Source organism: Oncorhynchus kisutch, linkage group LG7 (assembly GCF_002021735.2).
Source record: "Oncorhynchus kisutch isolate 150728-3 linkage group LG7, Okis_V2, whole genome shotgun sequence".
NCBI classification, from domain to species: domain Eukaryota; kingdom Metazoa; phylum Chordata; class Actinopteri; order Salmoniformes; family Salmonidae; genus Oncorhynchus; species Oncorhynchus kisutch.
The window spans coordinates 30,960,871-31,012,826 of record NC_034180.2 but is presented as its reverse complement, the minus strand read 5'-3'; the positions used below and the strand labels follow the sequence as shown (position 1 = coordinate 31,012,826).

General features: G+C 44.8%; 1 protein-coding gene and 1 pseudogene across 2 annotated transcripts; both read left to right on the top strand.

The window, feature by feature from the left end:
* The first annotated feature begins 3,866 nt into the window (after positions 1-3,866).
* Positions 3,867-21,768, top strand: LOC109893742 (leucine-rich repeat-containing protein 9-like; annotated as a pseudogene).
* A 14,321-nt stretch (positions 21,769-36,089) lies between these two features.
* Positions 36,090-44,410, top strand: LOC109894450 (pecanex-like protein 4). 2 transcript variants are annotated; one of them, XM_020487948.2, is made up of 11 exons: positions 36,090-36,282; positions 36,954-37,720; positions 37,848-38,027; positions 38,213-38,751; positions 38,837-38,937; positions 39,086-39,208; positions 39,424-39,784; positions 41,536-41,639; positions 41,735-42,843; positions 42,986-43,172; positions 43,358-44,410. In XM_020487948.2, the coding sequence occupies exons 2-11, from the start codon at positions 37,023-37,025 to the stop codon at positions 43,607-43,609; spliced, it is 3,654 nt and encodes a 1,217-aa protein (XP_020343537.1). In that variant the 5' UTR covers positions 36,090-36,282; positions 36,954-37,022; the 3' UTR covers positions 43,610-44,410. The 2 variants fall into 2 exon arrangements, with proteins under 2 accessions (XP_020343537.1, XP_020343536.1); XM_020487947.2 differs by having other exon boundaries at positions 36,090-37,720.
* The last annotated feature ends 7,546 nt before the right edge of the window (positions 44,411-51,956 follow it).

Below are 51,956 nucleotides of genomic sequence, written 5' to 3'. Positions count from 1 at the left end.
ATGATTTGCATTATTATCTTTAATACCAACAATTTTGGGGGGTATTTATTTTCATTATTGCATGGCATTTCTGGATTTAAGAATTGCCATCAGCTACAGAAGCGGTACCTCTATGATAATCAGATCAGTGATATTGAATTTGGAGACACTTGTCAATCTACAGGTGCTGTGGTTTAAGAATAACTTACTGAGAGGAATGGACGCTTTTCTGTGTCATGCGGTGTTTGTAAAGTACCTAATAATCTGTGTGGATTGGTTTTGTTGAAATCACCCATTTTGTTGATGTCTCATCCTTTCTTCATAACTGTTTAAAGGGATTGAACACGCTTCAAAAGATGAGAGAGCTGAACCTAGCTGACAATAACATTGAAAAGATAGGTAGGTTGAAGGGTCATCGCCAATGACTGTAAACTTTACAGATTACATCTTTGATATACTTTATAATAATAATTGTTCAATTATCTGTTAACTGTTTCACAGGATCCTAATATCAGGCATGAAAATCCTAAAATCCTGAGCCTAAAATCAGCCATTGAAAATCTGAATTTATCTGGGAACAAGATTAGCTCAGTGTGGAAATTAAGTTAAGAAGAAAAACATTCACTTATTTTCAATAATGCAAAATTATAATTTTGCACTTTCTCAATCTAATATTTGACTACGGCCTTTATGTATGGTCAATTACAGGCTTGCTTCTCAGTCAAATATATTGATTGCCTAATCTATAGTAGATTTAGTAGATGTGACCGACCGGCTCAAATCAGTCTTATGTAGTAAAATTTGAAATAGTGTTTTTTACATTGGATAAAAGTAGAGACTCAGAGATACAAAATGGTATATCATACACTACAGTTAATGAACAATGAGAAGGTAATTTTGCTTTGAAAGTTGATAAACTTGTAAACTCCCTTTTGAGAAAATGTCCTCTGAATGTTTTGGTACTACTACTGGAGAGCCCTTCTTTGTCTACACCCATTCAATGTCGTTCACACTCACCTGTTAAGCTTTATCCCCCCCAATCAATCAAATGTATGGATGATCTGAGCATTCTGTACTAACAGCAATCATGCACCCAAGCTAACTTGCTAGCTATTTCCAGACACAAATGAGAACAGCTCACTGAACATTACTCGCCATAGCAGAGCTGGTTAGGCTGTTATGTTATCCAGAGCGTTGGTGACTGCAACTGTGCTGTCAGTTTGTCCTTATAATGAATTTTCATTGAAACCTTTATCCTAGTCGACAATGTAGAAATCAGTAACCCAACAAAGGATTGGCTATTATGTTTGATTGGCCGTCAGTCTGGATAGTTTCCTATTTTCCCAGTCTCGGATTGATTTTAAAAGATCTGTACAGCAATTCCCTGCATTTTGTCTATTGAAGCCGTATTATTAAGGCAGTTCAGAAAATATCTGCTGATTTTACCTGTTGCACAGTTCATCTGAAGCTTTCCATCTTTGTAATTGTGATGTGGCATTTCTCCTTTAGTAGCCTGAGTTGTAAGTATGGTTAAAAAAATAAAAATAAGAAAAGAAAATAAGTCTTGCCCTTTCAAATAATAGAAACACTTATTTTCATTCACTCAGACACTAATTTCATTGAGCTGCATAAATTGTCTATGTCAAATTTGCATGTTTCCTTTTTACTGTGTAATCAACAAGGTAGGGTTGAAGGAGGGGTTCCACGAAGTGGTGCATGAAATTGTTTGTCAAGTATGGCTTTAGGTGAAGGAATAGTTGGTCCTCTCTCATGAAACCTCCGATAAACCCCCTATCAACAAACAAGTGGGAATCCTATCATCTCATTAATTATGTTAATGTCCATCGCATCCGTTTAGGAGATGCCATCCTCTCGGATTTACAGTGCATTCGGAACGTATTCAGACCCCTTCACTTTTTCCACATTTTGTTAAATTACGGCCTTATTATAAAATGGATTAAATAAAAAGGTTTCCTCATCAATCTACACACAATGCACCATAATGACAAAGCAAAAACAGGCTTTTAAAAACAAAAAATGCCTTATTTACATAAGTATTCAGATCCTTTGCTATGAGACTTCAAATTGAGCTCAGGTGCATCCTGTTTCCATTGATCATCCTTGAGATGTTTCTACAACTTGATTGGAGTCCACCTGTGGTAAATTCAATTGATTGGACATGATTTGGAAAGGCACACAACCTGTCTATAAGGTCCCACAGTTGACAGTGCACGTCCGAGCAAAAACCAAACCATGAGGTCGAAGGAATTGTATGTAGAGGTCCGAGACAGGATGGTGTCGAGACTCAGATCTAGGGACGGGTACAAACAAATTTCTGCAGCATTGAAGGTCCCCAATAACACACTGGCTTCCATCATTCTTAATTAAATGGAAGAAATCTGGAACCACCAAGACTCTTCCTAGAGCTGGCCTCCCGGCCGAACTGAGCAATTGGGGGAGAAGGGTCTTGGTTAGGGATGTGACCAAGAACCCGATGGTCACTCTGACAGAGCTCCAGAGTTTTTCAGTGGAGATGGGAGAACCTTCCAGAAGGACAACCATCTCTGCAGCACTCCACCAATCAGGCCTTTATGGTAGAGTGGCCAGATGGAAGTCACTCCTCAGTAAAAGGCACATGACAGCCCACATGGAGATTGCCAAAAGGCACCAAAAGGACTCAAGATTCTCCGGTCTGATGAAACCAAGATTGAACCGTGCTTCTACACCTGCATTGCTTGCTGTTTGGGGTTTTAGGCTGGGTTTCTGTACAGCACTTTGAGATATCAGCTGATGTACGAAGGGCTATATAAATAAATTTGATTTGATTTGATTTGAACTATTTGGCCTGAAAGCCAAGCGTCACACGTGGAGAAAACTTGGCACTATCCTTCGGTGAAGCATAGTGGTGACAGCATCATGCTGTGGGGATGTTTTTCAGCTGAAGGGACTGAGAGACTAGTCAGGATCGAGGCAAAGATGAATGGATCAAAGTACAGAGAGATCCTTGATGAAAACCTGCTCCAGAGCGCTCAGGACCTCAGACTGGGGTGAAGGTTCACCTTACAACAGGACAACGACCCTAAGCACACAGCCAAGACAACACAGGAGTGACCGTGGGACAATTTTCTGAATGTCCTTGAGTGGCCCAGCCAGAGTGCGGACTTTAAACCCGATTTGAACATCTCTGGAGAGACTTGAAAATAGCTGTGCAGTAATGCTCCCCATCCAACCTGACAGAGCTTGAGAGGATCTGCAGAGAAGAATGGGAAAAACTCTCAAAATACAGGTGTGCCAGGCTTGTAGTGTCATACTCAAGAAGACTCAAGGCTGTAATCCCTGCCAAAGGTGCTTGAACAAAGTACTGAGTAAAGGGTCTGAATGCAATTAGAATATATGGAAGATAAATACACAACACAGAGACAGAGGACAAGAGGACTAGAATTAACGACCAATGGAAATAGTGTTTTTTTCTGTAATAGGTCATTAATTAGCAATGGGTTAGAGACATGGAATTTGTCTATATATTGAGCCTGAAATAGGATACTTGTTATGTGTCACGCCCTGACCTTAGAGAGCTGTTTTATTTCTCTATTTGGTTAGGTCAGGGTGTGATGTGGGGTGGGCATTCTATGTTTTGTATTTCTTTGTTTTGGCCGGGTGTGGTTCTCAATCAGGGAAGACGATGGCTGTCTATCATTGTCTCTGATTGGGAACCATACTTAGGCAGCCCTTTTTCCCACCTGTCTTTGTGGGTAGTTAACTTTGTTTGTGGCACTATAGCCCTTAAGCTTCACGGTTGTTTTTGTAATTGTTTGTTTTTGTCGGCCTAATAAAAAGGAATATATACGCTCACCACGCTGCGCTTTAGTCTACTTCATTCGACAGCCATGACAGAACTACCCACCACCAAAGGACCAAGCAGCGTGGTAAGAGGTGAGGACTGGACATGGGATGACATCCTGGACGGCAAGGGATCCTGGACGTGGGAGGAGATCCTGGCCGGAAAGGATCGCCTGGCGTGGGATTAGGTAGAAGCAGAGTGGAAGGCGAAGGCAGCTGGTAAAGGGGCCCAGCGTTATGAGGGAACACGGCTAGCAAGGAAGCCCGAGAGGCAGCCCCCAAATATTTTTTGGGGGGACACACGGGGAGTTTGGCTGAGTCAGGTTGGAGACCTGAGCCAACTCCCCATGCTTACCGTGGCGAGCGTCGTACTGGTCAGGCACCGTGTTATGAGGTGGAGCGCACGGTGTCTCCAGTGCGCATTCACAGCCCGGTGCGCTACATCTCAGCTCCCCGCATCTGCCGGGCTAGGGTAAGCATCCAGCCAGGATGGATGGTGCCGGCTCAGTACGCCTGATCTCTAGTGCGTCTCTTCGGCCCAGGATATCCTACGCCGGCTCTGCGCACTGTGTCTCCGTCCTGTGCCAGCTCCACTCATTTGTAGGGTGAAGATAACCACCCAGCCAGGACGGGTTGTGCAGGCTCTAAGCTCGAGACCTCCAGTGCGCCTCCACGGCCCAGTGTATCTGGTGCCTCTACCAAGGACAAAGCCTCCTGTATGTCTCCCCAGCCTGGTGAGTCCTGTGCCTGCGCCCAGAACTATGCCTCCTGTATGTCTCCCCAGCCTGGTGAGTCCCGTACCTGCTCCCAGAGCCAGGCCTCCTGTGTGTCTCTCCACTCCAGTAATGATCTATGGCAAGAAGCCTCCAGCGACGATCCATGGCACGAAGCCTCCATTGATGATCCATGGCACGAAGCCTCCAGTGAGGAGTCATGGCACGAAGCCTCCAATGACGGCCTCCAGTCCGGAGCCTCCAGCGACGGCCTCCAGTTCTGAGCCTCCAGCGATGGTCTCCAGTCCGGAGCCTCCAGAGACGGCCTCCAGTCCGGAGCCTCCAGCGATGGTCTCCAGTCCGGAGCCCCCAGCGAGGGTGCCCAGTCCGGGGCCCGCAGCGAGGGTGCCCAGTCCGGGGTCGGCAGCGAGGGTCCCCACACCAAAGGCGCCACCAAAGCGGGGTAAGCCAGAGGTGGAGTGGGGTCTACGTCCCGCACCAAAGCCGCCACCGCGGATAGATGCCCACCCGGACCCTCCCCTATAGGTTCAGGTTTTGCGGCTGGAGTCCGCACCTTTGGGGGTAGGGGGGGTACTGTCACGCCCTGACCTTAGAGAGCCGTTTTATTTCTCTATTTGGTTAGGTCAGGGTGTGATGTGGGGTGGTATTCTATGTTCAATTTTCTATGTTTTGTATTTCTTTGTTTTGGCCTGGTGTGGTTCTCAATCAGGGACAGCTGTCTATTGTTGTCTCTGATTGGGAACCATACTGAGGCAGCCCTTTTTCCCACCGGTCTTTGTGGGTAGTTAACTTTGTTTGTGGTACTATAGCCCTTAAGCTTCACGGTTGTTTTTGTATTGTTTATTGTTTTTGTCAGCGTCATCCTAATATAAAGGAATATGTACGCTCACAACGCTACGCTTTAGTCTACTTCATTCGACGGCCGTGACAATTTGGCCATTGGCCCAGTTTTATTGCAAAGAATTCTAATTGGTCAACCACAGGCTAGGGCTGGGTTATAAACTACATCCTGTCCTTTTATTCTGGAGCGAGAATCACTGGAGAGAATCTCTGAGGACAGGGGAGAATGCCCATATGATTGGTCCTCTTCGAATATACCTATTTTCCTCTCCCTGATTTGCTTTGGGGTCTGTGTTATTAAAGAATGACATCAACTGCTAACAATTTTATTTGTTTTATGTAAAAAATATATATTTTTAATAAATGTGCAAAAAAACTTTCACAACTTCTGTCACTGTGTGGTTTCCAGCGCTCTGATACTCTCTGCTCCTGAGAGATAACAGCATTTGTTTAATGAGTTGTCCCTGAACTCTGATGATGGGTGTATTTTTCAGGTGCTGCATTTCTTCTAATCTTCTAGTGTAATTACAGTCAATTAACTAAACATGTATGCTATGAATAAAGGGGTTCCATTGCACACAGTACATACAGTTGAAGTCGGATGTTTACAAACACCTTAGCCAAATACATTTAAATCCAGATTTTCACAATTCCTGACATTTAATCCTAGAAACAATTCCCAGTCTTAGGTCAGTTAGGATCACCACTTTATTTTAAGAATGTGAAATGTCAGAATAATAGTAGAGAGAATGATTTATTTCAGCTTTTATTTCTTTCATCACATTCCCAGTGGGTCAGAAGTTTACATACACTCAATTAATATTTGGTAGCATTGCCTTTAAATTGTTTAACTTGGGTCAAATGTTTAGAGTAGCCTTCCACAAGCTTCCCACAATAAGTTGGGTGAATTGAGGCCCATTCCTCCTGACAAAGCTGGTGTAACTGAGTCAGGTTTGTAGGCTTCCTTGCAGGCTTTAGGTCAATGTCCATTTGGAAGACCCAGTTGCGACCACTTTAACTTCCTGACTGATGTCTTGAGATGTTGCTTCAATATATCCACATAATTTTCCTGCCTCATGATGTAATCTATTTTGTGAAGTGCACCAGTCCCTCCTGCAGCAAAGCACCCCCACAACATGATGCTGCCACCCCCGTGCTTCACGGTTGGGATGGTGTTCTTCGGCTTGCAAGCCTCTCCCTTTTTCCTCTGAACATAATGATGGTCATTATGGCCAAACAGTTCTATTTTTGTTTCATCAGACCAGAGGACATTTCTCCAAAAAGTATGATCTTTGTCCCCATGTGCAGTTGCAAACCGTAGTCTGGCTTTTTTTATAGCGGTTTTAGAGCAGTGGCTTCTTCCTTGCTGAGCGACCTTTCAGGTTATGTCGATATAGGACTCGTTTTAGGTACAGATGAATGTGGTACCTTCAGGCTTTTGGAAATTGCTCCCAAGGATGAACCAGACTTGTGGAGGTGTACAATTATTTTTTTCTGAGATCTTGGCTGATTTCTTTTGATTTTCCCATGATTTCATGCAAAGAGGCACTGAGTTTGAAGGTAGGCCTTGAAATACATCCACAAGTGCAACTCCAATTAACTCAAATGATGTCAATTAGCCTATCAGAACCTTCTAAAACCATGACATCATTTTCTGGAATTTTCCAAGCTGTTTAAAGGCACAGTCGACTTGTGTATGTAAACTTCTGACCCACTGGAATTGTGATGCAGTGAATTATAAGTGAAATAATTTGTCTATAAACAATTGTTGGAAAAAAATGACTTGTGTCATGCACAAAGTAGTTGTCCTAACCAACTTGCCAAAACTATAGTTTGTTAAGAAGAAATATGTGGAGTGGTTGAAAAATGAGTTTTAATGACTCCAACCTAAGTGTATATAAACTTCTGACTTCAACTGTAGTAACATCTGTTCAGTCCACGGTGATGAAGAAGAAAATTATGTCCTACAACATGCATGTGAGGACAGGCCAGAGGAACCTGGCAGAGAACCAGGCCAATCTGCTGTAGAACAAGAGGAATCTCTTACAGCTGCCAGAGGACAGCTCAGAGGAACCTGGCAGAGAACCAGGCCAATCTGCTGTATAACAAGAGGAATCTCTTACAGCTGCCAGAGGAACCTGGCAGAGAACCAGGCCAATCTGCTGTATAACAAGAGGAATCTCTTACAGCTGCCAGAGGAACCTGGCAGAGAACCAGGCCAATATGCTATAGAACAAGGGGAATCTCTTACAGCTGCCAGAGGACAGCCCAGAGGAACCTGCTAGAGAACCAGCCCAATCTGCTGTAGAACAAGATGAATCTCTTACAGCTGCCAGAGGACAGCCCAGAGGAACCTGCTAGAGAACCAGCCCAATCTGCTGTAGAACAAGATGAATCTCTTACAGCTGCCAGAGGACAGCCCAGAGGAACCTGCTAGAGAACCAGCCCAATCTGCTGTAGAACATGATGAATCTCTTACAGCTGCCAGAGGACAGCCCAGAGGAACCTGTCGAGAACCAGGCCAATCTGTTGTAGAACAAGAGGAATCTCTTACAGCTGCCAGAGGACAGCCCAGAGGAACCTGGCGAGAACCAGGCCAATCTGCTGTAGAACAAGAGGAATCTCAATTATGCCCTCAGAAATGTCAGTACAACGGTATGCCTTCAAAAATAGACTTTTGATACGTTTGTCATTCATTTACAGTGGTGCTTAATATGATTGTTGTGTTGGTGTCTTGAGCAGCTGGAGTGTGAGCTGTCTGAGGTGCAGGCCCTGTGCCGGAAGTCAGCCCGTACCTGGGAGAATGGACTGTCCTCGCTGAGTGAGGGCTCTGGACCGCAGTGACACCCCTGCTAATATTACCCACAACCCCGGCCTGGAATCCTCTCCAAGCTAGACGCCCTGTAGTCCATGACCTGACAAATGTAGGCCTTTCTGAGGGCAAAAGGGGGTGCAACTCAATATTAGGAAGTGTTCCTAATGTTTTGTACACTCAGCGTACATGGATAATGGATTAGACCTCCAAGAGAGATCTTTAAGTTTAGAATACAGTCTGATTTTGCATTGTTGTTTACATGTAAGCTTTCTATTGGCACGTAGATAATCAAGTGTAAAAAGTAGAGTTATTTTGCCTTGTTTTACAGGTATGAGTCCTGGTACCTGCGGGACTTGACCCAATCCACCAACAGGAACGAGCTGATGATCCACTTTCTGCTGATGGAGCTTTAAACAGTGGGGAATATTTGGTTTGAAGAAGGCTACTCTACCGACCCCTGGTACAAATGAACTCCTTTTACATAATTGTGGCATTATGAGTTTACCTCGTTTGTGTAGGTTGTATGTGATTTGCTTGCAGAATTTAGCTACTGAGTCCACTGTTTTCTCTCTCCCAACAGGTTTACTTCCTTCCGGTTCTGTGTGTAGGACTACAAGGCTTATGGCATTACTGGCATCAAGATCAACAGTATCATCCACATCCATATCTGCTCCCTGCGGCTTCGCTTCGAGGACAAGCTTCATACCCTGTTGGCCAGCGAGGAGTTGACAATGTTCTCGCAGTGAGTGCCCATGATGATACTGGGAAATCTTAAAATGGCACCTTTCTCCTTTACTCTGTGATATTCACCTCAGGTCCTCAGTGTTATGTGTCTGTTTAAAATTAGGACGTGGAAAAAAACAAGTAGGCCGAGACGCAAAAATATACTTAATTACTCAAAGTCAAAAGAATACGAAAGGTGTTTTAAGCACTTTTTTAAACACTTTGCACTTTCACCTTTTGTATTCTTTCTAGCATGGATTAAATTAAGTATAATTTTGTATCTCGGCCTCCTTGTTTTTCCATTAAAGGTTGGAGTCGAGTACCCTTTCTCACGTACCAGCTACCCTTCAATATAGTCTGAGCGCAGTTTCTCATACTGGCTATCTATGTCTAAAATGATACAGAAATAGTTGAACAGACTACATAAACTGCAATATTACACCTGTCAGTAGCTCTGTTTGAGACTGATCCTTATGCTTTCTTTACTCCTAATGTTTGTGCAGTAATTACAAACGCTGGCTGGAGTATCTGTTCTATGTGTCTGATCCTGAAAGAACCAGTAAGAAAAAGGAGACGTTGCACATTCCAGAGGACGGCTTTAAAACAGCAGATATTTATAAGGTATTATTTAGATTGTACGCTATGCCTGTGATTGGGCCATTGTTTTAGTGCCTGTGATTGGGCCATTGTTTTAGTGCCTGTGATTGGGCCATTGTTTTAGTGCCTGTGATTGGGCCATTGTTTTAGTGCCTGTGATTGGGCCATTGTTTTAGTGCCTGTGATTGGGCCATTGTTTTAGTGCCTGTGATTGGGCCTTTGTTTTAGTGCCTGTGATTGGGCCATTGTTTTAGTGCCTGTGATTGGGCCATTGTTTTAGTTCCAGAGATTGGGCCATTGTTTTAGTTCCTGAGATTGGACCTTTGTTTTAGTTCCTGAGAATGTATCTTGTGTCTGTGTTAGGCCCTGGGCAGAGAGAGGGTTGTACTCTTTTCTAACAGCCGGAGTGTGACGGACAGGCCTAGGAGTACACACAGTGACAGGCCAACGAAGGTACCACCAAGCAGAGCATAGACCCTCTCCTTTTCAGTCTGTATGGTCCTATTTCATGTTTCACACAATTCAATGACTTTGTATTGCTAATGAAACCTTGAGGATATAAATCAGGATAAAACTGTAAATGTGTTAACGATATTAATTTGATTTAGAATTTGATGTATCAGAGAAACATAAATGAAATGGCTCTAACTGTCCTTCTGTTTCCAGGTCAGATCATTGTTTCCAATGTGTTCCTGGGCCGCAGCATCACTATCAGAGAAAGGGATTCAGTGGACCCCCTCAACTACCCTAAAGCTCATTCTGTTTACCACAATGTGAGCCCAGAGCAGGGCCATAAGACAAATGGAGATAATGTCATTTGAAATATTACAGCTATTACTTTTCAGAAAAACAATTATTTTTACTGGTGACACTACTCTCTTAATGAAAACAACCAGCAAAAGTCAACATACTACTGTTCCATCCTCCTGTTGATAAACCTGAGACTCTTATCCATATAGGGAGGTCTTGCTCCTCCAAGATCCACCATGGCTGTGACTGCAGTCTATTTGACCATGAGCTTGTCCTGCTGGAGTACCTCATCGACTTTGAGTATAACTCCCAGGTTGGATAAAGTATACCATGTTTGTCTTTCGATGTTCCAGCAGCAGAGGCACAGAAGACCCCCTCCCAATGATATCAACCTGGATGAGGAAATACTGAACATGGATCCCATGGTCAAACCGTGGCCCAAGATGCTGAGCCTGGATGAGAAGACTTTACTCAATGTAGCCAGGGCCAACAACGTCTTCAGTCAGGTTATAGTAAGGGTTGAGGAACTACAGTTAATGGTACCATAGACCCACTAGGTTTAGCACTGATATCCCGTCTGTACTGTGACGGTGCCACACTTTCCTCTTTCTTCCCTGGTCAAAGGTGTTGAATCTCCATGGCAACAGTCTGAGTAAGCTGAAGGAGATCTCTCGTCTGACCAACTAGAGGACATCTCCCACACGGTGTGTCTGATGTTTAGGGCGTTTACTGGTCAATCAACCTACATCAAACAATTCTCCATTGAGAGTCCTACATACATACTCTGTTTCTTCAGCCCAACCTGGACTTTGTGGACACCAGTTACAACCACCTGCTGTCCCGAGAGGGGCTGAAAGGACTAGGGAGGCTCATGCAGCTGGACCTGCACTGGAACCAGCTGACCCGGGCCAGGGAGGAGACGGCTGTGCTCCGGAAACACGCCCCCGCACAGCTGCGACTCGACTGAGCACCCGTTACTATCCCTGGTACAGGGTAAATACTACAGCACACACTAACACCTGCTCTAACATGAGGTTTTGAGTGCCCATGATTCGCACATTAAGACCAACCAGACACTGTGGTGATGAAAGTGATGTGTTTGTCCCAGCCCGAGGCAGTGAGGATGACACTTCTGGGATGTCTGATGACCCTCACACACCTGGATGACGTGCTTGTGACAGAGGGTTCTTTCCAGGTGCTTCATCTGCAGTACAAGTGCAGCCTTTTTATTTAACGATGACCTCTGCACCCTGAGAAGATCACAGCCCTTAACCTTGACAGCCAGAGGCTCTCCAGGCTCATCAACCTGGGAAAACTGGTCAAACTGCGCTGGGACTCCTTCAATGACATCTCTAAAGTGGAGGGTCTAGACAACTGCCAGCATCTAGAGGAGCTGTCTCTCAACGACAGCTTCATCTCTAGGCTAGGCGGTGAGTTATCTCATTGGTCCCCACAAAAATGAGAGCGAAATAATTCACAAAAGAGAAAATGTGTTAATGACAAGGGAATCATGTCCATCATAGATGAATGTGGTTTCCCCACCCTATCCTTGTCCTGTCAGGTGTGTCCAAACACCTGACAGCTCTGTTAGTTCAGTGTGAATGGGAATAAGCTGTCCTATCTGGATGGCACTGGATGGCACCATCCTGGACTGGCTGTCCAACCCACACTTCCTGTGTGTGGAGAACAACTGCATTGGCTCCCTGTATGTGGTACAGAGGGCCCGCTCCCTCTTCAAGCTGTACATCGGCAACATCATCATCATAACACGAGACATCTACCACCTGAAAATGAGCAGAGCCTCACACAGCCAAGCATGATATCATGTTTGTATATTCTGGTTCTTTAGTATTTCGAGACCAACATTTATTTATTTTTTCTTTGTTTTTTCTAGGCTTTGGGAAACTTAATCATTCTGGGATCTGTACAGGAATCCTTCAGTGGAGAAACTGGAAAACTATGGGAAATATGTGGTGTTCCACTTCCCCTCTCTAAAGGCACTGGATGGGACTGCAGTGATATGTTTACATCATAATCAAAGCAGTTCTGAATCTGTTTGTTGAATTGAGAGAAACAGAAGTGATGATGTCATTGAGATCTATAGAAAATGGCAGCTTGTGAGATTGCCAAGGATGTGTTTGGTGGATGCCTGACCCCTGACATGGTGGCGGAGAAACTGGGACACTAACTATTCTGACATCGCCGATCTCAACCTGCAATCCTGTGCAATCAGGTTACTTACCATACTGTACTGGCTAGTACTACATCACAGTATTTGTCACCTTTAGAAGAGAGATTAAAACAGTGCGTGTGTATAAAGTGTTCCCTCTCCCCAGGATGGTGGATCTGACCCCAGAAGACCTGTTCTACAACCTGCACAGTGTCAACCTAGAGCACAACAACCTCACTTCCTTCAGTGGCCGTGTCTGCCTGACCAACATCAAGGTGAGCCAACCGCAGAGTCCATCCTGCCAAGGCAGAAGGCCCAGACCCACCTGACTAACAGACAGATTCTCTCCCACAAGGTGAATTCCATTGGTTACGGCTAGCAGGGCTCCTCAAAGGCAGTAGGTACCAGCACTACAGATGAAAGTCTATTATTTGAACATAACATTTAAATGTATTACCTTTTAAACACAGTTTGTGATCTGGAAATGAACGATTCATGAAAAGCTTTAACCATTTATGTTTTCTCAGTACAGTGGCGACCCATCATTTAGGGGTTTGCTACAAAAACGAAAAAGATTTAACCTGTTTTGCATGTTATTTTGACATTAATACATGTCACATATCAGTTTGTAAAAAACATCATTAATAAAGCCGCATACAAACTTGGTCTCTTTTTTTGCTTTCTTGAGCAAGGCAGCTCCAAAATGCAGGTGTTTCTGTGCAGTGCAAAATGCAGTGCATTCTGTGGTGGTGGGGCAGGCAGCAGAAAATACAGAGCGTAGGGGTTGGTAATGTTCTCTAAATGTGCCGTGATTGGCTCGGTGTTCTGTCACTCATGGGGACACTACATAGCCGCAAAATCTATGGGTAGAGCTAAAAAATTCAAGCGCCTTGGGTGCTGCCACTTTAAAAGTGTCCATCCAAGAAGATTCAAGGTCATTGGCCACAGATAAAATTATATCAAGTTATTTCTACCGTAGCTTTGATTGGACTGATCATATCAACATCATACTTTCTAAATCTTCACTCGCAAGCTAGCAGTCATCATTATTTATCAAGTCGACAATCTACTGGCAAATCCTTTTCAATCCTTGTCACATGACGAGAAATAATGAAGAGAAATTATAGATAAACGTATCGGTGGACATAAACATTACACAACAAGTTGGAAATCGCAAATTTAACAATGAGTGGTTTGGAAGGAATCAGTGGCTAACTGCAAGCATTGCAAAGCAATCACTAGCCTGCTATTCAGTGAAGTGGGTGTGTGGTCCAAGTCTGAGTTTAAGGGTCTTTTTTCCAAGCTTAAAAGGATAAACATTCAACATTGGTCATGCTGTCAATCCAGCATGACTTCTGCCACACTCAAAACAACTGGAAACTCAGAACTGGGGAATCTGACTTCAGTGAGTTCAAGACAACTGAGGACTCAGAATAAAACAAGCTCCAACTGGGAAAAATACATTTTGAATACTTACCCAACTCGGAATTGCATGTTGGGAACTAATGCCTCTTTCTAGAGCTCTGACCCGAAGATCACTGATGTCATTATGATTCGACCTTGTTTTTTTCCGTGTTCCCAGTTGTCTGAAAGAACCATAAATCCAGAGAATGCCAGACTTTGACGACAAAATCTGCCCACGAAGGACCGCCACGCCACCTTCTTGTTTCTGTGAGCACAGCACAACAAGGTGAGTCCAAAAATGTATTGTATGCAGCTGCGCAAATTATGTAATATGCAAGGGAGATATGTATACTGTAGCTAAGAAAGTAATACTAAGTGTATGTTGTGTGGTAAGCTGTTAGTAGCCCATGTTCCTCACCCTAATAATTTTGTCCCTTTTCCCCTCATAATTTAGCCTACTGTTCTGACTTGGTGGTGCACATATAGCCTATAGCCTCTTTTAGAGAAATGTAATCATCGAATATTGTAAAAGCTTTCATTGTCTGCTTGTATGCCCCCTTTATTTATCCTACGGTTCTGACTTGGTGTGCAGGGAGAATACTGTAAGAATGGCCCATGTTCTGAATTCTGTCACTGTACATTTCAAAAGTGCTGAACAAATACTTATATTGACTACGTCCGTCCTAACTTGCTCATTAATGTCTTAATCGAAATTACGGATTGCCTCTTATAAGCTCGTCGTCCCCTGAAGCCATTATCTCAATTGTCAGTAAAAAATACATTTGTTTAAGCAAATCAGCCATATCAACTATGTTTTTTTAAAGGAAGTAAATGAGGCTGAATTAACTGTTTCGCTGTCAGACAAGGCTCCATTGATAGCCAGGTGTTGCAGTGGTAAGGTGATGGGACAGCTTTATGTAGGCCCTAACAGTTTGTGGGCACAGTTTGTCACCATTATTGTGCAATTAATGTATTGTTTAGTGTTGTGTTGTGGCTTTGCTGGCATACATCTAAAACATTTTTGGAGGAGTTTGGCCGACCCAAGATTTACATGGTAAAATTGCCACTGTCTCATGGTTGGTATAGGACTTATTTATTTTCTCTGTTGTAATTTAGTATTTTCTACTTTCAGACACTTGGGGGCAGCACTAACCTGTTGCACTGACAAAGCTCATGCTTCTGCTAGCTGTTTTCAGAAAAGCACAAATCTCCCCTTTCACTGGTACTATTGAAAAAGACAAGAGGAGAGTTTACACAAAGTAAACAGCACATAAAAGAGGTTTCAATTGGGAAGGGGGTTGGGGGGTCAGGCTTTTGTGTGTTCTGCCTGTGCTGTGATTGCCTTGAGTTGCTGTGCACCTGTGAGGTCTGGCCTTCTAAATGGGGCAGTGGTGCATTTAGTTAGAGGCAGCTAACTCTGAGTGCCCACTCTGTCCCTCTCTTTCAGGGAAGTGGACCCTGCGGACAGCCTGGAGCCACTGATGGGCAGCCTGGAGGTGCTGCATTTGAGCCACAATGGCATCTCCAATTATTGCCAATCTGCAGCTCAGCAGGCTCACCAATCTCAAAGCACTCTTCCTCCAAGGTACAGTAACAACTTCCTTCAGGTTTTAAAGCCCATGAAATGTACAGCTCAGTCAACGGAGAGGCTTTCTCAGCCCTGTCCAGGTGGGAGATGAGGCAACAAGAATAGAAACTAAATGGGCATGCCGATGGGTCACAGAAACACAGTACCTTTTTCTGTCTGCCATTGTTTGCATTTGATTCTTTTTTTTCTTCAGTTGGGTGACTGTCTGACCCTAATCCCACCCTGGGTTGTTTTATGAACCTGTTGAGACATATTTATACAGACCACACTCACCTTCCAGTTCCACAGACACAGTAACTGAATGGGGTGGCAGGTAGCCTAGTGGTTAGAGCGTTGGACTAGTAACCGAAAGGTTGCAATATCAAAACCCTGAGCTGACAAGGTAAAAATCTGTCGTTCTGCACCTGAACAAGGCAGTTAACCCACTGTTCCTAGGCCGTCATTGAAAATAAGAATTTGTTCTTAACTGACTTGCCTAGTTAAATAAAGGTAAAATAAAACATTTAATTGCAGAGTTTATGAAATTCAGTGTTGTAATTTGCAATGATGCCAGGCAAATCATATGGGTAAGAGGGGTAGCTGTAGTCATGTAATTACCTACTGATTTCATATCCCACCTTCTCCTTTCAGGTAATGAAATCAGACAGGTGGAGGGCTGGGAGGGGCTGCACTAGTTGCGGGAGCTGTTCTTGGACCCGGATCAAGATCCTTCTTTGGTCAGGCTGTCCTGCTGGAGCTTCACCTGGTAGAGAACCGCCTCCGGGAGTTCAACCACCCGTTACCAAAATGAGAAGGCTGTTCCTGGGCATGAACAAACTACAGGTACCCCTCCTTCAGCAGCCCTTTCTGGCAACACTGAGCCATTCCTTTGTACTCATACACTGAGTATACCAAACATGAGGAACACCTTCCTAATATTGAGTTGCAGAGGGATGTTGGCCCATGTTGACTCCAATGCTTCCCACAGTTGTGTCTGTGTTTGCTGGATGTCCTTTGGGTGGTGGACCATTCTTGATACACGCAGGAAACTGTTTAGTGTGAAAACCTTAGCAGCGTTGCTGTTCTTGACACAAACCCGTGTGCCTGGTACCTACTACCATACCCTGTTTAAAGGCACTTAAATCTTGCGTCTTTCCCATTTACCCTCTGAATGGCACGCATGCACAATCCATGTCTCAAGGCTTAAAAACAAGTGATATCCATAAGGGATCATAGCGTTCACCTGGATTCACCTGGTCAGTCTATGTCATGGAAAGAGCAGGTGTTCTTAATGTTTTGTATTCTTAGTGTATACTGCAATGAGGAATTAATTCACAGTGCGTAAATGTCCACTAAGTTCAGTCTGTACTGCAGTTATTGAATTATGGTGATGCACTCATCATGTGCAAAGTACATTTGGCATCTAAACTGTTTTATTTTGATCTGCAGTGTTTGCAAACTAAGGGGTGAAAATATAGTGCCATAATTATAGATCGTTACCACCCTACTGTGGCGTGTGTGGGGTAGCTAGTATTAAGGAGAATCGACATTGATTGAAGGTCAGAGTTATGAGGAACAATCAAGCCAACGTGTAATCAGGGTCTCAGCCTACATCTCATTCTCACCCCAGGCGGGTGATTTGCACTTTGTCGCTCGTTTTTTTCCACTTCCCTTTTTCTTTCTTAATCTTTTCATGTTTTCAATTAAGACATGAAAATGCAGCAATCAAACCCAACACACCACCCTTCACAATGGGGGTCTGTGTGAGTCACATCAGGGCTCAGTCACAAACCGTGGGGGAGAGAGATGCCCCCGCTCCCCTTTTGCGTGCCCAAACTCTCATGAGATTAATGAGAGATCCTATGTGTAATCTCTCCCATCAGCTGCCTCTCTCATAGCTCCAAAATGATGATGAGGTTTGGCCCTAATGGATATATCTCCATGGTTATTGCACAACATGCTAACAAAAATGTGGGGGGAAAATGTATGCTTCTGATGGGTAGATTCTTCTGGTATGAAGTGAGTAGGGAAGGAAAAATGGAAAAGCATGAAATGTCGTGGACATACAGTATAAAGCTAGACGCCTTCCCTCCCTGTTTGAACTGTCAGTTGTAGGGAATCCTTTGAGTTACATTTTGTTACCAATGGTTACAACCTTGTATGTCTACAGTAAGCTACAATTACTACAATCAAGCAATGACTCAGTGAATTGTTTTACCCCCTTGACAGAATGAAAATGGTCAAATGATTCCCCTTATGGGTCTCCACCTGTATTTCAGTATGTGTTCATTTTGACTGGAAAGCCCCTGAGGTCTGTGGGCATTGGAAATCCAAGAGACCAAACCTGACCTACAAATATGTGTACTGAGACACACACACACACACACACACACACAACCTCATTTACATCCACACACAAATTCTCACACGCAAGCTCACAGATTCACTTTCACCAAAACACACACTCAATGCAACTCTGTAGTTCTAAATTAAGCGATTACATGATGGGCCGTCTGCTGTGCCTCAAACTGGCCAGCATCAGAGACAAATCCGCTGACCAAATGGTAGAGCCGTTATCAGACACTATTGGCCTGGGTTCAGCACCCATCTGAAGCCCATGGATCAGTGCAGAGGGCTTGCCATCTATGGAGGCCTGCTCAGCTGTGCCAGCTTGTTTACCCCACGGCCCCCATCCCCCTGTCCTGTCCCTTCCCCCAGGGAGCTTAATCCTGCTAGGGTGGAGAGCCAACAGCCGCTCCAGAAACAATACCTCCTGCTGTCAGCAGCATGAGATCACTGCTGCACCCATGTGCCCTGGCAAGACCATCTCTCCTCTCCTCTCCTCTCCTTCCCTCAGCCATCCCTCCTGCTGGGACAGACAAGGCTCTGACCGGAGAGGATGGCTTTGTCCCCTGGCCAAGGGGGAGCAGAGGGTACCATCAGCTGGACCAGGGAGAAGGGGAGGGCGGCTATCAGCTGGAACATTGGAGATGATAGAAGTGTGGTCTCTGAGGGTGGTGAATTCAGAGAACTGTGTTGGACTCACAAACAGCCCCATGCCAGTTTAGTCCTCTCAGGACAGCCTTGCAGCCTTCACTCGAAGTTCCTACATGAGCAAATGTTTTCTGTTGTCCCAGGGGGCAAGGCAAACCCTCCATAGGCCGGTGGTGGTATAACACTTCTCCAGGCTGAAGGTTCTGGATGAAGTGATGGTCACCCTGGAGGAGAGGACCAGGGCTGAGCTACTCTGCACAGAGGCCCGGGTGAGAGCGTATTGACTGAGAAATATACAGACAGAGTTATGGTACTGCCTTTGTGTATCACTTGCTTGGTAAGAGCTTTGTCTTATCTGCAGTGGACTGCAGTAGAAGATGCAGTTATCTCCATGTCCTTTATGAGACTGACCTAAAAAGCCACAAAGGCCTCATTTCTCTAAAAGGCCAAATAACAGGCCATATCATGTCAACTGCAATGCAACTTGAAATCAAACAGCGGACAGAAAAACAACAACCAGACAACAAACTACCAAAAACAAGGATCAAACTCCCAGTCAGTCTCCCTGATTTGATCTGCACATAATGAGAGATTGGGGCAGTAATGCTCCTCCAGCGCCGAATTAAAAGCAGCCTAAGCCATCTCAGTTCATCCTGCTGATTAGATGATGCCACGGCCGATAATGCACCAATGGATTTGCCCCTTATTAGCTGGGTCAACCCGGCCCCCTGTACTCGTTACCAGAGGATGTGGGAACGAGAGAGAGAGAGGGGGATCCTGGGCTTTCTCATTAAACATAAACAAAACCCTCTCCTCTCTCTTGACCCCCAGCCCTCTCGTTTCAGGCTTATTTCTGCTCTCACCCAGCTCTTGCTTTTGTTTTCATTCAACCGCTGTAATTATTATTGAATGATCATTATCATTCTCCTATTAAATGCTTAAACACGATGAAAGACAGCAGAAATGTAGTCATCCATTGAGTGAGGCAGGAAGCGCAGGTAGGAGGCAGTGCAGGACTCATTAGGGAGGTCAGAAAGACTTGAAACAGTGTTGCTGAAGTGTCCCCATGTGCACTTAATATGGAAACCCAATGATATCACCTGTAAATTTGTGTATACAGTATCTCCTCTCTTGTGGTATTCACCGTCCGTCCCTCTCTCCCCACAAATTCCCATTCCCATTGCTGTGCTGCCCCTCATGTCCTAGGCTGCCACTCGGTGTGGCACCAGTCTGAGTGGAGCACTGCAACACTTCCTGGGTAATGAGATCCTGATACCAATATTCCCTCAAATTTTTTCCGGCACTGAGCAAATTTCAGGTCTGCTGAGCGCAAACTTGAATATTGTGAAACTTCTGTGCAACTTCTGCCGCGCGTTTACTCTGAACACTGAGGCTGTACCTGTACCAAGTAGGCTACTGTGGCTATTTGATCAAAATGTAGGCCTACCATCAAAAACAATGGAGAAAAGCCTCCCGAGTGGCGCAGCGGTCTAAGGCGCAGCGGTCTAAGGCACTCCATTGCAGTGCCTGAGGCATCACGACAGACCCAGGTTCGATCCCAGGCTGTGTCACAGCCGGCCGTGACTGGGAGACCCATGAGGCGACCTTCGCCTCTCCCGAGTCCGTAGGGGAGTTGCTGCGATGGTACAAATTGGGGAGGAAAAAGTGTAAAAGAACCCCAAAAACTATGGAGAAAAATGCATCACATAACATTTTAACATAGAAATAGCTGTTCTGTTATTCAGTCTACAGTAGCAGCAAATGTGTTGTGTTGTGTTCAATGTAGGCCTACATTCAATGAGACTTTTGAAAAAAAACATGCAGAGCTTGACATTAACCCTTTTATCCACTTGTCCAAGGAGGTAACTGAAAGTGTTTTTTGATGCAAGAAACCACTTTACAAAATACAATTTATAAAATACAACACTGCCCCTTTAAGACAGGAAAAAAAGCTCTTTACCTGACTTGTTTTTCAAAGATGGTTTGAAATCCATACGTTTTGTGCTCTTGTAGGAAGCAACCACTCCCCCATTGCTGACTAGAAATGAGCTATTACTGGGCTAATAACTCACTTACTAACAAAGAATATTAACAAATGTACACACCTGGCTACATGCAGCTCTTACTTTGATCTCAAAACAAACACATCTACTCATAACCACTCATGCTGTAAACACAGTCCAGTTCAGATTGAATGGCACAGATCCAAATATGGCGATGGTCTATTTGCATATAGGGATACTGCAGCTCCGATTGGTTATGGTGCACCGGTCTGTGTAGAGTATGGGCCTGAGTCGTGCCTGTCAATGCAATAGAATCCTACTCCAATGCGCTCTGCCTACAAGAAAATCTATTGCATAGTTAATTTTGTTTCGGTATGTTGCATTGAAAATGGCTATTGCGTTGATTCAAAGAGAACCGCACACTCTAGGAGCTCAGATGCAAAAATGTCATATCCAAAGTTTCAACAGCCAAGCTGTCTTCATCAGGGTATCAGGGTTTCACCTTGGCTGTCGAAACGTTGGATATTACATTTTTGCATCTGAGCTCCTAGTGTGCGGCTCTCTTTTATTTTCAAGTTTTCTACTCTGCTAGCCAGCACCTCGCCTATATAGGTGTGCGTTTCTTTTTCTTCTCTATTGCGTTGATTCAACCACAATTCACACAGTAAAGGGAAATGTTGATAGTGTTAGCTAACGGGGAAAACTAGAAAGTTGAGTGAAGTTCAACCTCGTGTTTCCCTGCGTGGGCTGATATTTCTTCTGCACAGCAGTCCCGGGGGAGCTGCGCGCCCGCGCACCGCACAGTTTAGAGGGAACATCGCCTGCAACCTGGACTAAGCACTGCCCCACGACACGCCCAAACTTTAGTTAGCACTCCTTGTCATCTGTCACGCACAGTACATCTGCACAGTGCATCATGATATCAATACTATTGAAATACCAACATTCTAAAATAACAGGTGTATTGTCATGCGGAACACTGATGTTTATTCACCTCCATGATGGGCAGAGGTGTGATGTTAACAACTGATTACTTTTATGTAGGTTAGCCAACACAGAGATCATACTTCTCAGTCTCTCTCTTTGCTTATACTGTGGGACTCATTAGGCTCGGTTCTCCAGTCATTAGGGTTTGACACTCTCATCCTGTCAGAGGCAACACTTAAATTCACACAACTGTGTTAATTCCCATCTCAGATGAGAAACAAAAGCACAGCAGCACTGCCAACCACACCCGCATTGCCCAGGCAGTGAGGACCTTCAGGCAGATCAGAAGAATGGCAAGCACCCTGCCAACCACCGGCCTCCTGCCGAACGGGTACAGGGCCCTTATCACCTACCCCAACCAATAGGACAGTAGGTAGGTAAATAATCTAAACTCAGGCTCTTGTGTTGAGGCACTAACTGTTGCAAAAGCTACTACCTCCCTCTATTGCAGGTTGATCCACGTAATCTTGTGCATGCTGATAGATAGTCATGTTTGCTAATGTGATTACTCTTTGCGATAATGTGATATTATTATAATTTACATGTCAGAGGATACACTACAAAACCTTACCTGTGTGTGTGTGCATGCTATTCTTTTACTTATTCCAGAGCGGTGGTGCTCCTAAACCCGCAATCAAAGCCCCCAGTACAGCAATGGGATGCTCCTGATGCCCCTGTGTGTGCAATTGCACTGACAGAGAAGTGGTGAGAATGTTGTTCAACTCAAATCAGCTGAACTTCTGCTCTATAGACTGTATATAACTTAACTGCAGATTATGTCCTTTACTTTGTTTGTTTAGAATTTATACATGTGTTTATTTTTGTGAGGCAAAATGTGACGCAAAGTGCTGTGTGGTTTGTCGAAACATATGTCTTTATATATTTTTCAAGTAACGTATTTTTTGGGGGGACCAATGCATTCAGGACCAATGAACTGATGATACTTGAATATGGCTGAGTACAGTACCCCTATGTTAGGTGAGTGTGGCATGAACAACTGCCTGTTTCTATACACAACTCTTATTCTCCAACCAGTCACCACTGTAATCTACTTAATACTGTGAGGTTTGAAGTCACGTCCATCATACTCCTTTCCTCGCCTCCAAAACTGGAAAAAAATTGAAAAACACCCACAGATGCAAGGGCGTGTGAGGCTGGCATGTTGTGTTCATCGGGTCAAATGGATCCCCAACAAGTGGATAATCCAGCATTAGCACACCTCTCTGTGGACAATAATCTGCAGTCACTCAGATGGAGCCATAACCTTGAATGAGGTCCAAATGGATTGCAGAGATCTGTCAGTTTCAGCATGTTAGCCTCTTTTTAAAGGCCCAGTCTGGTTTTCCCTCTAATATGTGTCTCTCCTGGACTGTTACTCCAAATAAACCAGTGATCTCTTACAGTTGGCCCTTTGGTTGATGTGCAAACTGATTTACTTGCCATTATTGCCGTATTCATGTTACTCTTGCTCAGTACTATAACTTTTACCAGAAACAAGACTTGTCCTCTGATAAGTACTGTATTTAAACGAATAGTTCACTCAAATTACAAAATAACATATTGGTTTCCTAACCCTGTAAGCAAGGGGTATTACACTCATTCCACGGAGGGCTGAGAGTCTACAGGTATTTGTTTTTTCCTTTCAATTATGACCTAGACAACCAGTTGAGTCGAGTTCCTTACTTATTAGTGAACTTAATTCAACAATCATGTACAAGGGTGGAGCGAAAACCCGCAGACACTCGGCCCTCCGTGGAATGAGTTTGACACGTGCTGTCAGCAGTCTATGGCAAGGTATGACAGTAATCCATGTTTTGGTTTAGTTTCCCTGGCACTGTTTCCACATGCATTTCCACATTTGTGGCACAAATCCCATTCAAGACATAGATGTTACCGATATTAGCATTTTTTGTGCATCGTGTCCAAATCATCCGAAAGTATCTCAAATTAATTGAATCTCAACAAAGTCACTTATCGATGATTTGGACATGATGCACAAAAAAATGCTAATATTGGATTTGTGCCATAAATGCTAAAACGTCAGGGAAACGAAACCAAAGCATGGATTGCTGTCATACCCTGTCATAGACTGCTGACAGGGTTAGGAAACCAATGTCCTTTTGAACTATCCTGTTAAGCACTGAAACTTCCCTGAGGGAAATAAAATGTACTCTGGGTGTAACAAGCACATCTATGCCCTATTTGTGCCCCCAGCTAATGATAAACACCACCATGAAGCAAGTGTTAGTTTCCCACACATAGTGACACCATTGTGACCACTAGGTGTCCCTAGTGTTCCATCCTCCCTGCCCTCAGACCACTGTTAGTCAGTCCACTGTAAATTCACTTCCACCGAGTAACACTTTGATTCAAGGCCAGGTTGAGTAAATATTCAGTAATGCCCTAGGTTATGCTTACAGCTAACGTGACCTGTTCAAAACGTATGGAACAACAACCAGTTCCTGCAAGAGTGAAATGCTCTCTACCCTAAAGAGCTCCTCTAATGCATGTACTTAACTTCACTTAATTTGTGTTAACTCCCAGCATTAAGCAGGGCTAATGACTGAGTGTGTAAGTGCACTGTCATTACCTTGCTTTGCTTGACATCAAATGGCAGCTGATGGGCCCTCACTGAAAAGCACAGTAATGCACAGATTTGGTGCTTGATGCGAGTTGTCTAATGCATTAGATATTCCAATGGATAAGTGCACATGACTCATTTAAGTACAGTATGTGTGGATATGTGATATGTGTAAATGTTAGTATGTACAGTATGTACATAGGTCTAGATACGCACTAAGTAAGTCCTTCCTACAGTATGTTTGTCCTTTAGATATATCTGTCCGAATTTTTTGCATGAAAATTACATTAGCATAAAGATTGTGAATAATGCATTAGTCTTGGGTGAGCCCAGATGCACTTGGCCGTCACCCCCCGTCCTATCTCCTCTCTCACTCTGTGCTCCTCTCTCTTCTCCTACCCTCTCTCCCCTCTCTTTCTCTCTCTCTGGAGCACATGGTTCCTAGCTGGTTTAATGGGATGGAATGTGACAGGTTATGTTTTCATCTGCCTGATATGGAGCCTGGGAGGGGGGAGTGGTAGGGAAGAATGAGTGTGAGTCTCTGCAACCATAGTATAGCTTCATCATTAGACATGTTTGCACTTGTCGAGAATTATGCTTTATACCCCGCACAGATGCTACACACACACACACACACACACACACACACACACACACACACACACACACACACACACACAAACACTCTCTCTCTCTACATGGGGCCATTACTGCTGGTCCACTGACTCTCTACATTTTGCTGTCTGTGCATACAGAGTACCATTAGCCAAAGACTCTGTGAATAATTGCTGAATGAACCATATTTTCAGTGCTATCTACTCAGTTTCCAGTGCAGGGGGTTGGGGGTTGTGGGGGAAGTGAAAGGGTTGAGCAGGTTAATGGATGTTTTAAGCCAAATCACCAAATAATACAGACTATACAGCACAATTAACACTAAAATATGTCCAGGGGTTGAAGAAATACCACTATTTTGGAAAGATATAGCCTAGTTCTATATTCATTATAATGGAAAATATTCTGGGATCAAGTCATGAGGAACAATATATTACACATTCATAACACACTTCGAAACTGTGTGTGATGTAGAGGTTACAATTACGGCAACACAAATCAGTTTCCTTGAATGCTTATTATGAAATTGTATTTCACTATGGCAACCAAGTGTGTTTCCACAATGCAGCAGCATCAACATTTGACTGTATTATTTTTCAAGAGGTACGTTTTATGTTGCCAAGTCAGTTTTACAACCCCACAAGCAAATACCCAATTCAGAGACCATCTTAACATAATGCCCTCTGTAAAAACCTGTCATTGTGTTTTTGTTGTGGGCGGTCAGTCTCGTTGTAATTCATTTCCTGACAGGAAATCTCCCTGGAACAAAAAAGAATAGACAGTAAAGAAGCGAGAGAGAGGGGAAATGAGAGAGAGAAGGTGAGAAATACACCTGATTCTGTGTGGATATACTACTCAGGAGGCATAATCTTATCCTTAAGGAAAAAAAAGCAACATTATTTATTCTTTCAGTTGGTATATTATTCATTGGAATATAAGCTCATACTTGAATGTGCTTTCAGTGACTACAATGACCGAGTATAATTTGCATCAACTGGATGCTTACGGGCATGAGCATCCATGTTAACACTATATCTAGCTCCACAAATATTCTGGGACCGTTTGCAACTCTACGCTTAACCATCCCCTGACCATAACCAGTCTCAAGCCCAAACATAGACATACATTACTGCTCCATTGAGGTATCTGTACTGTATTTCTTTGGGATCTCAGATTGAGATGAATGTAGGCTACAGTCAGAATGCGTTCAGTGTGCATTATGCTATAGCTTTATCTCAGTGGTCTTTGCAAATTCCCAGCATTATGTTTAGCATGGATGTTGCTCCTTTCCTGTTTTAATTCATCATTTGTAATCACACTATCAGCCTATACAGTGCCTTCAGAAAGTATTCACACCCATTGACTTTTCCCAAATTTTGTTGTGTTACAGCCGGAATTTAAAATGGGTAAAATTGCCTACACACAATACCCAATGATGTCAAAGTGGATTTTTAAAAAATGTATATTTTACAAATTCATTCAAAATGTAAAGCTGAAATGTACTGAGTCAATAAGTATTCAACCCTTTGTTACGGCAAGCCTAAATAAGTTCAGTTTGCTTGATTACCTCATCTCTATGTACCCCACAAATACAATTATCTGTAAGGTGTCTCAGTCGAGCAGTGAATTTCAAACACAGATTCAACAACAAAGACCAGGGAGATTTTCCAATGCCTCACAAAGAAGGGTAAAAAAAAAGAAGAAAAAAAAAAAAGAAATTGAGTATCCCTTTGAGCATGGTGAAGTTATTACTTAAACTTTGGATAGTGTATCAATACACCCAGTCTCTACAAAGATACAGGCGTCCCTCCTAACTCAGTTGCTGGAGAGGAAGGAAACTACTCCGGGATTTCATCAAGAGGCCAATGATGACTTTAAAACAGTTACAAAGTTTTTAATGTGATAGGAGAGAACTAAGGATGGATCAACAACATTGTAGTTACTCACCTAAATAACAAGGGAAAAGGGAAAAGAAGGAAGCTTGTACAGAATAAAAGTAAACTCAGCAAAAAAAGAAATGTCCCTTTTTCAGTACCCTGTCTTTCAAAGATAATTTGTAAAAATCCAAATAACTTCACAGATCTTCCTTCTGAAGGATTTAAACACTGTTTCCCATGCTTGTTCAATGAACCATAAACAATTAATGAACATGCACCTGTGGAACGGGCTTTAAGACACTAACAGCTTACAGACAGTAGGCAATTAAGGTCACAGTTATGAAAACTTAGGACACTAAAGAGGCCTTTCTACTGACTCTGAAAAACACCAAAAGAAAGATGCCCAGAGTCCCTGCTCATCTGCGTCAACATGCCTTAGGTATGCTGCAAGGAGGCATGAGGACTGCAGATGTGGCCAGGGCAATAAATTGCAATGTCCATACTGTGACACGCCTAAGACAGCGCTACAGGGAGACAGGACAGACAGCTGATCATCCTTGCAGTGGCAGACCACGTGTAACAACACCTGCACAGGATCGATACATCCGAACATCACACCTGCGGGACAGATACAGGATGGCAACTACAACTGCCCGAGTTACACCAGGAACGCACAATCCCTCCATCAGTGCTCAGACTGTCCGCAATAGGCTGAGAGAGGCTGGACTGAGGGCTTGTAGGCCTGTTGCAAGGCAGATCCTCACCAGACATCACTGGCAACAACGTCGCCTATGGGCACAAACCCATCGTCGCTGGACCAGACAGGACTGGCAAAAAGTGCTCTTCACTGACGAGTCGCGGTTTTGTCTCACCAGGGGTGATGGTTGGATTCGCATTTATCGTCGAAGGAATGAGCATTACACCGAGGCCTGTACTCAGGAGCGGGATTGATTTGGAGGCGAGGGTCCGTCATGGTCTGGGGCGGTGTGTCACAGCATCATCGGATTGAGCTTGTTGTCATTGCAGGCAATCTCAATGCTGTGCGTTACAGGGAAGACATCCTCCTCCCTCATGTGGTACCCTTCCTGCAGGCTCATCCTGACATGACCCTCCAGCATGATATATGCCACCAGCCATACTGCTTGTTCTGTGCGTGATTTCCTGCAAGACAGGAATGTCAGTGTTCTGCCATGGCCAGCGAAGAGCCAGGATCTCAATCCCATTGAGCACGTCTGTGACCTGTTGGATCGGAGGGTGAGGGCTAGGGCAATTCCCCCCAGAAATGTCCGGGAACTTGCAGGTGCTTTGGTGTAAGAGTAGGGTAACATCTCAAAGCAAGAACTATCAAATATGGTGCAGTCCATGAGGAAGAGATGCACTGCAGTACTTAATGCAGCTGGTGGCCACACCAGATACTGACTGTTACTTTTGATTTTGAACCCCCCTTTGTTCAGGGACACATTATTCAATTTCTGTTAGTCACATGTCTGTGGAACTTGTTCAGTTTATGTCTCAGTTGCTGAATCTTCTGTTCATACAAATATTTACACATATTAAGTTTGTTGAAAATAAACGCAATATGCAGTGAGAGGACATGTATTTTTTTGCTGAGTTTATAACAAAACATGCATCTTGTTTGCCACAAGGCACAAATGTAATACTGCAACAAATGTGGCAAAGAAATTCCCCTTTTGTCCTGAATACAAAGTGTTATGTTTGGGACAAATGTAAAATCAACAAATTACTGAGTGCCACTCTCCAAATTTTCAAGCATAGTGGTGGCTGCATCATGTTATGGGTGAAAAAGAAACGTAATGAAGGTAATCACAGGCAAAGTCCTAGAGGATAACCTGGTTCAGTCTGCTTTCCACCAGACACTGGGAGATTAATTTATCTTTCAGCAGGACAATAACCCTAAACACAAGGACAAATTTTCACTGGAGTAGCTTACCAAGAAGACAATGAATGTTCCTGAGTGGCCAAGTTACAGTTTTGACTTAAATCTACTTGAAAATCTATGGCAAGACCTGAAAATGGTTGTTTAGAAATGATCTACAACCAATTTTACAGAATTTGAAGAATTATGAAAAGATTAATGGGCAAATGTTACACTAACCAGGTGTGGAAAGCTCTTAGAGGCATACCCCCAAAGACTCACAGTTGTAATCACTTCCAAAGGTGCTTCTACATAGTATTGACTCGGGTATGAATACTTACTATGTAAATGAGATATTTCTGTCTTTCATTTTCAATACATTTGCAAACATTTCCAACATGTTTTCACTTTGTCATTATGGGGTATGGTGTGTAGATTGGTGAGAAAAGACAACAATTCAATCCATTTTCAATTCAGGCTGTAACACAATCAAATGTGGAATAAGTCAAGGGGTATGAATACTTTATGAAGGTACTGTATGTAAAGACAAAACGGGGACGAGGGTTATATTTGAGTTTCACTGTGGCAGGATTACAGGGTGTAATATGGGTTGTTGTGACTGCTGAGGGGTTTTTCCTTTATTGTGTCTTACATGGTGCATAGATTGCTTTTTTTCAAGATGACAGAAGAGCATAACCTCCTGTCCAACCCCATCCTCTCAGTCTTAGCCGACAACAATTGTAATCTCCTTTGCTCTAGATGATCTTTCTTTGTGTTTATATATTATATATATATATTTTTTAATCTTGATTACTCCCCATGATCCTCCTGTTTGGCCTCCTTCCACTCTTCCCCTGACAGAAAAAAATAACATCTGGAGGGGACAGACAAGTTCTATAAAACGCAATCACTTTCATTATACTAAAATAACAAAAGGAGCTGAGGATTTGCTCTTTTTGTATTAAACGATGATTTCAAGGAGTTAAAACGTAATATTAATATTAGTAATCCTTTGAGTCTTCTGTGGTGAGCGCATAAACTCTAGGAATTAAAGACACTGGCAAGTGCCAAGGTAAAAAAAATACTTGGGATAAGAAGCAAAGACTGAAGCCATGAATTTTGATGTCATTCTAATTACAGTGATGGATGTGCTTTTCATTGTTCCTATGGGAAAACATTCAGAGGTAGTAAATCCCTTTGTTTTTTACTTTGCCTGAACAACAATATCTGTGCTATTTATTTGACTCTTACATACAGTACCAGTCAAAAGTTTGGACACCTACTCATTCAAGGGTTTTTCTTTATTTCTACTATTTTCTACATTGTAGAATAATAGTGAAGACATCAAAACTATGAAATAACACACATGGAATCATGTAGTAACCAAAAAAGTGGTGAACAAATCCAAATATATTTTATATTTGAGATTCTTCAAAGTAGCCACCCTTTGCCTTGATGACAGCTTTGCACATTATTGGCATTCTCTCAACCAGCTTCATGTAGTCACCTGGTATTTAGTCACCTGGTGTGCATTTCAATTAACAGGTGTGCCTTCTTCTTCTTTCCTTCTTAATGTGTTTGAGCCAATCAGTTGTGCTGTGACAACGTAGGGTTGCTATTCAGACGATAGCCCTATTTGGTAAAAGACGAAGTCCATATTGTGGCAAGAACAGCTCAAATAAGCAAAGAGAAACGACAGTCCATCATTACTTTAAGAAATGAAGGTCAGTCAATCCGAAAATGTCAAGAACTTTGAACGTTTCTTCAAGTGCAGACGCAAAAATCATCAAGCGCTATAATGAAACTGGGTCTCATGAGGACTGCCACAGGAATGGAAGACCCAGAGTTACCTCTGCTGCAGAGGATAAGTTCATTAGAGTTACCAGCCTCAGAAATTGCAGCCCAAATACATGCTTCACAGAGTTCAAGTAACAGACACATCTCAACATCAACTGTTCAGAGGAGACTGCATGAATCAGGCCTTCATGGTCGAATTTCTGCAAAGAAACCACTACTAAAGGACACCAATAAGAACAAGAGACTTGCTTGTGCCAAGAAATGAGCAATGGACATTAGACCGGTGGAAATCTGTTATTTGGTCTGATGAGTCCAAATTTGAGATTTTTGGTTCGAACCGCAGTAGTGTCTTTGTGAGACACAGAGTAGGTGAACGGATAATCTCCGCATGTGTGGTTCCCACCGTGAAACATGGAAGAGGAGGTGTGGGGGTGCTTTGCTGGTGACACTGTCAGTGATTTATTTAGAATTCAAGGCGCACTTAACCAGCATGACTACCACAGCCTTCTTCAGCGATATGCCATCCCATCTGGTTTGCACTTAGTCCCACTATCATTTGTTTTTCAACAGGACAATGACCCAACACACCTCTAGGCTGTGTAAGAGCTATTTTACCAAGAAGGAGAGTGATGGAGTGCTGCATCAGATGACCTGGTCTCCACAATCACCCGACCTCAACCCAATTAAGATGGTTTGGGATGAGTTGGCCTGCTTTTCCTTCAGTCTGCGGTCCAACTCATCTCAAACCATCTCGATTGGGTTGTGCTCAGTATATGTGGGAACTCCTTCAAGACTGTTGGAAAAGCATTCCAGGTGAAGCTGGTTGAGAGAATGCCAAGAGTGTGCAAAGTTTTCATCAAGGCAAAGGGTGGCTACTTTGAAGAATCTCAAATATAAAATATATTTAGATTTGTTTAACACTTTTTTTAAAACACTTTTTCGGTTACTACATGATTCCATGTGTTATTTCATAGTTTATATGTCTTCACTATTATTCTACAATGTTATTGTATTAGTGTAGAAAATAGTAAAAATAAAGAATAACCCTTGAATGAGTAGGTGTGTCCAAACTTTTGACTGGTACTGTATAGTAATAGTCTTGTCCTATTTTGCCTCTAAAAACAAGGGGTCCACTCCCACCATCTCATTATACCTAAAGGACTTGTTGTTTACTGATGACTGTTTTAAACATCAGCTGATCAGTGAAGATTTTCATGAGATGAAGCCATTTCCATCCTGTTTAACCCCAAATGATGTCTTTGAAATAAATGTTGAGGGCAATAACAACACAATCTGCTGTGAGTAGTGCTTTACTGACACTGTATGGAATCACCCCCTTTTACACGTCTACAACTCCCAACATCCTGATCCTTTTTGGCCTTATCACAATCCAATTCCCTGCGTCTCAGAGGTGGCTCTCAAACAACCCTGAACTATGAGTTGATCTTGACCCCAGTGAACTGACTACGGTCCCTGTTTGTATTTTTATTTTTTATTTTTTATTTCACCTTTATTTAACCAGGTAGGCTAGTTGAGAACAAGTTCTCATTTGCAACTGCGACCTGGCCAAGATAAAGCATAGCAGTGTGAGCATACAACAAAGAGTTACACATGGAGTAAACAATTAACAAGTCAATAACACAGTAGAAAACGAAGGGGGGGTCTATATACAATGTGTGCAAAAGGCATGAGGAGGTAGGCAAATAATTACAATTTTGCAGATTAACACTGGAGTGATAAAAGATCAGATGGTCATGTACAGGTAGAGATATTGGTGTGCAGAAGAGCAGAAAAGTAAATAAATAGAAACAGTACGGGGATGAGGTAGGTGAAAAGGGTGGGCTATTTACCAATAGACTATGTACAGCTGCAGCGATCGGTTAGCTGCTCAGATAGCTGATGTTTGAAGTTGGTGAGGGAGATAAAAGTCTCCAACTTCAGCGATTTTTGCAATTCGTTCCAGTCACAGGCAGCAGAGTACTGGAACGAAAGGCGGCCAAATGAGGTGTTGGCTTTAGGGATGATCAGTGAGATACACCTGCTGGAGCGCGTGCTACGGATGGGTGTTGCCATCGTGACCAGTGAGCTGAGATAAGGCGGAGCTTTACCTAGCATAGACTTGTAGATGACCTGGAGCCAGTGGGTCTGGCGACGAATATGTAGCGAGGGCCAGCCGACTATAGCATACAAGTCGCAGTGGTGGGTAGTATAAGGTGCTTTAGTGACAAAACGGATGGCACTGTGATAGACTGCATCCAGTTTGCTGAGTAGAGTGTTGGAAGCCATTTTGTAGATGACATCGCCGAAGTCGAGGATCGGTAGGATAGTCAGTTTTACTAGGGTAAGCTTGGCGGCTTGAGTGAAGGAGGCTTTGTTGCGGAATAGAAAGCCGACTCTTGATTTGATTTTCGATTGGAGATGTTTGATATGAGTCTGGAAGGAGAGTTTGCAGTCTAGCCAGACACCTAGGTACTTATAGACGTCCACATATTCTAGGTCGGAACCATCCAGGGTGGTGATGCTAGTCGGGCATGCAGGTGCAGGCAGCGACCGGTTGAAAAGCATGCATTTGGTTTTACTAGCGTTTAAGAGCAGTTGGAGGCCACGGAAGGAGTGTTGTATGGCATTGAAGCTTGTTTGGAGGTTAGATAGCACAGTGTCCAAAGACGGGCCGAAAGTATATAGAATGGTGTCGTCTGCGTAGAGGTGGATCAGGGAATCGCCCGCAGCAAGAGCAACATCATTGATATACACAGAGAAAAGAGTCGGCCCGAGAATTGAACCCTGTGGCACCCCCATAGAGACTGCCAGAGGACCGGACAGCATGCCCTCCGATTTGACACACTGAACTCTGTCCGCAAAGTAATTGGTGAACCAGGCAAGGCAGTCATCCGAAAAACCGAGGCTACTGAGTCTGCCGATAAGAATATGGTGATTGACAGAGTCGAAAGCCTTGGCGAGGTCGATGAAGACGGCTGCACAGTACTGTCTTTTATCGATGGCGGTTATGATGTCGTTTAGTACCTTGAGTGTGGCTGAGGTGCACCCATGACCGGCTCGGAAACCAGATTGCACAGCGGAGAAGGTACGGTGGGATTCGAGATGGTCAGTGACCTGTTTGTTGACTTGGCTTTCGAAGACCTTAGATAGGCAGGGCAGGATGGATATAGGTCTGTAACAGTTTGGGTCCAGGGTGTCTCCCCCTTTGAAGAGGGGGATGACTGCGGCAGCTTTCCAATCCTTGGGGATCTCAGACGAGATGAAAGAGAGGTTGAACAGGCTGGTAATAGGGGTTGCGACAATGGTGGCAGATAGTTTCAGAAATAGAGGGTCCAGATTGTCAAGCCCAGCTGATTTGTACGGGTCCAGGTTTTGCAGCTCTTTCAGAACATCTGCTATCTGGATTTGGGTAAAGGAGAACCTGGAGAGGCTTGGGCGAGGAGCTGCGGGGGGGGCGGAGCTGTTGGCCGAGGTTGAAGTAGCCAGGCGGAAGGCATGGCCAGCCGTTGAGAAATGCTTATTGAAGTTTTCGATAATCATGGATTTATCAGTGGTGACCGTGTTACCTAGCCTCAGTGCAGTGGGCAGCTGGGAGGAGGTGCTCTTGTTCTCCATGGACTTCACAGTGTCCCAGAACTTTTTGGAGTTGGAGCTACAGGATGCAAACTTCTGCCTGAAGAAGCTGGCCTTAGCTTTCCTGACTGACTGCGTGTATTGGTTCCGGACTTCCCTGAACAGTTGCATATCACGGGGACTATTCGATGCTATTGCAGTCCGCCACAGGATGTTTTTGTGCTGGTCGAGGGCAGTCAGGTCTGGGGTGAACCAAGGGCTGTATCTGTTCTTAGTTCTGCATTTTTTGAACGGAGCATGCTTATCTAAAATGGTGAGGAAGTTACTTTTAAAGAATGACCAGGCATCCTCAACTGACGGGATGAGGTCAATGTCCTTCCAGGATACCCGGGCCAGGTCGATTAGAAAGGCCTGCTCACAGAAGTGTTTTAGGGAGCGTTTGACAGTGATGAGGGGTGGTCGTTTGACTGCGGCTCCGTAGCGGATACAGGCAATGAGGCAGTGATCGCTGAGATCCTGGTTGAAGACAGCGGAGGTGTATTTGGAGGGCCAGTTGGTCAGGATGACGTCTATGAGGGTGCCCTTGTTTACAGAGTTAGGGTTGTACCTGGTGGGTTCCTTGATGATTTGTGTGAGATTGAGGGCATCTAGCTTAGATTGTAGGACTGGCGGGGTGTTAAGCATATCCCAGTTTAGGTCACCTAACAGAACAAACTCTGAAGCTAGATGGGGGGCGATCAATTCACAAATGGTGTCCAGGGCACAGCTGGGAGCTGAGGGGGGTCGGTAGCAGGCGGCAACCGTGAGGGACTTATTTCTGGAGAGAGTAATTTTCAAAATTAGTAGTTCGAACTGTTTGGGTATGGACCTGGAAAGTATGACATTACTTTGCAGGCCATCTCTGCAGTAAACTGCAACTCCTCCCCCTTTGGCAGTTCTATCTTGACGGAAGATGTTATAGTTGGGTATGGAAATCTCTGAATTTTTGGTGGCCTTCCTGAGCCAGGATTCAGACACAGCAAGGACATCAGGGTTGGCAGAGTGTGCTAAAGCAGTGAGTAAGACAAACTTAGGGAGGAGGCTTCTGATGTTGACATGCATGAAACCAAGGCTTTTTCGAACACAGAAGTCAGCAAATGAGGGTGCCTGGGGACATGCAGGGCCTGGGTTTACCTCCACATCACCCGCGGAACAGAGAAGGAGTAGTATGAGGGTGCGGCTAAAGGCTATCAAAACTGGTCGCCTAGAGCGTTGGGGACAGAGAATAAGAGGAGCAGGTTTCTGGGCATGGTAGAATATATTCAGGGCATAATGCGCAGACAGGGGTATGGTGGGGTGCGGGTACAGCGGAGGTAAGCCCAGGCACTGGGTGATGATGAGAGAGGTTGTATCTCTGGACATGCTGGTAGTAATGGGTGAGGTCACCGCATGTGTGGGAGGTGGGACAAAGGAGTTATCAGGGGTATGAAGAGTGGAACTAGGGGCTCCATTGTGAACTAAAACAATGATAACTAACCTGAACAACAGTATACAAGGCATATTGACATTTGAGAGAGACATACAGCGAGGCATACAGTAATCACAGGTGTTGAATTGGGAAAGCTAGCTAAAACAGTAGGTGAGACAACAGCTAATCAGCTAGCACAACAACAGCAGGTAAAATGGCGTAGACTAGGCAACGGGGGTATACAGTAATGGGAATGGAAATCCCTTATCAATTACCACCCATCATAATACTTAGCTATACCTATCCATAACCCAATGAGCACAATATGATGAAAAGACGTCTTTCAACCAATTTTGCTCTCTGGGTGGGAAGGCAAAACAGGAAAAGAGCAGTTCAATGCAAAAATCAAGAATAACCCCTGCTATATGACATCCTATTATTCATCCCATGTCTGAATAATTCTGTGTATGTATTCTTGGATCAGGGAGCAGCTAACATTCATATTGTTGTGTCAAATAGACCATTGAACCAGTGGAGGCTGTTGGGGGGACGGCTCATAATAATGTCTGGAAGGGAGCCGATGGAATGGCATCAGATACCCATGTGTTTGATTTAGTTGATACCATGCTATTCCACTCCAGCCATTTCCACGAGCCCGTTCTCCCCAATTAAGGCGACACCAACCTCCTGTGTGCTGAACAGTTGGCTCGACACAAGAGAATACTACTTATATAATTGATGCCGCCAGATGTTAGGGTTGTTGTTTGTGTTTCGTCATGGTATAGGTGTGTGTCTGGCTGTCGAGTGGGGTGGGAGCAATGAATGGGTGGAGAGGATGGATAGGTGGAGTTTGTCTTTTTTTCACGCCCACTCAGTACACCAATTGGTCGAAAAGTGCAAACCCCGCCTATCCTAGTTGGAGCACACGCCCTCATCTTGTTGTGGTTATGCTTTGTTAGCCAGCTACTGTTGTTAGCTAGCTAACTATCATTGGTTATCACTGGGAAAGACGCATCTAGCCATCTTTTTTGTATCTTAACAAATTGCCATACTTACTATTGAAGATGAATAAGACAGCCGTTTGATTCGAAGGATATCCCTTCTCTCAATTCATAGGTAACTTTAAGTAACATAGCTTGCTAACGTTAGCTACTATAAGCACTGCAGTTTGCTAGCAATAATGGTAGTTAAATCTGGACATCTAGCGTTATTCGCCTGCTATCGGTAGCATCTAGCTAGTTAATGTTATTGCGTATTTCAAGTAATATTCACTAACCTTGTGTCTGACATTCGCTAAGTAGCTAGTTAGTTATCCCATCCCATAGTAGTTTCAGCTAGCTTATATTATGTTTTATTGGTAACCTTGTTGCGCTAACGTTGCTAGCTAGCCATCATTGTTTACATTTGAGTCAAGGTTACTTCGTTTATACAACATCTACTGTAGCTATGCAATAATATTGGCCTGACTACGAACTTAGTCATATGCCACCACTAATGACACAGCCAGGCAGCCAGCTCCCTTTGTCAAGCAGTGGAAAACTTACCTAGCAAACCTGTTGACAACAATGCATAACCATATTTGGTAGGTTGAGGGAGTTTGTTCCATTTAATTATGTGTTGTTTTTTTACAATACAGTAGGTGTTTCATGGTATTCTACATTGTTTATCAATATTTTCATAATATACCTGGCATTCGTGTTTATTCAACTGCTGTCTTTGTATCGAGTAAATTTGATCTCCTGCAGCATTAATTTTATGGCAGACAAATGACTCAAGCTGCCTCTTAGATCTGGTCCTATAGGATGACACGGAAGTGTACTGCGGCTCCGGGGAGATGACCTGCACCCCCCTAGGGCATGGTCAGGATGGGGCCAGATGTGCCCCTGCTCAATGAATACAAGCAGGAGTTCTTCTGGAAGCGCTTCCCTCAGACGGTGCTGGGGGGTCCGCGCTTCAAGTTGGGCTACTGTGCCCCACCTTATGTCTATGTCAACCAGGTGGTCTTGTTCTTGACACCATGGCTGTTAGGTGGCATTGGCACACTGCTGTGCCAGCTGCAGCTGCTGGAGGAACTCCACGCTGCCATGCTCTCTGGTCTGCTCATGCTTGGGGCAGCAGTGGGTGTGCAGGCCCTGGCACTATACGCTGCCCGCAGGAATGCCATGGTGGAGCGGCTGGGAGTGCCCAACATCCTGGCTGATGAGGAGGAGGTGGAGTTCACCCACTGTGTAGGCCCAGAGACGGTGAGGTTCATCGCCCCGGGGAAGAGGTTTGGACTGAATGTGTTGCTTCACACCGTGCTGGCAGGGGCCCTCTGTGGCCTGGGGACATGGTATGTGCTCCTGGGCAGGTTGACTGCACTGTATGGCAGTGTGGGTGTAGCCTTGGTGGTATTTGTCCTGAGCTGGGTGACTCTGTGTACAGCGGAGTACTCCCTTATCGTCAACACGGCCACAGAGACGGCCACATTCCAGGCACAGGACACCTATGAGATCACCCCACTCACCCGACCACTCTACATATTAGCTTTCATAGCTGTGGACCTAGCTGATCGGTAAGATAGAAATAACTAAATTGGCCTCAATGACTGTTCTGAAACTTGTTATGGATACATTTTCAGAGATTATTCATGACATTTTGTGACTCTTTGCTTCTTGTTTTTTTCCCATGCTGGTGTCCAGATTTACAGGTCCAGTGCCAGAGCTCCAGCTAACCAGTCAGGTGCTTCATGTGGTCTTCCTGGTCCTGCCCCTGCTGTGGGCGCTGGGTATGTTGTCACCACTGGACGCCCTCCTCCTTTGGGGCATGGAACAGGCTCTGGTGTTCGGTTTGGGCGGCTCTCCCATGTCCAGTAACCTTAGGTATATTTTCCTTCCTACATCAGTTGTTTTTGTCAACATTTACTTTGTCAACATGTAGTTACATCTGATTATACTTGCCACTGATTAGGTTCCCTGAGATCTTTACCATATGCCTGTTTCCTTGGCATGGTTGACCTTGAGCAGCTCTTCTCTGACTCTCTGTGTGCTCTCTGTCCTTCCTACAGATTGCTGGGGATGTTAGCCATGTCTGTATGTGTTACTGTTTGTACCTTCTTCATCCCGTCCACCTTGGGAGTAGTCCTCTTCTCGATGGCCATGGGGTTTCTGCTTAGTTTGGATCTCAGCCAGTTTGGGACTTATTGTGGAGGAGGGTCCAGGGGAGCCTGTGGTGATAGTGGATGGCATAGGGGGGCATCACCTGCCCCTCCCAGCTTGTTTGGCTGGCGGCTGGGCTGCAGTGAGCTGCTGCTCTACCTGGGGCTGCTGCTGGGGGCCATGACTGAGGCAGGACTCTTACATCACTTCCTCAGTCCCTCCCAGACCCAGAACTTGGCCAGGGTTTCTCAAGATGCTGTCAGCTACCTCCTCATCACCCTTTTCATCGTCTGCTGGGCTCTCCGAGAGATCCAGGGAGCCTATGTTTTTGGAGGAGTGTTCCTCAACCCCCTGTACCCAAGAGGAATGGCCAATGTCCGGGTGTTCAAGCAGCGGAGCAGGGGTCTCCACATGGCTGGGGCTATCAGGAGGGTGCTGCTCAATCTGGGTGAGCTCATATTTTTAATTTAGAGCTTGCCCTGTCATTACTGTAAAACTATACATGCATCTTATTACTTGGTTTTACTTCGCAGTGTCTCCCTTTGCAATGGTTGCTTTCCTGGCTCTGGATGGCTCTGTTCAGCAGCTCCACACAGCCTCTCTCAGCGTGGGATTCACCCGGGCCTTCAGAGTGGTACACATGGATTCTCTTATGTAGAACCTAAGCATGTTTATCAATGAGAGATTTGCTTTCCAGTGACCTCATGACCATTTAATCCTCAGACTGTTATTAATATGATTTAGGTCATGATGATTGAGTCGTGGGTCTCTGTGTTGTGCAGGTGTGGCAGAGCTCTGAAGATGCCCTGCTCCAGATGGTGGTGGTGGTGTCAGTGAGGCTGGCTGCAGGGGACACCAGACTGCCTGGGTGGGACAGCCTGGGCACAGGGGTCCAGCTCCTTCTAGTAATAACACATTCCATGACTTCTGGCATAGAGCTAGTTAGGCATGACATTTAGTAAGGTCACAGGTTAAACATTGTCATTCTTAAGTCATTGATTCATTGTCTAGTTGTTGTTGTTTTCCCCAGAATGTTTTTCTCCACTGAAAACAAAATCAAAGCAGTACTACTGAGTCATGGTTCAATCACACTCTTTACGTCCCTCTTTGCCCTACCCAGGTGGGCCTGCTGAGTGATAGGCTGCTCCAGTTCCTGTCCAAGCTGAAGTTTGCCCTAGCCGTGCTGGTGACCTCCTGGACAGAGAAGAAACAGCGGCGCCAGTCGGCCGGGACCCTCCTAGTCCTGAACGCCTCCCTGTGTCCTCTGCTGCTCTCTGTGGTGGTCCTGTCAGCCATGCTCTCTGCTCCTTTGCTGCCCCTCTTCACCCTGCCCATCTTTCTGGTGGGCTTCCCCAGGCCTCAGCGCAGTTGGCCTGGGCCCGTGGGCACCGCCTGCCCCTGTCCAGACTCCATCTACTACCAGCAGATGAGTGGGAGCCTGGCCTGTGCTCTGAGGAGCGCCTTTGCCAGGGGATCACTTGGTTAGTGGGTCTCACTCTTTATTTTTCTCCCTCTTACTTTCTCTCTCTTTTTCTTCTTGAATGTTTTTCCCAATCATTGGTGCAGTTAAAGTGTTTTGATATAACTGTTTAATCATTTCTAGACATGGCTTTGTGTGTGAAAATAATGTAGCTGATACAAGATTTAATCTATGCCGTTGTACAAAAAAAGAAACCAAATGGACATACGTTGGTGTTCTGTTCTTACTGCTAGTGGTTGGAAAATCCTTTTCCCAACAGTAGGGTAAAAGAGTAAACTGAAAAAACCTAATGCAGTATCTCAATTAAATGATCTAGGCTCTATTGTGAAATGTATACTATTTCCCATGTTACTGATAGTATACATTTCACAGTACAGAGCCTAGATCATTTAATTGATATACATTATGTGTTGAGCATATGTTCTCAAGGTGTTAATAGTGCTCAATCACAGTGACACTGAACTTTTAGATCAGCTGAGCAGGGACTGTATGCAGATGAAATAGCTGGGTGGGGGAGCCTCTATTGGTTTCATATTAAGAGGAATGTTGTGAGTCGCTCAGTAGAGCCGCCCGGTATAATGCAAGCTTGCAGGATCCAGTTGTGCTTCCTGTGAAGTGATCCAAACAAAATCACTCTTATCTGTGATAATTACGTCAATGTTTCCACACCGTTAACCTCAATACTCTTAACCTAACTGGAGCCACTTACTGGAGCCATTTACTGGAGCCACTTACTGGAGCCACTTTCAAACACGTTGTTCGGTGCTCTATTTTCTGTCAGGAAGGGGGCAAGGAAAAAACAGCAAGAACAAGCTTCATTATTTATGGGTTGACGACTCAAAACAGACAAACTGCTACAGGGATGTCATCACTCCATCTTATTGTTTTCTTGGCTAGCTGGGGGTGCCTGAGCTGTGATGTATAATTTAGGCTAAGCGCTTGTTGGGTCTTGATACACACAGTACTAAGAGGAGGGTTTGGAGTGTAGTGTTCTCTTTTTTCCTTTACCCCCTCTGTGACATTGTGGGCTGCGCATCAGTGAGCGGGAGTGGAAAACGCACAGCGTGTCACTTCCCATCATGAGGCGGCGTCTGACTATTCCAAGACGTCGCTATGGGATATGACATTATCCTTGAGCCATGAGAACACTAGTCAAACTTGAAACAAAGCAACTGTCGCTCTGCCACTACCATTTCACAAAAAACATCTGTCCTTTCTCCCCTCTGTTAACCAAAAATGAAAGGCCCCCTCGTACAAAGTCTACACCCATAAGAAGAATGAATATTTAGAGACTAGTGGAACGTCCAGGGCAGAGAAGAAATTCAATATTTAGATCTCTGTGCAGTCAGGCGGTTTCAACTGTATCATGACCTTCCTGTACAACTGAAATGGTAAGCATCAACCTGCAGCTCATCCGGCAGCCAAGTTATCCACAGAGTCAGCCGAGAGACTCACTACTGATGCTAAATGAAAGGGCTGTGTGACCAGGAGGCACTCGTCTATGTTGTATGTCTATGATGTATGGACTCCAAGCTTTATCATCTCCAGACCACAGAGGACATCATCTCTCTGACTGCATGACCTATAATAATAAATTACCACTGGGATGACTGGGACCAAATCTAACACCACTCAAAGGCTGCGATGAGAATATGCTATGAATAGAGTCAGCCTTGTCAAAAAGCTTGGCTGGGGGTAAGTGTATGAAGAAGCTGATAGGCCTAAGCTTGTTTTCTTTCCTCCCCTCGTAAGGTCCTCTGACTCCTGGCTCCCACTTCCTGGGTCGCTTCCAGGACCGTGTGGTTTGGATCATGATTTTAGAGAGAGGATATGGCTACTGTACTGTCAACATCAAGGTAGTGGTTCTTTAAATGGTTGTTATTTGTTTGAATCACTAATTTGGGGTGAACATGCAGTGTAGACAACAGATTTGACGGTTGTTTTGTTTTAGGGTCTGGAGCTGCAGGAGACCTCGTGCCACACGGTGGAGGCTCGGAGGGTGGATGAGGTGTTTGAGGGGGCCTTTGAGCGCCCTGAGCGGCTTGGCCTCAACCAGGGGATAAACCTGCACTGGGGAAACGCCCTCACCCCATGTGCTGCCCTGCCTGTGCGCGTCTACTCCGATGCCCGCAATGTACTTTCGGGCATCATTGACTCGCATGACAACCTGAGGAAGCTCCAGGATGACTTCCTGAAGGCCCTGGTGTGGCTGCTGCTGAGGAATTGTGTCCAGAGACTAAAGGCATTTCCCTGGGACACTGAGGAGGGGACAGGGGGCGGGGGCACGAAGTCTCAGTCCTCCCAGCTTGGCCAATCGACTGTCACCCAGCCTGCAGAGGCTATCATGGTGGAGTCCAACATCTCCTCTCTCAAGTTTAGACGGGCCAGCTCCAGTTTGACCTCCTTTGGTGACTGGTCAGATGAGGATGATCTGTTTGGGCCTCAGCCGGCCAGGCGGACAGTGGCGTTGGTAAGTACGGAGGCCCAGCTGGGGGACACAGTGCTCCAGACAGGCCCCTCGCTGCCAGGCTCTGTGGAGATGGACAGTCTGTTTGAGAACATGGCCCTCTCTGCCCTTCAGCCCTTGCAACCTCTGGGTTTGGGTCTGGGTCTGCCAGCTGTGGACAAAGGCAGGAACCCTGAAGTCCCCCCCACAAAGTCCTCCGGCACCTTGGCCCATGAAAACTTCAGTTGCCCCCACTCTGAGTTGTTCAGCCTGCCCCCTGGGTGGAGGACAGCCCCCTTGTTACCATTCCGGTTACAGCAGCTCAGGCCTTTGTTCCCTGAGGAGTGGTTTCGGTTCACTTTGGGAAGGTTGGCGCTGGCCGTTCAGGACGAGGCTTCGGAGGATGTGGCTAAATCCCTGAAGGAGGATGGGGGGCTGAAGGACCTCCATGCCCAGGTGGCCCTGTCATGCCTCATCTCCCTGGGGGCAGAGTCTGCTTTCACCAGCCCCAGCTATGTGTACAGGGTGTACAGTGGGGACGTGCCTTGGACAGAGGGGCTGAAGTGGCTCTCTGAAAACAAAGAACTTTACCAGCTTGCACTTAAGGCTTTCAGGTAAAGAGGGCAGGTGTGAAACATGGGTGTAGTTTGTGCCCAACTTAGAGAATCTAAAACTTGCAAACTGGATGTGTGTTATACATATTCAATGTTTATATCCAAAGCTTGTCCCTGTAACTCCTGATCTATTTGCTTTCAGGTACAGTTTCAAGCTTCTGTTTGATCAGGCGAGTTTGGGGCCCATGGAGAGTCTTGATGAGCTGTTCAGCACCCTGGAGGAGTATGAGAGGGACTGGTACATTGGCCTGGTGGCTGAGAAAGGCTGGCAGGACAGTGTCCTACAGGAGAAACCTTTCCTCTTCTCCCTGGGCCATGACCTCACCATGGTAACCTTACTGACCACACTGTTTTTCTTGTTACTAAGTAACCCACTATGGTAACCTAACAAACACCTGTTCTTTGGGTTAGCCATAAACTTGGTCTTTGTTGGTAGCATGTATTAAGTGGTCCTGTCTTTGGCAGTGGTCAGTACAGTAAGTGACCCCTACCTGCTTGTCTCCTCTCTCCACAGGGAACTTACACAGGGCGGGTTCTGTCCCTGCAGGAGCAGCTGGTTCAGGTAGGCCATCTGAACGGGGAGGGGGTGCGTGGCCAGTGGGCTAACCTGTCCTGGGAGCTGCTCTACGCCACCAACGACGACGAGGAGCGCTACAGCATCCAGGCCCACCCCATCATGCTGAGAAACCTCACTGTCCAGGCAGCCGACCCCCCTCTGGGGTACCCCATCTACTCCTCTGTCCCCCTGCACCTCCCCTGCTTCTAACACCCAAACCTTGTCCTCTCCCTGGGACCTTCAGACTCCTCTGCTGGCCTCCTATAAACACCCCGTCTCTGGTTTGCCCAGCTTTATCACTGGGTAGGCCCTATGTTGTGGCCTGTATGTGTAACCCGTCTATTTCACTAGGGTATCCTAGGAGGGCACCTATAAGGCAGATCCAAACAAATGGTTTCATTCATGCAGGAGCGACAGCACAATACTTAAGTTTTTTTTTTTCTTAACGTTTACCAAATGTGTGGTACTAGTTCAAACAATGAAATGTGAGTGTTCTGGGAAAAATCGATATTTACAAGGGATACGTTTGTTCAGAAGTTTTTTTATCATTTACATACTCTTGAACAAAGAGTTATCACTTGTCAATGAAATGTTTTCTTTTTGTACTGTAACGTTAGTTGCAAATGTTTTTGTGGAGTTTGTTTTTATCCAACTTATCCGTTGTACTTAAAGTGATCAGATACAACCACCTTCCGCAGAAGAAGACCGCCAACACAGTGCTCCCAATTACATGATGAACTTATCTTACAAATGTTTTCCCTCAAATACTGCTCCCAAAGGCAAAAAGGGACAACGATTTCGCTTTTTCGAGGATGTGCCTTGGGTTGGACTTTGCAGTCTTTGTAATGTGGTTAGTAATTTTTGATGCCATCCTTTTGTTTACAGTTCACTTGTTTACAGTTGAAGACAGTTGTATTTGTCATGTTCTCCTGTACATACTGTTTTCGTATACTGTGATTTGTGTATGGTGTGTAATTGTACATACATAAAATAGATTTTTTCCCCCCAAAGGAACCTGATAGTCTATTTACTGGAGATTTATCAGTGCTATAGACATTCATTACAGATTTGTGGTTGGGCATTACCTAATTATACTCCACCTTCCAAAAATATATATCTATGACTAATTAGAATTAAGTAAATTTTTCCGTCATCCCTATTCTTCTGCTTTGTAAATAGCGCTGCCAGCCTTTTAAAGCTTCCTAAAATATTTTCCCTTTCACCTAAATAGAAGAGGCAATTAACCCATTTCCATGTGGAGCTCAAGCATTAGGAATGCAACAACATCATTGAAGTCCACTTCAGGAAGTCTTGGGGTTTGATTCCTGCTCCCAAGCAAAAATTAAAGCAGGAAGCACCAGACCCCAAGTCTATTAAAAAAATGGTCCGATGAAGCAGATGCTAAACTACAGGACTGTTTTGCTTTCACAGACTGGAACATGTTCCGGGATTCTTCCGATGACATTGAGGAATACACCACATCAGTCACTGGCTTTATCAATAAGTGCATTGAGGACGTCGTCCCACACAGTGACTGTACGTACATACCCCAACCAGAAGCCATGGATTACAGGCAACATTCGCACTGACCTAAAGTGTAGAGCTGCCTCTTTCAAAGTGCTTTCTAACCCGGAAGCTTACAAGAAATCGCACTATGCCCTGCGACGAACCATCAAACAGGCAAAGCGTCAATACAGGGCTAAGATTGAATCATACTACACAGGCTCCGACGCTCGTCGGATGTGGCAGGACTTGCAAACTATTACAGACTACAAAGGGAAGCACAGCCGCGAGCTACCCAGTGACACGAGCCTACCAGACGAGCTAAATCACTTCTATGCTCGCTTCGAGGCAATCAACACTGAGGCATGCATGAGAGCATCAGCTCTTCCGGGCGACTGTGATTACGCTCTCCGTAGCCGACTTGAGTAAGATCTTTAAACAGGTCAACATTCACAAGGCTGCGGGGCCTGATGGATTACCAGGACGTGTGCTCCGGGCATGTGCTAACCAACTGGCAGGTGTCTTCACTGACATTTTCAACATGTCCCTGATTGAGTCTGTAATACCAACATGCTTCAAGCAGACCACCATAGTCCCTGTGCCCAAGAACACAAAGGCAACCTTCCTAAATGACTACAGACCCGTAGCACTCACGTCCGTAGCCATGAAGTGCTTTGAAAGGCTGGTCATGGCTCACATTAACACCATTATCCCAGAAAACCTAGACCCTCACCAATTTGCATACCGCCCAAACAGACCACAGATGATGCAATTTCTATTGCACTCCACACTACCCTTTCCCACCTGGACAAAAGGAAAACATATTTGAGAATGCTATTTATTGACTACAGCTCAGTGTTCAACACCATAGTACCCTCAAAGCTCATCACTAAGCTAAGGAACCTGGGACTAAACACCTCCCTCTGCAACTGGATCCTGGACTTCCTGACGGGCCGCCCCCAGGTGGTGAGTGTAGGTAGCAACACATCTGACACGCTGATCCTCAACACTGGAGCTCCCCAGGGGTGCGTGCTCAGTCCACTCCTGTACTCTCTGTTCACCCACGACTGCATGGCCAGGCATGACTCCAACACCATCATTAAGTTTGCTGACGACACAACAGTGGTAGGCCTGATCACCGACAACAACGAGACAGCCTATAGGGAGGAGGTCAGAGACCTGGCCGAGTGGTGCCAGAATAACAACCTATCCCTCAACGTAACCAAGACTAAGGAGATGATTGTGGACTACAGGAAAAGGAGCACAGAGCACGTCCCCATTCTCATTTACAGGGCTGTAGTGGAGCAGGTTGAGAGCTTCAAATTCCTTGGTGTCCACATCACCAACCAACTAGAATGGTCCAAACACACCAAGACAGTGAAGAGGGCACGACAAAGCCTATTCCCCGTCAGGAAACAAAAAAAATGTGGCATGGGTCCTGAGATCCTCAAAAGGTTCTACAGCTGCAACATCGAGAGCATTCTGACCGGTTGCATCACTGCCTGGTACAGCAATTGCTCAGCCTCCGACCGCAAGGCACTTCAGAGGGTAGTGCGTACGGCCCAGTACATCACTGGGGAAAAGCTGCCTGCCATCCAGGACCTCTACACCAGGCAGTGTCAGAGGAAGGCCCTGAAAATTGTCAAAGACCCCAGCCACCCCAGTCATAGACTGTTCTCTCTACTACCGCATGGCAAGCGGTACCGGAGTGCCAAGTCTAGGACAAAAAGGCTTCTCAACAGTTTTTACCCCCAAGCCATAAGACTCCTGAACAGGTGACCAAATGGTTACCCGGACTATTTGCATTGTGTGTCCCCCCAAGCCCTCTTTTACGCTGCTGCTACTCTGTTTATCTTGTATGCATAGTCACTTTAACTATACATTCATGTACATGCTACCTCAATTAGCCCGACCAACCAGTGCTCCTGCACAGTGGCTAACCGGGCTATCTGCATTGTGTCCCACCACCCGCCAACTACTCTTTTACGCTACTGCTACTCTGTTCATCATATATATCACTTTAACCATAACCACATGTACATACTACCTCAATAAGGCTGACTAACCGGTGGCTGTATATAGCCTTGCTACTGTTATTTTCAAATGTCTTTTTACTGTTGTTTTATTTCTTTACTTACACACACCTTTTTCTTTCACACTATTGGTTCGAGCCTGTAAGTAAGCATTTCACGTGACAAATAAACTTTGATTTGATTTGTAAAGTAAGCAGAGTGCATCCTGTAAGAGAGCGCTTCATTTTTTTTTTTATCAGATTTTTAAATACAGATAGCCACAGCGTTTTATGTTCTGGGAAGATACTTCACTGTCAATCAAGAAACAAGTTGAGGCTTTTGATAAAATATTAGATGGCATCTGCACACTAAACTTGCTAATTAAGTTGCCTTTGTGGAATGTTTAATGACACGTTTGACAGTGTGCATTTTCTTTCCATCTTATCTTTGCTTTATCTTGGCCAGGTCGCAGTTGTAAATGAGAACTTGTTCTCAACTGGCCTACCTGGTTAAATAAAGGTGAAATATATTTTTTTTATAATTCTTAGACATACCCGTCTTGAGCATTCCTACAACACAACTGAACCAAAGGGTGACATTGTCCATCCAAACCCTGACACTAAAATGTCTGGTCAGTCAGAACATGACCTTTCTGCGTGGCCCTCAGCTGTCACTGTCTGGCAGAGGCCACCAGACATAGTGGTCAGTAAGTCAGTTACTGCCGCTGGGAAGCAGTCATGCTCACTGCTATACCCTGGGTAGTGCCCACCCCCTTCTCTTTATCACACTGAAGCAAGGTCAGTAACAGCTGAGCCCCCCAGCTGCTAAGAGACAGCTCTAAATAGTGTCTGCCACACTCTGCTTTCCTCAAGTATTTTCAGACTGTTCACACAGAGTCCCCCTATCCATGGCCTGGAGAGGCAAGGTACACCTTAGGAAATGTGACAGCAAGCCCATGCATGAACAATGCCGAGTGTGATTCACCCATTCTGTCAGAGTGCTGGTCCTCTGTGTAATACACTGAGCTCTGAGTTATAGTCATTCTATAAGCAAGACAAAAAATGTATAGTTTGCGGCTCAAAAAACACATTTTCTAATCGACATCATGTTGAGAGACCTAAAATAAACCAATACAAACCAGGCCAAGTTCTGCACCCTCTTCCTGCCCAGGACATCAGTAATGAACCAGGCCCAGATGAGAGCATACTGCCACACATAGTTGAAAAGCAGAACAGTCTGCCAGGCGAGCCACATCTCCTTGGCGCCATTGGTTATACCCACCAGGATGAGACACACACAAGGACTAGTAGACATCTTGTGTTGTTGGTCCCCAGCAGTGAGAATGGCCTTAGATAGGAAAGGGATGAGAAGGAAATTCATGTTAATTAAATTAACACTTTTACAAAAATGCATGGTCACTAGAATGACAATTATTTGAAAGACCATTGGCTTTCCAATGAATGTGTGTCTGTGACATCTTGACAAGAACAACAATTGTGATGCAATTGTAATGTGTCCAATGTCAATCAAACATTCAGCATGAATTCAGCAAAAATGTAACATGCAAGTTAAACCTTTTAATGAATTCTCACAAATTTGCAGTGAAACCCATCTTTCACACTTCCTCTGTGAAAGTGTTCTGAACTGTGACAGTACAGGCCCTGGACGTACTGTGCTGATGAGTATCCTTGGGAAGTCAGCTCTGAGCAAAGATAATTGAAGAAGCCCTGTGGACAGAAGAGATTGTTATCTCATGTCTCACTCAATGTATGTGTCTAGATGGTGTACATCTACAAACGGGCAGAGGGCAGCCCATGATTGATCTCACTCAAAGAGCATGTTAACTGGCAGAGTATCACAGTTGCCAGGGGTGCTGCTTACAGTCACTACACTGCATGAGCCTCGCTGCATCATGTGGGGCAACACCTGCTTGGTGAATGACACTGTGCCCAGGAAGTTGTGTTCCATCAGGACCTGGTACACATCTACACTGGTCTCAGGATGTCAATCTGAATGGGCATCGAGAGGGAGATAGGAACAAAGCAAGCCAGCGTAGACAGATGGGATGAGTCATGACTCATATCACCAATTTGTTTTACTTTTTTTTTAAGGAATTAAATGTATTCATTATACCCAGGTAGGATATTCAAATGTCTTTTTCGTTATGTGTCGTACCCTGTATTATTATCTGTAGTAGAAAGCAATGGGTTAGAAGAAAGCTACATAACCAACCCATAAAGTAACATGCAACATCCATTTATGGGCAGCTATGTAAACTCTAATATTTATTTATGTCTTCTTCTAATATCTTAAGGGGAAAGTAATCTAAAAGTAATTAGATGATGTTACTGAGTTCGGGGAATCCAAAAGTTACATTACTGATGACAATTTTGGACAGGTAACTAGTAACTGTAACGGATTACAATTAGAAAGTAACCTACCCAACCCTGCAGATAGAGGTTTTAGTAGTCAGCACCTCACCCCTTAACTCCACTCTGATTTCAGACGACCTACTCAATTTAGGTCTGGACACAAAGCTAATTGCCTCAGTTTTACCTAAGTGCAGAAATAGCTTATTATCGCCAAGCCATATTCTAATGTTAGTAAGCTTTGTGCTAAGTATGGTCTCCAACATAGTTTTACTTTTGTGAGACACCAGAGGTGTAGAGTCATCCGCATAAAAGAAAAGATGGCAAGAACAAGCATCTTTCATATTGTTAATATACAGTAAAAACAGTAGAGGCCCAAGCACGCTCCCCTGCGGAATGCCACAACTCATTGGTTTTACCTGTGACAGTGAACCATTAACCTCTACTACTTGCTCTCTACCTGATAAATAGGACTTTACCCGGCCTAGAGGGACACTAATAACACAACAACAACTGATGGCAGTAGCTAACTACTGTAGCTAACTAGCCAGTTAACCTCTGTAGATAGCTAGCAAGCAACGCTAAAGGGATTGCAAATGGGTTAGCATAACTCTATTTGTTCTTCGAAATATTAGCTAGCATTTATGAGTCCAGCAAACACATTCCTTGCATGCTAGGAACATATTTCCTCCAACATTATAATGAAAAGTTTACCTCTCGGTCCCAAAACAAAACTTTTCTGGAGACTTGTGCTGATGATGTCGCCCATTGTAGTTATGCACTTTCGGTAGCCTGATTGCATCCAGACTGAGGGGAAATCTGCACACAATGCATCCCTGACCACTTCTTGAAGCGGCTAGACCCATATTTTCAATGCTATCTTTGTATTCTGATATCAGAAGTCACATGTAAGTGTCAAGTGTAGACACAACCATAGAGGGGCGCTGTTTTGCTCGCTTGGATGCTTTCTCCGGTGATTTAGTTTCAGCAGAGAGGAAGACGTGAAGCGAAAGCGAGCTCACTCTAGCCAAACTCTGTCCATTGTAAGCCCAATGTGTTTCTATGGGAATAATATGCAGACCTAAACTTGTCGCCTGTCTTGCCGCCTTTGAGACAAAGACTCCCAATGTTTAAGCAGAGACATGAGCATCTCGTCATTATATACAGTCCTCTGGTTTCAACCTCTTTATCTGCCTTAGTTGTTGCAACCCCTATTACTAGCCTGTTCAACCTTTCTTTCTTATCGTCAAAGATTCCCAAAGATTGGAAAGCTGCCGCGATCATCCCCCTCTTCAAAGGGGGAGACACTCTAGACCCAAACTGCTACAGACCTATGTCTATCCTACCCTGCCTTTCTAAGGTCTTCGAAAGCCAAGTTAACAAACAGATTACCGACCATTTCAAATCCCACCGTACCTTCTCCGATATGCAATCTGGTTTCAGAGCTGGTCATGGGTGCACCTCAGCCATGCTCATGGTCCCAAACGATATCATAACCGCCATCGATAAGAGACATTACTGTGCAGCCGTATTCATCGACCTGGCCAAGGCTTTCGACTCTGTCAATCACCACATTCTTATCGACAGACTAAACAGCCTTGGTTTCTCAAATGACTGCCTCGCCTGGTTTACCAACTACTTCTCTGATAGAGTTCAGTGTGTCAAATCGGAGGGCCTGTTGTCTGGACCTCTGGCAGTCTCTATGGGTGTGCTACAGGGTTCAATTCTCGGGCCGACTCTCTTCTCTGTATACATCAATGATGTTGCTCTTGCTGCTGGTGATTCTCTGATCCACCTCTATGAAGACGACACCATTCGGTATACCTCTGGCCCTTCATTGGACACTGTGTTAACTAACCTCCAGACGAGCTTCAATGCCATACAACTCGCCTTCCGTTGCCTCCAACTTCTTTTAAATGCAAGTAAAACTAAATGCATGCTCTTCAACTGATCGCTGCCCACACCTGCCCACCCGTCCAGCATCACTACTCTGACCTAGAATATGTGGAGAACAACCAATACCTAGGTGTCTGGTTAGACTGTAAACTCTCCTTCCAGACTCACATTGAGCATCTCCAATCCAAATTGAAATCTAGAATCGGCTTCCTATTTCTTAACAAAGCATCCTTCACTCATTCTGCCAAACATACCCTCGTAAAACTGACCATCCTACCGATCCGCGACTTCGGCGATGTCATTTACAAAATAGCCTCCAACACTCTACTCAACAAATTGGATGCAGTCTATCACAGTGCCATCCGTTTTGTCACCAAACCCCATATACTACCCACCATTGCGACTTGTACGCTCTCGTTGGCTGGCCCTCGCTTCATACTCGTCGCCAAACCCACTGGCTCCAGGTCATCTACAAGTCTCTGCTAGGTAAAGCCCCGCCTTATCTCAGCTCACTGGTCAGCATAGCAGCACCCACCCGTAGCACGCGCTCCAGCAGGTATATCTCACTAGTCACACCCAAAGCCAATTCCTACTTTGGTCACCTTTCCTTCCAGTTCTCTGCTGCCAATGACTGGAATGAACTGCAAAAATCACTGAAGCTGGAGACTCATATCTCCCTTACTAGCTTTAAGCACCAGCTGTCAGAGCAGCTCACAAATCACTGGACCTGTACATAGCCCATCTGTAAATAGCCCATCCAACTACCTCATCCCCATA

Coding starts and splice junctions, on each gene's coding strand:
- LOC109894450 (XM_020487948.2), top strand. CDS start 37,023: ATGGTCAGGATGGGGCCAGATGTGCCCCTGCTCAATGAATACAAGCAG. Junction 37,721..37,847: donor GCTGTGGACCTAGCTGATCG/GTAAGATAGAAA, acceptor GCTGGTGTCCAG/ATTTACAGGTCCAGTGCCAG. Junction 42,844..42,985: donor CTTGCACTTAAGGCTTTCAG/GTAAAGAGGGCA, acceptor ATTTGCTTTCAG/GTACAGTTTCAAGCTTCTGT.